The following is a 72,089-nucleotide window of genomic DNA, read 5'->3' on the forward strand; positions in this document are numbered from 1 at the left end:
TATGGGACTAAGAAATTGTGAAAAGCTAACTAGAATTTTGGGGAGTTGAATAGTGACTTTCATCTTATGGCCCTTCTCTAACACCAGAGTTATAGATAGGCAGGCTTTGAAGTTCAAGGCATCTGGGTTTGGTACCAGGCTCCACCATTTATTAACCATGTGTGTTTGGAAAAATAAATTAATGTGTGTGGGCCTCATTATTCTCATCTATGGAACAAAATTAAATAATAGTTTCTAACCCTTAGTGTTGTAATAAGGTTTAAATAAAAGTGTGTATGTGAAGTACTTAACATGGGTCCTGGCACATAGTAGTTGTTTAATAAAGGGAAGATTTAAGTGCTGTTGTTATTTTATGTGATCAATAGACTCTGAGATTATACACATAGTAGGCTTCATTAAAAGAAATCTTCACTGAATACTTACTGCATGCCCAGCAGGAACTGAAGAAACAATGGTGAGCAAAATCAGACATGACATCTGCCCTTGTAGACTTTAGTAACTTTCAATAACTGCTGAGTGAGTGAGTGAGTGAGTGAAGGCAAGACTCCACTATGGCTCAGAAATCAATAGGTCTCAGAGGTTGAGGCTAAAGGGGAGATGATTATTTTTCCAGACTCTGGGACCCACTCCTAAAGAAATGGGGAGGGTGTTCAGATGGTATCTGGCACAGGGGACCATACAGAAGAAGGAAGATAGTATTTTTAAGAAAGAAGGAGTATATAGTTCATTTTGCAATATGAGAAACTAAATACAGTAAGAACAAATTGAGCAAGTTCCCTTCACTAGCTGTGCACATGAGCAAAACTCCCAAGGCTCTCCCCTGAGTCTTTCCTCCCCAACTTACTGCTTCCTGTTTCCTTGTCAAAGCATGCATTAGGAAAGGGCCTAAGAATTAACCCACACTGCTGTGGTGCAGAGCCATTGTGAGCTGCCTGGGGACCAGCTTTAGGTCTGATTTCTAAGTCAAGTCCTATCTCATTTTGTGGATCAGTAAATCCAGTCCCATACCCAGTGCCAGCCTCAGTTTTGTAAGTAAGATAATGACTAAAGCAGTTACCAGTAGGAGTTATAGAGACTTTGGTATAACTTGAAGGAATGCCTACCTTGCCAGTTGGCTGTCCGTGCATGGGGGTCAATGCCTTTTACTAGACAGACTGAAGCAAACAAGGACTGTGGCAGTGGTGCCTTTGGGAAGCCTGGCAAGGCAGAGTTGGAGGTCAGAAGAACTGAGTTGTCAGGACCAGCCGGTTCCTGGGTGAGGTGAACCTGGATACCCTGCTGACTTTTACTTTCTGTACCCACTTTCTGCCTTTGTCCAAAGAAAGAGTAAATAACTTTAGGCTGCAAAGAGCTGACTGGTTCCCCTACACACTGAAGGATCCCTTAGACTGCAGAGGTTTGCCTGAGGGGAATGAGGAAGAGAGTGGGAGGGCCGGCCTTCACCAGGACCTTTGAGGGTTAATACAAGTTGGCATTGGACGTCCTCTTCACCTTCCCAAGACAGTTCCTGAGAGATGCTGCCTAATAGAAACCCGTCATTCCTCACCTCAGCATTCTCTTTCCTCTCTGACATCCCCCTCCTTCAACATCCACATCTCTCCAGGACCAGTTTAATTTGCCCAATATTGACATCATCTAAGGCAAAGCAGTCAACCTCCTCTCTTCACTAACAACCTGATTGAGGTTGAGGAAGCCTGGAGGCTTACTGGTTGCCATGGTGAGGAATAACCCCCTGAGAGGATTAAGGAGCTGAGAACTTGAGTTTTTTTGTTTGTTGGTTTTGATGAGTTTTGTTTGCTTTTCTTCCCCCACTCAGTTTCCCCTCCATTCCCTTCCCACCCAGCCCTCCACTGTCTCAAACCACTTAAGCAGAAGGAGATTTCTAAGAGCAAAATCAGCTCCTGATGTGGGCTATACTAAATACAGGCTGCCCTGCTGAAGATAATCGGCATGTACTTTGCAATGCAGACTCCTGGGAAGGCCAAGTTTGGAACATAAGATTTTACACTTTTGTGGTGTGGCACAGCATCTTGAGGCAGAGGGAGACTGATGGAAGAGGAAGGTTCACTGAAGCTCTCTGAAGCCTCCACAGTTTTTCCTTTCTGGCAGTCAGGGAACTCATGTCCTATCTCCCACTTCCCAAGGTACTTTTTGACTGAAGTCCAGATACCTGGTTCACAAATCTCTCTCCATCAGCTATCTCTCTTCCCACTGGTGACCAAGGTAGAGCATATTAGTGGAGAAAATGTGGGTTCCAGAAGGGCAGTGAGGGTATAGTGTTATTATTATTATTTTATAAATAGTTCCCTTCAATTAAATCCATTGCTCTGAAAAGGCAGACAGCTGATTCAGGGAGATTTTGTGGTCTGGGTGCTTGGACTCCTGTCAAATGTGGCCTTGCCTCTTTCTTAATTGGCACCCTGAGGCTGAGGATTTGTACAAAAGAAGAAGGGCAGGGGAAGAAAACTCTGAGTGCACCGGCAAGGCCAGATTATGGCAAATGGTGATGTTTCAGTGTCTCCTATCTCCTCTTTCATTCTATGGTAACTGCATAAAGCTAGCTTGATTGGATGAGCATCTCAGAGTGAAGGTATCAAATGGTGTCCCGGTACCCCTTGTCCAATCTTTTTGTCCTTTCTAGCCTGTGAATAGAGAACCTGCTCCCTTTTTAACACTCCAAAATTTTTAGCTTCCAAGGTCTTTATTTATCCTCACCTAGGTGTTGCTTTGTGTATTCTCTCAAGTCCTTGTGTCCATGTTTTATTTTCCCACCTAGATGACATGTTTCCTAAAGACAGGTTGTATGTCACAAATTCCACTAGATTCCGTCTTCAGGGCTTTGGATCACAATAGGAGCTTGGTAAATTGATCTTGATTTACTGCTCAAAAACTGAGAATCTTAAGAAAGGTCCATGTGATGTAAAACCAGCACAATGTAGTGATAGTGATAAAATTGGCTCTTATATAGAAAAATAAGATTAAATGCTTATATCATGCCATATGCAAAAAAATCTAGAGGTATTAAAGACAGACATAAAAGGCAAAACTATACTCAGTAGAAAATGTAGGAGACTATCTTTGCAGCACTAGGGTAGGAAGGTTTTCTTAGGATGTGGAGAGCATAAATCATAAAGGCAAAAGTGGCTAGGTTTTATTGAAGTTCATTAAAAGCAAAGATTTCTTTTCTACAAAGGACACAATTTGCAAATAAAAAAGAGAGGTAACAGACTTGGAGAAAATATCTGTACTGTATATGAGCAAAAAAGATTAATATCCAGGTGTATGGCAGGAAAGAGACTGGAAATCTGATGGAGAAAACAGCAAATGTACAGATAAGCAACTTAAAGAAGGGGAAGCTAAAATAAGCAAATCATGATCTTCTGAAGAGATGTTCAACATCATTATAATTAGGGAAAGGCAAATTAAAACAGTAGGAAGATACTCTTTTACACCTGTCAGACTAGTGGAACATTATAAAAGAGTAATAATAGGTGTTGGTAACAATATAGGGCGACAGGATACTCACACATTGCTAGAAATTATGTAAATGGATACAGCCATTTTGGAAAGAAATTTGGAAGTATCTAGAAATTTTAAGTTAGTACATATACTATGACAGAATAATTACATTTCTGGGTATATATTCTCCCAAGAACTTCTCTCACAGGTACACAGAGTAGCTTGTATGGAAATGTTCATTGCAATATTGCAAAAAAGAGGAATTGGAAAAAATCAAAATGTCTATCAACAGTGAAATGAATAAAATGAAAATTATGCAATAGTGGAATAGTAGATCAGTAGTCAAAATGAACACACTAGATCCATAGACAACATAATCAGCTCTCTATAATTGTGATGTTACATGAAACAATGAAGCAGAAAAGGCTGTACAGAATAATGCCATTTATGTACATCAATCACACAAGAGTAGGTATCCACCAAGAAAGAAGATGAGATTGGGAACTTTTAAAGAGGAAAAAAATAGAATAAAATAAATAAAAAATAGAAATAAAACAAAGTGGGCCATGCATAACCTAATGGTAGTCTGACTCTAACAGAATTTCAATCAATGTCATTTTTTACATCTGAGCCACAACCTCCCCACCCTCCTAAAAAAATAGAAATAAAGAAATGGGAGAAGGTAGTACCCAAACAGTTCCTGGTAACCAGGAGTAAGTACTCAGCAAGTGTGAGTTTTCTTTTTCCTGTTTCATCATTTTTTTTCTTTGAGAGGGAAGTAGTGGTGAGTAGGGAGTACAAAAAGCCCAGAAGCCAAACACATGAGCATTTGGATGTATCCATGGATGCCAATCAGCCCACCGGGAGGACATGTTTCTCCTGGAAGACACCGAAAGTGAAATGGGGACACGTGGTTAGAGACAAGAGGCTTCGACATCTTGAATATGTTTCATTGAGATGTGAGCTCCCTTTGCTCTTCATGTCCATAGTCTCACATCTTTGTACTGAGAACTTGACCCAAGGAGCCCAATCAGTAGAATTGCCAGTCTGGCAGTTCTAGATCCAATGAGACTAGCTTCCTTGTTTGCTCAAGGGTGTGGAGAAGCTTTACCTCTTGTCCTGAATGAGCCAACACTACACCTTCCTAGAGACCCCCTGGCTGCTCTGAGAAATGGGCTCCATAGCTCCGGAACCCCAGGACCAAGACACCTGACAGCTGGTTTAAGAAAACTGCCCTCCCTGTGTAGGGACACAGAGAATGAAACCCAAGGCAGTGATACTCTTGAAGAGACAGCCCATACACTGAGCTGAAGACTCCCTAACAGGGAGGTGCTCAGAAAGTCTGCTTTTCACTTGATTTTTTGCTGGAGGCCTGTCAGTTTCACCCTATTGTCTGGCTCAGCCTGAACAGGGCCAGTTCTGAAGATAGTAGCCTTCATAGACATTCTGCCAAAGAAGAGAAGTGAGAGAAAGAATGGGAAAAGCCTTGCTCCCAAGGGCATGGTTTAGGAAGAGCAATCTGTGAGACTTGAGTCGTGACAATGGAGGCAGCAAGACAGGAATGCCTCAAGTCTCCAGTCTGGCCTGACCTATTTTGTAGCTGAGGGATGACATTCCCTCACAGAGGTCCCAAGACAGAATCAGGCCAGTGTTCTAATAACCAGGTAGATAGCATAGAAGGGAAAGGAATAGGCAAGTAGATAATGGGGTATGAGGGGAAATGGCTTCTGGAAAAAGCAATTGTGTATTATTTATTCTCCTCTTCTGAACCAAGCTCCTGCTTCCTGAGATTCTCACTGGGCAAGTTACAGGACTTAACATTGACCTTGGATTTTGTGGTGTTAAGGGAGATGGAGGCCTGGTCCTACCAGGCCACAAAACTGCTTGGCTGTCTGTCTGGGGGAACAGGGACTCAGGCATGAGATGAGCATTTGTGTTTATGCACACTTATCGTCTTGCCTTAATTTTATCTTCAGCTCCAGCACCTCCCACACCCCCCAAGCTATGGAGCTCTCAGTACTCCTGGCTCATTTCTCTACATCTGTTGTCTATCTGTCTGTCTCTGCTTCCAAGGTCAGGCAATTGGGATTTGCTGATTTATTAGTTTTTTTAAACTTTGTATTTAAAGATTTTGCAGGCTGCCTGCCCAGGAACACAAACGACATGGGGAGTGCCAGTCAGCTTTAAGTAACTCTTTTGTCCAGTGTCCTTGGGGGATGAGGGAAGGAGGAGAGGTTGGGCCAGTTGATGGGGGAACACTGATGGTCATGTGTTCCAAACCTCATTTTCTCAACTTTTGTTGTCATCTGCCCCTCCCCCTCTTCCTATTGGACTGTTTCTGAAGAGAGAGAGGTTGGGGGAAAGTTTAGAGAGAAAGAAATAATTATTAAGAGTTATGAAATACTTACTAGGTGACTTTGAGGTTAGTGCTATTATCATTCCCCAGTTTATAGTTAAGAAAAGTGAGGCCCAAAGAAGTTAAATAACTTATCTGTCTCATGGACAGTAATGTGTGAAGCTGAGAATCAAAGCCAGGTTTGCCTGAATCTAGCTGTGGTGCCCTTAACCACTCAGTTGCCTTGTCAGGAGCACTAGGTTATGCTCTTGGCTGTGCCAACCAGTATTTGTGGCTATTAATGCGAAAACTTCTCTGGGCCTGTTTCCTCTGGTACAAAATGGGAATAATAGTCCTTGTCCTTTCCAACTCCTTGAATTGCCATGAAGATCAAATGGGTTAGGGGATAGGAAAGAATAAAAAACTATTTTCCCATAGTGGAGGATGAAAAATCGAATGAACACTAGTCTGTGAGTCAGGCTGCCTGGGTTCCAAATGTGGCTGTGACTTTTTCTGGTTCTGTGGCCTTGGGTAAATGACTCAGGTTTCTGGGCCTCAACTGTAGCACAATAGAGGTGGCCTTGAAGGTCTCATCCAGGTATATGGGTCTGTGCCCCTCTTTCAAGTCTTTAGCCATCTGCCTGCCAGTAGAATGAAATGGTCTCACTCAATCTTTTTCCTTCACTGTGTTCACACTGACTGAGTCTGAATACTTTATAATGAATACAGAGCCAGAACCCAATCTCCATGCCTTCCACTGCCCCCCTTTCACCATCTACCACCACAGTATCGATCCAGTTATTGCTCTCCCTGCCCCACCTCCTTGTCATGGATGGGAAGAGAGACTGTGCCTTGACCCAATCTCCTTACAGCCTAGCAAAGCTCTGCTCACACTGGACCCCTCTGAAGAAAAATGAGTGATACTGGCTTCACTTGGCATCACTTGACGCTGCTGTTAGGGATACAGGAAGGTCCTGATCCCAGGCTTAAGCTGTGAAGCAGCTCACAGTAACAGAGGCTTGAGTATCATTTAAAGTCCTAAAATGCTATGCCCTCAGTCATATCTTGAATCCACAATGCATAATTTTATTGAGTGTTTATTATATGCAAAATACTCTCTTGAGAACTAGGCAGGGAGCAATCTGGCTGGTGGATGAGAGAAATGTGTCTCCTAGCATATGCAGCACTTTGTGTACTCTACAAGAACATTCAGAACTTTATCTCATCAGATTCTCAAAACTTCTAGGAGCTACACAGGGCATTATCATCTTCATTTTATAGATGAGAAAACTGAGTCATGTAAGTACACGTGAAACCATGTGCCTGTAAAAGTAGGAGAAGAGTACATGGCAACTGCAGAGATGTGTGACAACATCAAGTGGACAGGTTCTAATGACAGGATGGTGACCCATTGGGAGAGAAGCAGTGTGGGAAGACTTCGCTTGATGTTTAGCAAGCTTATTCTTGGGGAACTGAGTGGTCAGTCGCCAGGAGTATACTTTTATGCAGAGGTATCAAAGCTTAGGGAACTGACAGAGTCTGAGTGCTGTCCTCAGTTAGGCATCCAGTTGAGTAGATGGATGGGGCTCTGCAGAGTCAAAAGGAAATGAAGCTGCCTCTGGATATCTCTGTTGAGTCTTCTTAGGACGGTTCTAGAATGAAGACTTAGGATATGATTGGGAGTCCAGGAGGCTAGCCACAAAGCTTTGTTCACAGAGTCTTGAATAAGTCAGTCCTGCAAAACAGTGTCTTCTCAGCATATGCCCTTGCTAGGGGTGCTTACTGAGTCCCAGGAGCTCTGCAGATAGCCCAGCCCCCAGTACTCTGGTGTCTTTTAAAAGCAGAGCTGGAGGGCACATTGCCAATCTCCCTCAGTAACAAGCAATCTCTTTTCTGGCAGCCCTGCTCTGCCCTACTGCTTGAATAATTGAGCACAGAAGTGTGTGTGTGTGTGTGTGTGTGTGTGTGTGTTGGGGGGAGGTGCTGGGGAGCAGTTTTATTGCCTGGTGAGGGGAGGTAATTCCCTCCCACTTTCCAATTACATTACTAGCTGCCTCCTCCTGCACACATCTAATTTAGCTACCTTCCCTCCTTTCCTTTCCTGGTGCTACTAGGACTCCTAGGAAAGGCTCCTTGCTCTGTACCCTAAGGCCACACTGGTTCAGGGTCTTACTATGGCAAAACACTAGGATTTCCTCTGAAGTAGATGAAGGCTTCAGGCATAGGGCAGCAGGTCCTGGGTGGAGAGGGCTAAATCAGGAGGTAGAGGGCAGGGGAGGGTCCTCATCTACATATAGGCATACTACCCAGACAGTATGCATAGTGGTTAGGAGCATGGCATTTGGAGGCAGATGGTCTAGGTTCAGACCTTGGTTCTTACCTTACTACCTATGTAATCTTTCTGTGACTCAATAGTCTTGCCTCTAAAATGAGAATAATAACAATGTCTTCCTTTTGGGGTATATTATACATTTAGCACATTATTATCTATGAATTAGAACAGTGCGGGACATACATTAAGCACTCAATAACTATGAACTGTATTTATTACTTTCCCTTTTATATCCTTCACTCACAGTGAAGGCAAGATGAAGATTAAAAAAACTCTCCTTTGGCCAGCCATGCTCTTTCAAGGCTGGAGCTTGTCTGCCCTTTGGGAATGTGTTGTCTGCTCCACCAACATCCAATTGCTATTTATGTCATTTTAGTCTGTCTTCTAGAGGACAGGTGAAAGGATTTGTTCCCAACTCCCAAGTTGCCAGGTGTCCCTATTAGATGACTGCCCTAATGAGTAGCCATGACAATTTCTCTCCAGTGATCCTTGGCTCAGCCTCACCCCAGCGTAATCAGGCTTGAAGTATTGCAGGCCTCTAGAAGTGCTGCCTGGATTAGCTCTGACACTGTCATTCCTTGAGGGCTAGGCCTAGTTGTCTACTTCACTCATAGGAGAAAATTGTCTAGATTCTGGTGGTAGGTGCTCCTGAGCATCCTAGTCAAGAACAGCAAGAAATGCCAGAGGAAGCTGGGGAGGAGATAATGGCTTGCAGGGGCTAAGAAAAGGTGTTCCATGTCCCCAACAAATTCTTCCCACTGACACCCGGTAGTGCACACTTCCATAGAGGTTCCCTCAAGAGGTTGATCAGCCAAAGGGAATAAGAAAATCTCAAATCAATGAAAACCCCAGCACATAAAGAAGAAGAAAAACAGTGGAGAAATCCAGGCCAACTTTGAAGAAGCAGAGAATTAAAAATAACTAAGCTTTTCTTTTCGTTTGGTGGGTGAGGGTGGGGGAAATTGAGGAAGGTGCTGGAGCTGGACAGGATGCAAGAAACATCTGTTCTGCCAGTGAGTGCACGTGAATTCTTTTCTGGATGACTACCAGAAGTGGTTACCTATCACCACAGATCAATGATCCCCTTGCTACCAGAACTGTCTTTGCAGTGGGCACAACCCTCTATCCCCCCACCAGTCCTTTGTCTACAGCTATATCAACCTCCTGTCTTCCCAAGGCCTGGGCATGCTCCTTTGCAGGATTCAATAGCACCATGTTTGTTAACACTTGAAGAATTCACATTTGGTTCCACTGAAGTCAGCATTAGATGGGACACTAGGAGTTGAGGGCAGCAGCATAGCCCTGGCCCATCCCAGCCATGAAGTCAGCCCAGAGGACTCAGAGAAAGTTAGAGCTAAGGGCTTGAGTCTGGAAGAGGAACATTTTTCACCCCACAAAGCCCTTTAAAGGGGCAGATCCTCAGCAGAGAATCATTTCACTTGGGGCTTTGGCATTTGTCTGGGTTAGGATGAGGACAGAGCATGGACCAGCTCCTGAAGATGAAGTAAAGGAAGGTGCTGCCCAAAAGACACTGGCTGGGAGGGAGCTTGGAGGGTAAAAATTCAGACAAAGTTCTTGCCAAGTTCAGCCAGTCCTTAGGCTCTGGGGGTGTGGGACAGAATTAAGGAAAGGGAACTATAATATCTTAGGTTCTTAGGATTATGTGTCATGCAGAGTGCCAGTAGCTAATGATAATAGCTACTTTTCAATGAGCACCTACTATGTGTCAGGCACTTTCTGTACATGATCTCACTTAATCTTTACAACTACTCTCTGAGTTTGGCATTATCTTCACTTTTAAGTTTGGCAACAGAAACTCAGAAAAGTTAAGTGACTTGCCCTTAGTTGCACATCTGGTACAGAACTGAGATTTGAATCTAGTTTTGACTGACTTTGAAGTTGGTGCTCATGCTACATAGCCATTCCTCAGTGTAAACTCCTCAGAATCTTTGTACCAGGAAATGTTCTAGGAAAAAAATAATTTATTGATTATATTAGTCAGGATAAGAGAATAAATATTGTAACAAACAGCTTCCACCACTCGGTGGTTTAATGCAATCAATTATTATTATTTTTTGTATCCATGTCACAGTCCAGTGCTGCTTAGAAAGAGAAAGATGGGCTGGGCTGATGGCTGTGATCTACACAGTTATCCAGGGACCCAAGCTTATTTCACAGTGTGACTTAGTCATCTTTGTGTCCTTGAAGTCATTCATTGGACCCTTTGCATTCTGCTAATAGGTGAAGGGAAAAAAAGATTATAGAAGGAGCACACTCATTTTTAACTGCCTCAGCCTGGAGAGTATGCACATTACTTTTGCTCACATTCCAAAGTAAGGACGGATAATCTCACTGCAAGGGAGTCTGGGAAATGCAATTTGGTGGTGGGCCCTGTAAGAAGAGGAAATGCGTTCAGTGAGCATCTGTACAGTTTCTGCCACTTTGATCCCATACTCTGTAGTGCAACCTCCCAAAGTATCAGCTCTGCTGAGTACTAGCTTGTGACCTTGGATAGGTTACTTAACCTCTCTGTGCCTCCATTTCTTCATGTATAGATTGAGGAGAATAGTAACATCTACCTTATGTAATGAGGATTGCACAAGGATTAATACATGTGAAGCACTTAGCACAGAGCCTAGGGCAATGGTGACTTATTTAATTCATAAAGCAAATGTAGAAAATTTAGGAAGTTTGAATTATGAGAAATTTAAATCTGGTCTTGAACAATCCAAAATAGTGTGCTAAAGACACAGAATCACAAAAAAAATTATTCTTTTATCTTGAAACTAAAGTCTCTTATTTTCTTACAGCTATAGCAATAAGGTTATTTTGTAAATATACTTTCAGGGTATATAAAATTAACACAGTTTAATAACTTAAAAGGTTTAGACAAATTTGACATTATCTTGACTAGATATTCCTAGAGTGTATATGAAATAACTAAATTATTTTTGGTAAGTTAATATTTAAAATTTCACAAGAGAGAAAAAAAGAGAATATGGAACAGGAAAATATAAAAATGAAAGAGACCCAGTTATAGACAAATACGTAATTATCACTGTAAAGGACTATTTATATTTCCTCTGTAAGGAGAATGAAGAATGTTAACATGCAGAAATAGAGATTTTAAGCTATAAACGCACAAAAATCAGTGGCATATACCTGATTTTTACATAACATGGACCTTTGACAAACTGTATAACGAAAAAGCCAGCATTTATTTATCCCCCAAATATGGAAACCAAGAAAGTGATATTTCCTTGATAACTCTTTTAGACAAAGAAGACAATCTCAGGAGGGTTTATTTTGTTGTTTTTTGTTGTTGTTCTTATGTACTTGCTCATGTGCAAAGATCCCCAAAGGGGCCACTGCAATTATATATATATATATATATATATATATATATATATATATATATATATATATAAATTTATCTTTAAATTTAAAAAATATCATCACCCGAGGATATGTTTTTTTTTTTTAATTGATTGTTTTAGAGAGGGAGAGAGAGAGAGAAACCTCGATGTCAGAGGGAAACATTGATCAGTTCCCTCTCAAATGCACCCTGACCAGGGATTGAACTAAAAGCCTGGGTATGTGCCTTGACCAAGAATCGAACCCATGACCCTTCAGTGCACAAGATGACACTCCAATCAACCGAGCCACACTGTCCAGGGTTGTATATTTTTTTAAATATATGTGTGAACACAGCATATCAAAATGGAAGTATCAATATTTAAAAAATTAACACCCGATTAAAAAAAAACACACACACACATTGCAGAAAACTTGGAAAATACTGAAATGTATAAAGGAAATGAAACTACCTAGAATTCTATCAGCCTAAATAATCATAGTTAATATTTTCACATATTCTCTTAGTCTTTTTGTATTAATTTTCTTCTTTACATAGTTAAGCTCAAAATGTACAAGATTTTTAAGAATGGTTAGTAAAGGTCTATGTGGACAATGACAAAGATGCCACTGCAATTTAATTTATTTATTTTTATGTTTTTATTATTTTTAATCCTCACTCGGGGATATTTTTTACATTAATATTCAGGTAGAGCTGGAGGAAGAGAGGGAGGAAGAGAGGGAGAGAGAGAAACATTGACATGAGAGAGACACATTGATTGGTTGTCTCCTGCACAACCCCAACTGGGGCCGGGGACGAACCTCAACCAAGGTACGTGCCCTTGGCCTGAATCAAACCCGGGACTTTTTGGTCTGTGGGTGATGCTCTTACCGCTGAGCCATACCAGCCAGGGCGCCATTGCAATTTTAAATGTCCCTGCTGAACTGTTCTAGTAAGGGGGATAACCAGATAAGTTAGCATTATGGGGAGAAGACATGAACGAAGCAGTTGTTTAACCTGTAATTCAAATATATATATTTGAATGCAACTATACATGGGATTGTTTTCCTAGTTTCTTTTTCTGATAGTTCATTATTGGTGTATAAAAATGCGACTGATTTCTGGATATTTATTTTTTTCCTGCTACTTTACTGAATTTATTTTTCATTTCTAGTAGTTTTTTTAAATCTTTATTGTTGAAAGTATTACTTTTCTCTCCCATTGACCCCCCCTTCTCCTTGCTTTCACCCCCTTCTTGCTTCCCCCAAACTATTGTCTATGTCCACTGGTTATGCATGTAAGTTCTTTGGTTTATCTCTCCCCCCCCCAACCCTCAAAGAGGTGCATTTTTAGACTGAGAAAACCCCATGACAACTCAACCATCTGTGAAGATGATGGTGTGGAACTTTGTGTCTCTAGCATTTGGCCAAAAATCAATTGCCACCAATTAGGGGCCAAGAAAAACTAAAGAAAGCAAGTCTCAGGGACAAAAACAAGATTGAGAAGTCTTTATAAGGTTTTGAAATGATAACTTTGGATAAATTTTGTCTGAAGGATGCTGGTCTGAGGAGACTGTCTGAACTCAGTGCCCAGGGCCAGCTCAAGAACAAGTTTATTGAATCTATGCCATCTTCTCCCTATTGATTTTTCCTCTTATAAACAAATAACATTAAAGACTCTAGACAAGCAGACAGGCTATAGGAGCATGTGTTATAAGGCTGGAAAACTATTTCACCAAAGAATAATACAAATACAAACAGATAATCAAAATTAGCCCAAGGGATCTCATTCTTACAAAAGCAAAATAAATCCTAAGTAAGACTTTACTGAAATATCAGAGCTCACTTCAGTGTGGACTTATCTCCCAGATATGGGCAATTTGGCAACTCAAACAGGTAGACACAAAGAGTCTCAAATGTGGTCACTATTACAAAGAGGACAATCTGGGTCCAAGGTAGTGAGGGCTTCAGCTGAATCTCAGTGAACCTCCATTTCTGTCAATGCCCTTCAGCCAAATTCCACCAGGAGCACACCTGGAGTTGAGCAAGTTGGGTTTATTGCTTGTTGCTGCAAGGGAGAACACATACCTGGAGTGTTAGCGTGTCTCCCTTTGCTGTAATGAACAATAAACCCAAATTGATTAACCCCAGATGTACTTCTGGTAGTCTTTGGCTGAGGGGCATTGATAGCACCTGAAGTCAGAGAGCCTGCATTTTGGTTTGTGCCACTTACAAGCTGTGTGACCTTGGACAAGTCACTTGAGTTCTCTGATATTGTTTGCTTGTCTGTAGATTGGACATAGTAACTGTATTCACTTCTTTGGGCTACTGTAAAACCTGGAAGTAAAATTTGTTTAAAAAGCAAAACAAGCCCGGCCGGTGTGGCTCAGTGGTTGAGCATCAACCCATGCACCAAGAGGTCGCTAGTTTGATTCCCAGTCAGGGCACATGCCCAGGTTGTGGGTCCGATCCCCAGTGGGGGGGATGGGGGAGGTGGTCAATTGATGTTCTCTCTCTTCAATGTCTCTATCTATGTTCCTCTCCCTTCCCCTCTCTCTAAAATTAATAAAGAGATTATATATATATATATATATATATATATATATATATATATATATATATATTTTATCCTCACCCGAGGACATTTTTCCATTTTTTGTTCAGGTAGAATGGGAGGGAGAGAGAGGAACAGAGAGAGAGAGAAACATCGATGTGAAAGGAACACATCGAGTGGCTGCCACCCGCACAACCGACCAGGGCCGGGGACAAACTGCAACTGAGGTACGCGCCCTTAGCGGGAACCGAACCCGGGTCTCTCAGGACCGCAGGCTGACGCTCTAACCGCTGAACCAAACCGGCCAGGGCAAGAGATAATATTTTTTAAAAAAGCAAAACAAAAGTGTGATAGCTAGATTGTGTCTGAAGTGGCTCCTAGACAGAACAACTCAGAAATCCAGCTGCCTAGTGAATCTCAGTGGCTGTGATTTTGTTGTAGACAGAGAGCACTGCTTTTGTGGCTCTAGAGCAAGCCTGAGGAAGAGGCTGAGAATGGGTAGGAGACCCTCCCCATTCCCTTCTCCCCTCACTGGGTTAGGGACTCTTCCACCTGAGAGCAATTTCTCCAACCCCATCCCTGGTATATTTGTTCTCTAATTGTTTGTAGTACTCACTTTACCATTATCTAATATATTCTCCCTGCAGCAATGCTCATGAGTAATGGCAAGAACACTAGACTCAGACTTAGAAGAACTAGGTTTGAATCCTAGCTCTTCCAGTGCTAGCTGTAGGTTTCATTAGCCTCAATTTACTCATGAGTATAACAATTCTACCTCATGTGTTGTGAAATTAACAGGGATTGTCTTTGTGCAAGAGGAGGGGCTGATAAAATGATTTCTTAGTTGACATCAAGGTTTCATTTAAGAAGGGGGGGCAGTCTTTTTTAAGGAAAATACTCTGATAAGCCGATTTTGGGAAGAAAAAACTCTGAAAGAATTGGAAGATGTCATATGTGTAGCAGAACTGCTCTTCATAAGAAATAAACATGAATTTGGGGTGGAACAGAGAAGAAAAAGAGGAAATGGAAAAGGGGAGAAAGAAGCAAGAGTGGATCCATGGCAGGAAGATGGAGTTTGCAGAGAAAGTCCAGGTAGTAGTGTTGCCAAGAACTTTTAAATACAGAATGTTAGTAATTAGTTTTTAATTGTTTGTATTGCTATAACATATGTCCCCTCCATCTACCCAAAGCTTGATGAATTCTGTTTCTTGCACGAATCCTTCATGTGAGAGGTTTTTATAGAAACCCAGGAAGAAAAGCAGCATTCCCAATCGAGTGTGACAAAAAGTAGAAAGAAGTTAGTGGCTATGGAAGATGAACTAGATGTGAATCAAAAGTTCATTAGGAGCCCAATTTCAGAACCAGAATTAGTCATGCTATTATGAGCTTCCTTGGAATTCTCAGAAATCTTGAGGAAGATGGTAGACTTCCCTGACAAGAGATAGCATCAGGGCCTGACCCAGTTTATCTAACTTTGAAAGGACAGGCTGGTCCTCTGCTAGCATCTGGCTTACATGTGCACGTAGGGTGGACCAAGTACAGGTAGGTGCTTAATGTTAGTTGTGTCTGAGTCTCCATTTGGTCAATGTCTCTAATGTATCTTCCAGAAGAGGCTATAAAGTTCATCATAAAGGGCTGTATCCATAAATCCTCCCATTTCTCTGTATTCCCCTCAAAGCCCAGCAAAGGGCTAGATACAGGATAAGAAAAGAAGAGAGAAGATAAACAGGAGGAAGGTCAGGCTCTAAATATTAACAACAATCACTACTTACTGTGCTATGTGTAGGCTGGGGTGTGGTATGAATTCAATCTGGCCTGCTACAAAGCCCGAACCCCTAAGCACTTCATTATGCAGACCACCGCAGGGCCCATGGCATCTTGCCTTGCCCCAAACGATCTTCCTTAGAGTTAGGTTTGGCTGCCCGCCTCCACCCCACAAGGCTCACAAGATGAAGGAATTGGTGGCTGAAATGCAGAGTAGAAGCGTGTTCATAGGGAACCATGCTTTCTTGTTTGAGGTTGCCCTAGCAATTCCTCTGGCTCCCTCCCCAGAAGCCAGCTTGGCTTGCCATGGAAGACTGTCCTTACTTTGGGGGTTGCTAGAATTAGCAAATAAAAATACAGGACTCCCAGTTAAATTTGACTTTTTGATAAACAACAAAATAATTTTCCAGTATAAATATATTTCAAGCAGTATTTGCGACATACTTATCCTAAACAATTATTCGTTGTTTATCCGAAATTCAAATTGAATAGGCATGTGTATTTTATCTGGCAAGCGTAATTCAGAGAGTGGGGAGTGTGTGTGTGGGGGGAGACTTTTAGAATTTCCTTGCTGTTTTCAGTAGCCCCCTAGGGAACTGCTTTAAGCGCAGTGCTTATGGCCATGCTAGTATGCTGATGTAGGCTAACCAACTTGTCCTGATTTTCCTGGGACTTATCCAGTTTTAACACTGAAATTCCCACATTGTGGGAAACCTTGGCAAATTGAGGCAGTTAGTTACTCTAGTGAGGGACATAGAGGAGGTGGAGATGTTGGAAGACCCCTATGTGCCTATACTGCTAGATGAGTCTCAGAGAGTTTCAGTACCAAGCACATTTCCTTGGGGCTGTTTTAAACATGGACAGGTTCTGGGGAAGTCTAGGAATCCTGGATGTGTAAGGTGTTGGTTTTATAGATCACTAATGTTGAGTCTCTATTTGTTAAATGTACCATTTTAAAATATACTGTCACCTCACCTGGTTATTATCATTATTATCATTATTGTTATTGTACCTTAACATAGGCATTTTGCTAAATATGTTATGTTCATTATCTTGTGTAATCTTCTCAATACCCCATGAGATCACTACTATTAGTATAACTTTTTTTTTTTTTTTTTTTTTTTTTTGGTACGTGCCCCTAGCAGGAACTGAACTCGGGACTCTCAGGTCTGCAGGCCAACGCTCCAACCACTGAGCCAAACTGGCCAAGGCTATTATTATAACTTTTTTAGAAATAAAAAAAAATGGATACTCAGAGAGGTTGAATTGCCCAAAGTCACAGAGCTGGTATTTGGTAGTCCAGATACCTGATTTCAGAGTTTATGTTCTTAATCACTATACTCCACTGCTCAAAAAGAGCCCTGATCATCTGGAAGGTCCACTTGGTATCTAGCTAAAATCCTTCATGCTGCAATTCTAGTGACTTCCCTCTTCCTTAGTTATCAGCAGTGAGAGGAGGGCTATTCCCAGGAAACCTAGGACTAGCTATTCTTTCCAAACCCAGCTTTAACTGGGATAGCCAACCCCACCCCAGCATCCACCAACCATCTCTATGTCCCCCTTTTTGATGAAATTTGAAGACAGCTGGGTATCTCTTGCCTCAGAATGGAGAGCCCTACTTGCTCTTTAGGCTTGTAGCTTAGGCTCACAGCGAAGTGAGGATTTCCTTCTTTTTCTTCAAGTTTCTGCTATGGGGAGGGACAAAGGGTAAGGGAAACTACTGCCACTCTACCCTTTGAAACCTTTCCAAGAACTGCTGGATTCAGCCTGTGGAAATAATTGCAATGCTATAGAAATGTTGGAGGATTTTCAAGGATAACCCAAGGAGCGTGTTAAACACTCTTTGGAGGGTCCTTGGGGAAATAGCACCTTAGACTGTATGATTCAGGACTAACTGTGCTTAAAAAATCCTCATTTTCCTCTGAGGGCTAGGTATCTGCAGCCTAGAAAGGAGCAGGCCAGGATGGAGGAGTGTAGTCATCCTTCTGTGTTTTGGGGGCTGGGGAAGACAGCAGCTTGAAGGAGCCTTCCAACAGCCTCAGCCCCAGGGCCCAGTGCCCATCAGCCCTGCTGGCTATCACAGAGAAAATCCTATACCAGTGGAGCACCTAGGGGAGGAATAGCTGGAGGGTTGGGGCTCCCCATACTATTGCTTACTACTCAGTGATAGGAGGAATCCACGCTGGCAAGGGGAGCGGCTATCCAGGCCTCCTCCTGGGATTGGCCTGGGTAGGGGAGAAGGATGACCTTAGCCAAGAGGCGGCTCTTCTTAGGGCATTTGCTCTAAGCTCTGGCACCATGATCTGTGCTTACCTGGAGTTCACAGCTCTCAGCAAAGAGAACTTCTTCTCCAATCCGGCTGCTGGCACAGTTTTCCAAGGAAGATACCGTGGCCTTGAGTATTATCAAATCTGCTCCCATAGGAGCCTAGCTTTGGGTTGAAGAGTCACCCACAGCCCACAATAACTCTTTTTACCCAGCCAAACAGCCAGAGCTGAAGGGCTTGGCCTGGCTTCTCAGAAATGGACAGTAAACTTTGATGATGATGGTGACTTAGAGGGAGTATAATTACATCTCTGAAAAGGCAGTCCGGGGCAATGGCTTTGAAAGGAGGAGTCCTGGGCAGCTGCCCGACATTTTAGTGGCAGACATAGCCCTTACTGTTCATAGGGTCAGTAGAGAAGCAAGGAAGAAAGGCAGAAGGAGTGACCTCTTGGGCTGGGGACATTTATTGCTTTCAAAGGCTCATAGTTCTCCTCCCATGGGTAGTAGGGCAAGAGCAATCCCTTTCCTATCCAGCTGTGTGCCTTGGGAAGGTGTTCTGAGGTTCCTCTCATGTGGCTGTAGACAGCCATGTTTTGAAATAGTTAAGTGTTTCAGAGACACAGGCAGAAGAATGGTGTAGGTAGTTTGGGTGGTGTGTGGGGATAGTGGGGGCTGGCCAACCTGCCATGGTGCGGATTCATCTGCCGCAGTGAAGTGAACCAGAGGCACCTGTGGACTGCTGTCCTTCAATCTTCCGGAGGGACTTTTCAAATGTAATTTTTCCATAGCAAAAGTAAGAAATACATATAATTACAAGTCCTCATCGTACCAAAGAGCATAGAATGAAAAGTCTCCCTCCTATTCCAAGAACCCAGTCCCCTTCCCCAGAAGCAGCCACTCTTACCAGGCTGTAAACATCCTCTCAGAAATATCAGAGATTTCTTTTGGAAATGTTCTCTTTTAACCCTCTGGGCTAGTTTAAATCTTAACTCTAAAAATTCTTTTTTTCTGACCTCGAGTTTAACCATACACAAAGTAGAGAATATAATATAATATAATAAAACTCCATGTTCCCATTGTCCAGACTAAGAAATTTTCAATATTTGGTCAATAGTATTTTATCTAAGCTTGTTACTATAATTTTCTGGTGAAGAAAAATCTCAGACATTATTACATTTCACCTATGAATATTTCTCTATGCATCTCTAACTGACAAAGAACATTTTAGAAACCATTCTTACCATGCTATTGCCACGCCTAGCAATTATAACAAAATTCTTAGTGTCATCTGATCCCCACTGACTGATTTTGAATCTCATTGATCCTACAAACTGTCCTACCTGAATTTCTAACATGGGCCTCCTGCTTAGCTTGAGAAGTGCAGAGAGTTGGAAACTCAGGCCACAGTAGCCTGAAGCTTATCCTTCCTCCCCCTGGCTCTTCTGGCTCAGGGAAGATTCTCTCTGTTTGAACATTCTTTTGGAGCAGAACAACCTTCCAAGCAACTTCCAAGCAATGCGAGTCTAGAGAGAGGTATTTTCTAGAGGTGGCTCTGTCCCTTGCCTGCTGAGTGGCACTGGGAAAGCTGCTTCTGTACCCCATCAGGAAAATGGAACATATAACTTTAGTCCTTAGGAGTTAACTGAGTATTTGGCACCCAAGGATATTAGTAGTATTTCTGCTGTACTCAGAGATCTTATCAAATACGTCATCTCTCTGCATGGGCCACTGTGCCAAAGCCAGCCAAGCATTCATGTTGATGAAGGTGGGTTATGTGGGCATCTGATTTCTTCATGCTGTTAATAGCTGTTTGGTGCTCCCCAGGCACTTTTTTTCCTGATCTTATTAATCTGACTATTTTCTTTCCACTCTACCCTTCACTGCACCAGAAGCCATGGGCATCCCCCTTCCCATATACACATTCAACTCATCACTTGCCCCCATGTATCCTTGCACTGTTCCCTGAATCTTCAGGAGAGAAAGAAGAGCAGCTTCCAGTCCCTCTTCTCATGCCAGCTCAAAGTGTGACATCTCTGGCCCTTAGCCCTCTGTTTTCTTGGCCAGAAAGACATGGTCAAGCCAATCGGCATGAAGTTGGGTGTGGAAAGTTCTATTGGCAAGTACATAGGGCATAATATATTGCCTGCTTGCCAGCCAGCCTTCTGTGCCAGGGCTAGAAAAGCTGTAAGAAGAAGCCACTTGCCTTCCTAAATTTGTTCTGAGAGCTCAAATGCTAGCAGGTGATTTCTGGCTGTCAATGATCTTTCATGTGGACATGGAGAAGTGGACCGTCAAATTGGGCCCTTGAGCACCTATTTAGTTTTCTAGAAGAAATTAACTGGAATTCCCTGAGTTTCAGAATTCAGTCTATATAATGGAGCAAAGTGAGCCCACTTGCCCAGTGACCTTCAAGAACCAGGTACTATAGGATCACAGAGCAGAGTGGAGCTAATATTTAAGTATTTTGGAGTTATTTGCAAGAAAGCTGCACAACCAAAGCAAGTTATTATCAAGAAGGTCCAGATCCTCAGAATTGCATGAAGCAAACTGTTTACTGTTTTCATACAATCCTGCATTGTTTCCAAAGACACAAAGTGCAGGCAGCAGGCTGCCACCAAGAAAACTGGCAGTGCCCTCTTGAGGAATCCCTGGGCACTGCTAGGGACCCAGCTGAACTTGAAAACATTTTGCCAAGGGCACCCAGCAGAGCCACTGGAAGTAGAATCACAGAAATAGGTGAGGGTGGGTGGATTTAAAAAAAAAAACAACCCTTAGGGGCCTGGAAAGAAACCCTCTGAGGGCTATGTGAAAGGATCAGCAGAGAGGTAGTTAGTAGGTGCTGAGGCAGAGTGTTAGGACTACAGAGTGACTGCAACACACACATTAGATTTTATTTTATTTTATTTTATTTTGTTTTGTTTTGTTTTGTGGTACGTGCCCCTAGTGGAAACCGAACTCAGAACTCTGGTCCGCAGGCTCAACCGCTGAGCCAAACTGGCCAGGGCCACACACTAGATTTTAGAGAGCTGTGAATCTTAAGGCACTGGGGACAGTGAGCATGCCACAGTCACCTGGCCAAGCCCCTTTCCCATCCCTGGGCATAAGAACAAGGTGGAGACAGGAAAAGATACTCCATCAAGGAGTGTAGAGAGAGAAAAAGAAAGAGAGAGAGACAGAGAAACAAATACACATAGAGAAACAGAGACACAGAGACAGAGACTTGGGGAGAACACAAAATGTATAGGAAGGCAACAGAGATGGAGAAAAGGAGAAGATAAATGTGTGTTAGGTGAACATGGTTGAAAATTTGTTGTCTTTGGGTTTATTGGGAACATCTTTTCTTCTGAGTAGCCTAGCGGTCCCCAGAGCTGCTGCTGAGAATCCAGGGGCAAGTTTATGAGAGGGCTCAGCCCAAGCAATCTCCCTTGCATTCAGGGCTGTCTCATTTATTTGAGCCATGAAAATCATCTCTCTCATCCCTAAATCAGAACCTCCAAATTCTGGACTCAGTCTCTTCTGTCATCTGAGGAGCTGTAGACACGCATTTGGTGATTTCTTGCTCTTGTTCTCCCTCTCCTCCAGGGACATTCTGACAAGAACCATCCAGAAGTTAATTTTGGGCACAATCCTACATAGACTCAGCTTCCTCAGTAAACGGAGTCTATGGCTAGAAAGCAGGGCTGGTGAGGTCAGGGGTCCTGGGACCCTCTACCCTCAGTCATATGGCCTTAGTCTGGTCTGCTCTGGAAAGCTACTTCTATACAGTTCTGCAGGAGGGGCAACATTTATAGAGATCCTTTCTCCTTGGGGCTGGTATAAGAGCAAAGGATCTAGGGTTCTCGAATTCTGAACAAGCCTCAAACACTGCAGGACTCAGGACCCCAGTGGACCCACAGAGGCATCTGTAGAAGACTTATCTTTTTCCTAACAGCAGAGCCCAAGCCAGAAAAAAGTCCAAGGTCACAGCTCAAAGAGAAAACAATAAGACACAATCTTGCCTCTCTTCCTCCACAGAAAGAGTCTAGGCTCTGCTTGGTACCTCCTTCCTCTCCTCTCTGACCCAAGGCAAAGCCATAGGAAAAATTCTGGGGGCTCATACCTTTTTTCCCTGGAGTCTTCCAACAGGTACTGCTCCAGTTATATGCCAACCAGTTTCCTTACAGGCCATCCGTGGGAAAACACGGGACTCAAGTTCAAGAGATCTATGCCTTTCTGAGGCTCCTGAAAGGATAAAGAATAGCAAAGAGCCTGGATAGACACTGGTTAAGATTCACATCTTTTGGAAAACCTTGCCAGGCTAATCTGTTTTGGCACTCAAATACCTTCATGGTTATTAGAAACAACTATTATTGGTAAGGCAGTTTTCATATATTAGTCCCATATTTTTGCTGCTTAGCCATTTTTTTTTTCCCCGTAGTGTTTCTTTCTCTGAGGCAAGCATGAGATTGCCTTTCTTCTTCTCTCCACCCTCAGTGGCACCCACTGCTTCAACCCAACCCACAGCCTCCCTGCCTCTGACTAGCCTGGCCTCAGCTCTCTGATGATGCTACATTCTCAGGATGGGATATTGACTACCTGATTCTCAGATCATCTTTCTGACTTTTCTCAAAGTCAATTATCCTCGTTGGAAATCACCCACATTCCTAACTTTGACATTTACTTGAGTCTATTCAGTGAACCTGCACAGATCTCCCCTTCACCCGTCCAGGTCTCTGTTATCCTCTCAATAAAATTATACAATGCTAGCCTTCCTCTGCTTGGTCACAATCTGTTTGTGGAATCAACAGATTGTATTTTGTCCTCGTTCAGCTGGAGGATTTGGAGGATATTATTTAAAAAGACAAATGTTTCTTCTCTGTTGTGTTTCTGAAGCTGAGTGGGGAGAGGGGAAATGTGGAGAGGGCCAATGGCATATATGAGTGAGGATTGGGTTTGGGGTCAGAGTTGGAAGGACTCTGGAAGATAGCATCTATGTTTTTGACCTTGACCCCCTCACTAAAGCTACCACTTCCATGGCTTCTGACACTTGTACTGCCCCATCCTACAGCAAATAGATCCAAGTATCAGTTGGAGGTTCCCAGGACCTCTTTTTTTTTATTTCCATCCCCAAACCACATTTCCAGATGTCTCTGAAGCAAAGTGAAATTCCGCATAGGCAAGGCTTAGGAAAAAAAAAAAGAAATTGGCAGTGAAAAGCAGAAAAGAGAAGATGGATCCTTTCGAGAAGGGAGTATCTCTGAGGAGGTGGGGACAAGGGGAGGACAAGGGGAGGAGAAGGGGAGGAGGAGGGGAGGAGGAAAGCAGTCATGTCCCTTTAAGGGGGTTGGCTGTCAATCAGAAAGCCCTTTTCATTGCTGGAGAAGAGGACAAAGATACTCAGAGAGAAAAAGTAAAGGACCGAAGAAGGAGACTGGAGAGACCAGGATCCTTCCAGCTGAACAAAGTTAGCCGCAAAGCAGACTAGCCAGCCGGCTACAGTTGGAGTCAGAGTCCCAAAGACATGGGTGAGTTTCAAAAACTTTAGCATGGAAGATTTAAGCAGGCACAGGAATGTGCAATAGTATTTCTGACTTTGGAGTTTGGGGCTTTGAATGGTTTAAATGAGTTGCGTTTTGCCACTTTTTTTTTTTTTTTTAAATTCCTAGTACTCAATTAGATTAACTCCATCTCTGCTGTATTGAGATTGGTGCTTTATTGCTAAAGAATTCCAGAAGCATGTGGAGAGTCCCACAGATTGTTGGAGAGAGTGCCCAGTGGGCTGGATGTTGTCATGTGTCCTTCTACCCCCTCACTTCCTTCTACCTTATTTTTTTCCCTGGTTCCCAGGCTCTGATAATGGGTAGGTCAGCTGCCATCCTTGGTTCTGCTGGAGGCAACTGATTGTTGGGTACCCTTCAGATGTACTAAATAATTGCTTGATTGATACAAAATTTGAATCCTGTTTGGATGTAGTAGGAAATCAGAGAACGAGGCAACATGAATTCAGGCTTGGACATGGCCAAGGAGGCCAATCTTAAGTTCAGAAAATGAAAATAAAGTCTTCAACGGCTTTACCATGGACAATGTATATGAGTAGGGGTGTGTGTGTGTGTGTGTGAGTGTGTGCATGCGCATGTGTGCACATGTATGGTGGCCATATCTAGCAAATATCACAGATTTAGCCTTCCTAAGAACATAGTCCAAACTCTAAATTTCTGCTATGACAAGGAGGTTGCTGGGACCTTAGGGCTCTGGTTAATTTGGTTGAGTACTGGGGGTTTCTCCAGGTTCCATGAACAAAGAGAGAACCTATGAGGTCTGATCTCTAGTAGTGTCTATTCAGAGCAAGGTGTGCAGAGCACAAGGGTCCCTGTCCACCCAGAATGCCACAGAGACATGTAGACATTGCTCACACTTGGTAGAACAAGAGTAGTGGCTTGAATGCATCCTAAATAAAATGAGAATCGATTGTCCTGTGTAATCACCATCAAATGTAGTACCCAGAAGTCTCCAGCAACATCCAGGAAGTGTCAGCTTTTAGTTTGTTTTATTCTGAAACTTTGAGATAGCTCTCTTCAGCATGTAATCAGGTAGGATAATTAATATGGCAGAGCACTGAATTAGAAGTCAATACAACCAAGTTTAAATCCTAGATCTTCCACATATGAACTTTGTGATCTTAGGTAGGTCAGTGGAAATTATCACTTTTTCATCTGGGAAATAAGAATCACAATAACTGTTTTGTCTACTTTCAAGGTTGTGAAAATCAAGTAATAATGATGCAAAAGTCCTTTAAAAATGGCCAAGTTGCATAACCATTGTAAATAACGATAATACCAATTATTATACAATAGCTCATGTACAGGCTGACTCTTATTTTTTCCAAAATGGTTGAGTTTTCTTTGTCTGCACTTTGTGCACTTGGGTAAGAATCGTTTGACCAATTGAGTATGACCAGGTAAAAGGTGAATATTGGAGAAACTCAATTCCTGCCCAAGGTAACATCAGAAAACTTATCTGATGTCAGGGCAGCTGTTTGAATAGGTTGTGATTTTAAAATGGACCGGAGTCAAGAAGGGTACTGAATATTACTTCCTCAGGGGAGGAAAGTGTGTAACTGTTTAACAGTTGTAGTAGACAAATTATATCATGAAATCTGTAGTTGGAAAGAACTTCAGGAGCTATCTGAGCCAAAATATAATGTAGTAGTCCCTTTAACAACAACCAATTAAACATTTCTACAGTTTTTTTTCTTAATCACTTCCAGGAACAGGGAGCTCACTACCTCAATCATATAGAATCCTGTAGGATTGAAAGCAAAGAGGAACACTGAATTCAGTAGTATGCACAAAAAGTTTATGGGGGAAGTGATAGTTCTTTAAACTTTATCCTAACTTGGGAGGAGGATGTTCTAAATAAATCTTTGGGATAACAATGGAACCGGAAAAGAGCCAAAGAGCAGTAGCTCATTATTCTCTGTTCAATAGCACAATGCCATTACTGAGCAGCAAGACATTGGCTCCTGTAAGACTGTTGTCTGAGAATAGTGGCTGTTACCCTGGTAACCAGACTCTGATATTTCCCTCCAAAGGTGGCTGTTTGCCGAACAGTGTAGTTTTGGCTGTCTCAGAGTAAGTGGGTGTAGCCCATGCAAAAAGTGTGGAGGCAGAGTAGGGGTCCAGTTTTACAAAATGACTGAACACTAACTGAATCCCACTCGATGCCAAGAATGCTGCAAGAATGCTAGGAGCTAAAGAGAAACCAGATCCAAACCAGCACATTCACTTATTCTTCTTAGAGACACTTTACTGAAATGATCACAGACAGCATTCTGTAGCCCACTCCTCACCTTGACCCTGCAGAGCCAGAGGAGCTCTTAGACAGCCAGGTAGATATAAAAGTCTGCTCTGCCTTAAGGGACTTTCATCCTGGCTCTGCACTAAGAAAGCCAGTTTACTAAACAGCCTGACAACTAGAGCTATTCTTTCAAAGCTATCTAAGTAGTAACAAGGGTCAAGAAACCTCTGGGAGATGGATGGGAGGGGAAATATAGTCTTTAAACCCAGTGAGGCAGAACCTCAGCCAGTGGTATCTTTTTTCTCTTGTTGCTTTTCTCGTGTATTATCCTGAAGCCCTGAAAACCATCATGAGGGTATAATTCTTAGTCTTGAAAGAAAGCAACTGTAGAAAGGCCCTCCTTGCCCACAGAAATTCAGGTCCAGGGAAGATCTAGTCAGGGCAGTGACATGATCAGGAAAGACCACTTCAGCCATGGCATGCAAACAGAGCAGCTTTTCCTTCCTTTCTCACTGTCAGTACCTACCCATTGCCAAACGTACATCAATAGCTCAGTAAGTACTGATGGATGAATTCCTCCCTGGATATTTTTAAATGGTCCTATGGGTGATCTCTCAGATCTCTCTGTGCTGGCCTCTGAGCTCTCTGCCAGGTTGGACTCGGAAAAATAGTGATATCTCAAGGAAGACAACAAAGTTCCCCAGATCATCTTTACCCTGCAACCAAGAAGAGAGGATAAATTGGTAAGAGACTGACCTAAAGAATAAGGTTTGGAAACTGTTGTCTCTTAGCTTAGTGTCAGTTGCTTCTTTTTCACCTTCCCATACGTGGGCAAGGTGAAGACAGTATGTCATGGATAGAGTTTAACAATCAAGCTTCTACAGTAGCCTCCCAATGTTTGGGCATAAATTGGTTTTGTGTGTGTGTGTGTGTGTGTGTGTGTGTGTGTGTTGGGAAGGAGCAGGGAGTATAGGAAACCAGGTGGTGCAGATGCTGTTGCCATAGTAATAGTAATACCCATTGAAATAGGAGGCTGAGATTCCTTTTGATTTAACTCTGTCTACATGACTTATCTAACCAGCAGGCTTGGATTTTCATGACCTAGTGACTACAGGGCCCCTGTCCAGCCTTTGAATGTGGTTTAAGTGCTGATTTCATGTAGGAAAGACAAGATTATAGGCAGGGCTTTGTATGACAAGGATAAGACCAGAAGCAAAAGTCTTTGTTGCTGGTACCTCCTGATGATTGTTGTTTTACTCCTAGAACCCACCCACTGATCTCCATCCATCCCCAGTACCAGTCACTGCTGCTCTAGCATCTTGGCCCTGTCAACTGCTTATAGGCCCCATCAAGGAGGCCTCTGTTCATGGGATGAGGTTAAGGGGTGGGTTCTGGGAGGAGGGTAAGACTGTAGTACAGACTAGAGACCTAGGGAGATAGGGCCAGTTTTTCACTCAGTGAGCCTGCCTGCCTGTTGTTTAGCTCTATTGTATAGGGTTCTATCTCTCCCTTTGTTAGCTGGATTCAAGGGACAGGCTGGGAATTGTACAAGGCACAATTGGTCTCTTTCTATCATCTCTTTCCATGAAGCCCTTCCTCTCCTCCCTTTGATAAGTTCCCAGATTCACACTGAATTTCCATCATAGAGCTGGTCCTTGAGGCAATTCCCAGGACAGGGAAAAGGAGGGAGAGCTTGGGAGCTCATGGCTCCTGCTTAAAGAGAAAACATCAGGATCAACACAGTCTCTTGAATGGACATGGATCTGAATAAGAGTCACAACAGTCCTGTTAATCTTTGTCAGACTCCTGTGAAGGGCAGTGGGGTTTTATCACAGATTAGACTAGTTTTGGGAGGTTGCAGATAAATCTAGCCAACACTGAATATTTCCTCTTTGCTTACATTTTGCCCACAGGACTTGGTTATACACATTTTAACACAAGATGATAGGTAGCTTTGGTCTCTGATTCACAGATATAAGTTTATCTTTCCCAAAAAGACTGAAAGGTCTTTGAAGAAAGGGATTGGGCTGTATGATTCCCATTTGTCTCTCATAGGGTCTAGGTTACTGCTAATGTGCTTAATAACTGTACTGAATCCACATCAACAGAAATGAAAGGAAAACCATGGGGAAGTTGTTGTTTTTCTCTATGACCTCCGGTCAAAGTTAGTTGGGTTAATCTAACTGAGTTGCCTTGGATAATATTATTACTATATACTTTTTGTTATGTCAACTCCACTAGGTTTCAGACTCTACTTAGCTTGGAAAATGTGAGACTGTCTCTTGAGAGAGACAAAGAACTCTTCCAGAATCCCTCACAGCCTTTCTGAATCACACCATTACCCTTCCAAACATGAAGGATTCTGAAATGGAGAGCCTGTGACTTTAGGCTCTTGTTCTCATTCCTATGGACATTTCTTGGGCTGTGAAAAATGAAAGTATACCGAATGGATCCTTCTCAGAATATTTTTATTTTGAGCTACTTTGATGAAGACAACATTTCTTACATGTTCTGAGTTTTTCCCAGCTGGAACCCAAAATTTGATTTTTTTACTTGGACAGACTGACAGATTCTTCACCTCTAATGAACTTAAATGCACCCCAGAACAAACATTTCATTTTGATTGTGAAGACATGGACATCTGATGCTTATGTTAATATTGTTGAACTGTTTATAGCTCAACAGCGATAGATTTATCTAGAGACATTTATTTCTGACTCCATGTTAGAGACTCATTAAAATCTATGTCCTTCTTGTACCTTGCTTTGAGTGGTAGTAGAGCAGAAAAAGACTTGCTAAGTCATTTGAGCTCTAAGACAGTAGAAGAAAAATTAATGTGAAAAAGAAGAGTATCACTTGATGATTCAGAGTTGCTCACAAGGTCTAGCCCTTTATCACGCAGTAAAAACAATACATATGATACTCTTATTATGTGGATGATGATCAAGGGATCAGATATGGTAAAGAGGATTTCCCCTCATCTTTACAACCTTGGAGTGGGCATCAGCTAAAACTGAAATTTGCTGGTTATCAAGAGTTAGCAAGAGTTCAAGTTCCTTTATCCCTGATCACACCTGCACCACCATTTAGTGCTTCCCAGGGTGAAAAAGCTGGGGTGAGTGAGTGGGCACAGGATAGTCACTTGCTGGGATGGATGGCTCTCCTTACTCTAAACAAACAGTTCTGCCATTGTTCTCTGGGTCTGACCCCTTCCCCACCCCCAGGCCTGTGGGCCCCTGCAGAATACCAATGAGGCTCCTGAGATCTCTGGGAGAAACAAGGCTTCTTTGTCTGGGGGAGCTACGGAGGGCTCTGTCCAATCCCTGACCCTGTGCTAGGGAGAGAGGGAACAGTGGGATCACTGACCTTCCCCACTCCCACCCCCAGGCTTCAGAGACCTTCTTTACTAGAAGAGTCTAAGAGTTTGGGGGTAGGAAAAAGTTGGATAGACAGAGAGGGAAAATGGCAGCACTGTTTATTTCCAAGATCCTTTTTTTTTTCTTGACTTACTGGATGCATCTAGTATCTTAACCTGTTGTAAAATTTCTGGAATGTTTCCTAAGAATAATGATCAATTTCAAATGCTATTATTTTTCTCTCTGCTATAAACATGCATGTGTATGCACATTTGCATGCATGCATGTATATGTGTGCATGTGCACATACACACACACACGATGGGCTTGCTCTGATGATGAGACACTTTTACTGAACACTATTGCAAAGTTTATGCTAAGTAAACTCTGCCTTCCTTTACGGCATCACAGCTACAAATGGCTTCCAATTGATGCCAAGTTTTCTGACAGCAGTGCTTCAGTTCTTGGAAAAGAAATCTAGTTCTGCTGCAAATGTTAACTACTTACTTTGCTTGGCTTGGGCTTCCAAGCCTAATCTCTGATGTCATATACAAGAATTTTTGAGGAAGAGGCTCTCTGAGGATCAAGGAAGGACTGTCATTTTAAGGGATGATGGGTATAAGACTCACTCATTTTGTGGCTCTGAGAACAGAGACAAATGCATCTAGCTCAACTTTCCCATGATAGAGATAATTTGGTCCTTCAGAACCAGTTCACTTTGATGCAATTCTGCCATGTGAATCACCAGATGGTCAAGCACTCAGGGCTAAAACGAAACTATAGTGGTATTTAGAGGGTCAGGCAAAGGACTCCCTTAGTCACTGGTACCCTGGTATGGACAAGTAAGCTTTGTATAAAAATCCAAACCTAAAAATTAATACAATTTATTTTATTTTTATAAGAAGTCCCAACATGCTTTTCTGAACTAGCAGTTTTTCAGCACAATTGCAGATTATTTGTATTTGTATGTATATATGTACAAATAATTCATATATATATAATACACAAAATACAAAATAATGTATGTATCATATCTATATATATATTATATGATATATGAATAGATATATAAAATAAGTATGTATATTTGTATATGTAGATATGCATACATATAAAGAACTCTTTTCTGAAAAAAATGTATTTCTTCTACCTTTTGGGGATCAGGCCAAGAGGTCAGAGGGAGCCATATTTTCCCCATCTAGTCAGTCATCTACTTGAAATTTGTTGAGTTTGACTCCATGTGGCAACTTAGAGCATGGGTCTAGTACTTGGGACACAACTGCTCTTGGAGCCTGTGACTCCTTGTGTGCCTTTCCTGTTTCTCAACAGGTCTGGGAATCTCAGGGACTGTTAGCACTTTAAGACACCTGTGCTCCCAGGTCCTAGTGTGTTTTTGTCATGCCAGAAAGACATTTCATGGTTTTCTGACTTTGTATAGTCTCTTTGTAGCTGCTTTGACAGAGGCACAGTGTAAAACTGAGGATGGGAACATTGGCTAAGCTGCAGTATAAGGGGACAGATCAGCCATAAAAAAGGTTCAAAAATAATTTAGCATTTTTATTACTGGGAATAATAATAGTAATTCTCCCATTACCATCTCCTGTCCTCTGTCAGTTTTCTTCACACCTTTGGACTGCTCTCCACATATCTAAACCAGGAAGAATCAACCATTCCGTGCAGCACATTCATACCATGTTCAGGAATATCCAAGAGCATGCAATTTCCAAAGTTCTCACCATCTGGAATGCTCTTCAAGGTCCAAATTTTGTCTGACAAGACTGATCTATCTGGACTGTACTCATCCCTTCCTGGAACTCTAAGTACATTAACCCTTTGTAACCACTTCCTTGACTGCCTGGAATTGTTAGTCGAAAATATCAGGTCTACCTAACTCATTCTTACTTGGTAAACAAGATTCCTATATGGCTGAATCTGCCTTTTATGTCTTTACATCTCACATAACACCTAGGACAATGCTAAACACATAGTAGGCACTCCATAAGAGTCAACAAATGACTAAAACCAAACAAATCAGAATGATAAGATAGGAGAGAATGATTGTATAATCTCTCTGGCTTGCTACTTGAAGTATTGATTATTTTAAAAATCCTACAAAATCTGGAATTAAAGGTAAGCATTTGTTTTCAAGAATGGAACAAAGTATGGTTCCGAGGTCAATCTCACATTCCAGAAGCCTAAAGCTCTAGACTCTCCAGCTTTTGAACTCTAGGATGACACTCCATCCATGCATATGAGCACAGGGTCTGACTGGTCTGGCAGAGAGGTCTGAGTGGCTTGACCTTCCTATTGTACCTTCCTGATTGTTTCCCCTCCTTCTTTCCCAGGTTTGTTAGAGTGCTGTGCAAGATGTCTTGTAGGGGCCCCCTTTGCTTCCTTGGTGGCCACGGGATTGTGTTTCTTTGGGGTGGCACTGTTCTGTGGCTGTGGACACGAAGCCCTCACTGGTACAGAAAAACTAATTGAGACCTATTTCTCCAAAAACTACCAGGACTATGAGTATCTCATCAATGTGTAAGTACCTGTCATCCCACCAAAACCCTTCTCTTTTTCCCTTTCTCCATCTTGGAGATACAGAACTCATACTTAGTGACAAGTAGGGGGTTAGTGTGGCACTAGAAAGGATTCCTGAGTCTTTCCTCTGTGTGCAGATTCCACTTTTGCCACATCTGAACTCCTAAATAAGGGGAAAATGCCAAGTTCAGAAAGGAGAGGCCTACTTGCTTGCCAGCCCACTCTCCCAGCCCTTGTTTTCTTTCACACATTCTAACTTTTGTTCAGTAGGGTTAACATTGACTAAGTTGGAGTCTCCAAAGTGGTAGGTATAGAGAACTCTGGGGAGGCATAATGACTGGGCAGAGTAGGGCCACTGCTCTTGGTTTGATACACCACTTCAGTCTGCTCTGATTGTTCAGGTCACAGGGTAGGCAAGGTGTGGGTGGAAGAGCATGTGCTTCTGGCCACACACTTCCTGTCTTCCTTTACTTTGATTCATATAAGTTGGAAGCATGGAGATGGAGCTCAATAATTCCTCTAAGGACTCCCTAACCTTGTTTAGGTGCCCACTCAAGTATCCACCTCAGTCATGCAGGAAGGGAACTGGTTCTCAATAAGATTCTCTGGTCTCATTTGTCTATCTGTTAATGCAGGATCCATGCCTTCCAGTATTTCATCTATGGAACTGCCTCTTTCTTCTTCCTTTATGGGGCCCTCCTGTTGGCTGAGGGCTTCTACACCACCGGCGCAGTCAGGCAGATCTTTGGCGACTACAAGACCACCATCTGCGGCAAGGGCCTGAGCGCAACGGTAACAGGGGGCCAGAAGGGGAGGGGTTCCAGAGGCCAACATCAAGCTCATTCTTTGGAGCGGGTGTGTCATTGTTTGGGAAAATGGCTAGGACATCCCGACAAGGTGATCATCCTCAGGATTTTGTGGCAATAACAAGGGGTGGGGGACAACTGGGCTTGAGTCTGTGGCCTCACCCTCACCAAAGGCTGGGTCCTCTCCAAGTACCTGGCCTTTCTGTGAGGAAGTGATGGCTACAGCTGAACAAGGTCAGAAAGAACGTGGTGCCCAGCTGGCTTAGCCTCACCTTTGAAAAGTTCCCTAGAAAATTTCATCTCAAAATAAAAAGCATGAGTTTTGTAGGATGCTTTATACAGTCAGACCATTTCTAAGCCATCTGTTAGTATCCCTTTACTCCCCTCCTGGGAGGGACCACAACAGGAGTAAATATGACTGCCCAAGAGTCTAAAATGCTACCCGTGGAACTGAGATATAGGTAGCTAATCCGAGAGGGAGGGTGAATCATGGAAATTAAATAATTGAGTCCAAGGTGAAATTCGAAATATTCTGGGATCCTACACTGTTGGAGGTCCCAGAGGAAACTAGGATAAATCTACATATTTAATGCTTCATCATTGACTAAGGGCTATCCATGTTTCTACTGAGGCACACATTGATTTTCAGCCTCTAGAGTTAAAGGTCCTTTGAGGGCTAAACATCTGCGGGTTGCGGTAATGTCTTTTGTGGCCAGTAGTTGGCTTAGAAAGGTTTTTGTTTTTGGATCTGAAATTTAAATCTCCTATTGGCTTTGTTTAATGACTAGGGATCAAAAGTTCTGTGACAAACATTTTCTAAGCTCAGCCTAAGGCAAGAAATGGCACGACTTTCTTTCAAGATCTATTTTGATTTCTTCACACCTTATCTGCCCAACAAATCTCCTGAAGCCTCTTAACCCAGGGATCCTTCTCACTCCAACCCCCACCCATTCCTGCCATCCTCTGTCACACTCGAGACTAGTCCTCTAGTAGATACTGCCAATGACATTCGGCAGAGGTGCCCTGCTTACTAATTTCATTTGGTGGAGATCCCTGGAATCTAGTTCCATTTCTGGCACATGTCATTCCAGGATCTCCCAGTTTGTGTTTTAATGTCTACAGGCTAATGCTCATTTCTAACTACCCCCTGTCAATTGTTTTAGTTTGTGGGCATCACCTATGCCCTGACCATTGTGTGGCTCCTGGTGTTTGCCTGTTCTGCTGTGCCTGTGTACATTTACTTCAATACCTGGACCACCTGCCAGTCTATTGCCTTCCCCAGCAAGACCTCTGCCAGTATAGGCAGCCTCTGTGCTGATGCCAGAATGTATGGTGAGTTAGTGCATGGGTACCTTGGCTCCTTAACCCTTTATGGAAGCACTATACATTTGGTTCTTTACTTAGGGTAAGAAGGGTAATAATTATGGGGAAAAATAAGAGTAATGCCTGTACTTTAGTTTTTTAATCCTTCTCTATTGAAACTAGAGATATTTCTTCCCTTGGAAAGAAACTTCTGGAAAGTGAGGGGAGATTTCTTGGGTGTACACATTGCTCTACTCTATTTGACTGTTGTTCCCAACCCAGAAGCAGTACATTGCAATAACAAAGATAAGATTATATAGCTGTTCAATACTACCTTCTATTTTTTTGGTGAATATTTAGAAAAGAGAATCCTTATTTTCAGTGGGATCCAATTTTTTAGCTAGGATAATTAAAGATGCAAGAAGGGCTATGAAGGAAAGTCTTCATGTAGCCCCACAATTCCATGAAGCTCACCTTGGTTGACTTGTATATCTTACTTAGGTGTTCTCCCATGGAATGCTTTCCCTGGCAAGGTGTGTGGCTCTAACCTTCTGTCCATCTGCAAAACAGCTGAGGTGAGTAGGCCATTTGGGTTACTTTACAGTGGAATGGTTAATACCATACATGTTCCTACTCATGGACTTTAAATTTAAGAGCCAGAGTTTCTCTTTGCTGGATTTTGAGTTAGCAGATTGTCTTCTATAAAATAGTGGTTTAGTATTCCTGAGCCAATGAGCATAAATGGTAAAATATGTATGTTCCCTAGAGCTAAATAGAAAGCCTTCCATTACAAGATTTCCTCCCTTAAGAGAAATGTTTAGGTTTAGGTAAAGATAGAGCTTCATAGTAAAATCCCCCAAATGGAAATTTTCATTCTTTTAGTTAAAAACATTATGAAGAAAATGGGTTGTGCATAGAGATAGTCACAGGTTTTACAAAATACTTTCAGTTTGGAACTTCTCAATCTCTAATGAGAAGTTTAAAAAAGTACATTTGAAAAAGGGAAACATTGTATTGCAATCAGGTATTATATACAAATGAAACAGAGAAATAAAAGTAATCCTGAGGAAGAAGGCAGTGAATAATTTGAGAACAAAATGTTGATTTAAAATTGTAGAATCCTGAGCACAATTGTAAGGAACCAGTATATTAAAATCTTTTATGAGTATTTCATGAGTATTCTGTGGTCTGGGTGCTATGGGGGATAAGTATTATGGTAAACATTTAGGAGTGGAAGGCTTACACTCAGGAAAGTGACAACTTAGAGATGCAGAATTCACACACAGAAAGATATCAACACATTCAGAAAGCTGCCTTCATGATCTACAGCAGAGAATATTTTTGCTGTTGCAAGAAACAGTTCTTCTTTTTGCATTTTCTTACAGTTCCAAATGACCTTCCACCTGTTTATTGCTGCATTTGTGGGGGCTGCAGCCACACTGGTTTCACTGGTGAGTTGTCTTTGAATTATCTTGACAAATAAGTGGTCCTGGGATAGCTGGGGTCCAGCTATGCTGAAAGGCAAAAAGATAGATTTTATCTAACCTTAAAATGCTGGAGAGAGGTTACTTGGAAGAGACAGCAAAGTGTAGAGACTGCACTCTACTTTGGGTTGGCAAAGCATAAAAATTTCAGAAATTAGACAGGAACAAGAAAAGTGATGTGAGGAAAAGGAGGTAAGAGATTCATAGTCCAGAATGATAATATTTAGCATTTACAGAGCATGTAATACAGCCAGATGCTTTGCAGTCATACATTACAGTTGGTACCCAACACATCCTGGTCTGATCAATGTCAAGAACACTGAAACATTACTAAACATAATGTTCCAAATCCTGGAATCCTATATACTATAAATAGGACTCCATCTTGTATACCCTCCAAGGGATTTAGTTACTGTCCTGAAAATATGGGAAGGACTCCTTAACAGTATGAGAACTGTTATTACTATAATGAGATTCTATGTTCCAAGTTCCTCTGGTGGTATTACAGCACAGTGTCAATGTAGTGCTTTCATTGTCCACATGAAAAATCTAGGACAATAAAGGGTGAGACAATTTATCTGAAGTCATTGAATAAGTGGTGAATGCTCAAGGATAAGCTCACAGAACTCCTGGTCTACTGCCGAGGTTTTTATAAAGTTTAGTTGTTTCTCATTTTGTAAAATAAATTGATGCACTAAGCACTGTAGGGCTGTATTGCATGGTGTGGCTGTGTGTCTGCAGCAAGTACCCTATGGTTCCAGGTCACTCAGGCATGTGGGTAGGATGATGGCAAAGCTTATATATTATTTACTTCCCTCAGGAAAAGTCAGTGCTAAGCCAAGTATAGGTATGGAATAAATCCTTGTCAAGTTGGTTCTATGGGCCTGGGCCATTAGAAGGAAATGTTTCAGAGAGGACTTCTAGTCAAGTATATAGGACAAAAGCCTGGGGCATGCTGCTTTTTATAGAACAGGGATTTTTCCTTTATTTAGCTATGATTTTATTTGGTCCCTTCCTCTTTCCCAAAAGAACTTGAGGGCACAGAGAGCTTCCTTTTTTATTCTCACTCATGTTCTCTCTTCTGTTCCTTACAGCTCACCTTCATGATTGCTGCCACTTACAACTTTGCTGTCCTTAAACTCATGGGCCGAGGCACCAAGTTCTGATCGCCTGTAGAAAATGTCCCTTTTTCTAATAGCAAGGCTCTAACCACACAGCCTATGATGCTGTGTCTCCCATGTTAACTCTTTGCCTTTGCCACTGACTGGCCCTCTTCTTACTTGATGAGTGTAACAAGAAAGGAGAGTCTTGTGGTGATTGATGTCTCCCTGTGGACTCTTCCCTCTTATGTACCTCTTTTAGTCATTTTGCTTCACAGCTGGTTCCTGCTAGAAATGGGAAATGCTTAAGATGGTGACTCTCCAACTACAAGTCACAAAGAAATGGAAGCTCTAATTCAACTTTAAAGCATCTCCTGAGGACCAGGGAGTGTTTTCTTTTCAAAGGGCACTTCCACTGATGGAAACAAAGTGGAAAGAAGGATACTCAGGTAGAGAGAAGGAATGTACCTGGCCCCGTTACCATCTGTAGGGACCAAATATATTCTTGGTGTGCAAAACAGAGAACTCAGTCCTGTCTCCCTATTACCACTGAAGATAGAAGAAGAAAAAAAAAAGGAATTCCACCAAAACAAACAAACAGCATTTGCCCAAATCTACCTATTGCAGCTGGGAGACATGGGTCAAAGCAAGGATCTTTCATCCATAGAAAGAGAGCACTGACCCCAATGACGAAGGACTATTTAAATGCTAACTCAGCCAATCTTACTTATAACATAAGGAACCATAGTGTCTGTGTAGACATAGGGGCACCTGGCCTTACACTTTGTTAGAGAAGAGAAACAAAGTGTTGTCAGCATTTTCTCACTCTCTTCTCCTTGAGAACAGCTACCATGACAACCCTGTGGTTTCCAAGGAGCTGAGAATAAAGAGAAACTAGCTCACATAAAAAAAGACTGTATTAAGGGGCAGCAGTCGCTAGTGGCTGATAGTGTAAACTGAGCCAGCCCTCTTGTAGACACAGGATAAATAACTTTGGATAGCATGCCTTTTTTTCTATTAGTTGTGTATTCTGGCTTCTGTCATATCTTCACAATGGTGCTCTTCTCATAGGGTATTATCCATTCAGTCATTGTAGGTGATCTGAAGATCTTGATTTGTTTCAGACTGATGCACATTTCACATTTTCCAGTTTTCTTATAAATTGGTTGGGGATGTATCAGAAAGGTCTGGAGACTGATTCTTTGACTATGATTCTTTAACAAACAAAAACTGGACACTAAACATCACAAATGATAGGTAAACTTAGCTAGTTCCATATATCTATTGGAATTTTCTCTACATTATTTTGTCTTCTGCAGAAACAGATTTGGTAAATTTGAACCTCAATTTGAATAAGCTTTTATTTTAATCATTAGTTGATTGTTCTTTCTACCTGGTGGGGAATGGTTTGATTTAGCAATGTTACCTTGGCATGTTAAAGAGTCATATTTAACATACAGGTTAATCTCTCCTGGTATAAATCACATAATTGAATACACCAACTGTCAGCTGTTCAGCTGGCAAGCTTCCACAGAAAAGGGAAGATGGAAAGATTTTGAAACCTGAATAGCTCCCAGGTTGCAGTCTTTTCTTTCTTGTTTATTAACTTTGGATTAAAAGATAAAAGGCCAATTGGTCATCATTGAAAGAAAGATTTTATGGGTATGACAGTAGGTGGCTCTTTTGTTGTAAAGAGTTGTATATATTCCCCCAAAGTGGTTTCAGTAAAGTTTAAGGAGATGTAAGATCTTTACAAAAAGACACTTGATACTTGTTTTCAGACCAATATACTAGATGAGCATTGAGGCTGCAGAGAGGGAGGAGATGGAAAAGGTTCTGTAAGAAACCAATCAAGATCAAGGAAAGTGAAGTAATCCATACCTTGTGTTTTGTTTTGATTTAATAACATAACAAGTAACCAATCCTTCCCTGAAAACCTCCCAAGCATACATACACACATATATACACACAAAGAGAGTTAATCAACTGCAAGTGTTTCCTTCATTTCTGATATAGAATTTCAATTTTAACACACATAAAGGATAAAATTTAGAAACTTATCTTACAAAATGTATTTTATAAAATTAAAGAAAATAAAATTAAGAATGTTCTCAATCAAGCATTGTGTCCTCTGAGTGAATTGTTCTGTTTAATCCCACAATTGAATTAGAAAAAAATGTACTTTTATTGTGCTTTGTCTAAGGAGTTCATTTGTTTTTCAGGTCATCCAAGTCATTCTCACAATTCTCTAAAATAGAGTAGATAAATCACTTCTGTTTTTATAGCTGGTGACACTAAGAAATAGAGGCAAAATAAATTACCCAAAGAAACCCAAAAAGTACATTTCTGAGCTTGGACTAGAACTCAGATCTTGATACCAATTTATTGCCTGTTTTAGGGTTTCTTTTCTCCTAAGTTGTATTTCAGAGTGATCTGCTAATTCAGAGTCAGATATGATTACTTATTTAATGCAATAATGGTACCCAGCTCTGGTGTCTTTAGAATTATGTTATTGTTAGATTTTCTTTTAATTGTTTGAATTTCCTAATAATGAGCCCTTAATGCTTCACATATGAGTAATGCTCATGTATCTGGAAAGTACTGCATTAAAGGTTTAATGCCAAGGCAGAGAAAATATGGTAAGGGCAATATAAATTTAAACAGTTTGTGGAAGGACAGTATTAAAATAATTAGTGACATCTATTACCTTGATTGGCCAACCCACTAGCCCTTGGGACACAGTATTAAATGCCTGTCACAACCCCTGGCTAGAATTTGGTACTCTTGGACAGCATCCTAATAACCAGTCTAAAGAAAGCTGACTTAAAATTAGCTGTAGATTCATTGTCTCATAGTTGCAGCTGGCCAGGAGCATGACTGGAGAGAAAGAAGACTTTAGCTGGGGGCAACAAGTCAGTCATTAGTTAAGGAGCTGTGTTCAAAAATAGTTTCAATATAATCTCTTGATTTCTGCTTCACCACAATTAATATTCTGCAAGCAACTCTGGTTGGATGACTTTAAGACAAAAAGAATAAAGATATGACAAGGACTTATTTTTAGACACTGGCAAACAAGAACACAGAACTGTATTTTGGAGAACTGATTTAGAGTGCTATAGAGTGAATGTATTTTTGCCTCAGAGGAGCAGAAAGCCAGTTCCCAAGAAAGCTGTGTTCGTCTGCCCTTATTTGGCTCTGCCCTCTGGGACCCATCTATAGATGGAGTTTCCAGGCTCTCAGAAGCTGAGAGCATCTCCAGTGTATCAATCGAGCCCATTGTTCTTAGCTCTCCCACACATCATAAATCTCCTTTCTCTGAACTGAAAGAGCTCTCTGTACTTAGATCAGCCAAAGATCAAGATGCAGCAGTATAAACAAGAAACATTTTCTTACAGCATCAGTTATGTTGCTTTTCCTATCTTCAGGGTCAGTACTGCATGCAGTTGTGCAGGGTGTGGAAGCTGCAGGTTTAGCCAGAGCAACATTCATTCATTCATTCATTCATTCATTCATTCTACAAACATTTATGGAGCATGTACTAAGCTCTCTGCTAAACCCTGGGAGTTTCAAATTTGGGGGTGATGTGGGTAGAAAGGCAATAAAGATAAGATCTTACATTCAAGGATCTTATTCAGCCTCAACCAGAACAGAGAGGTCTCCTAGGGTGGAGTAAAGTGGAGGCAAGAAGCAAGCAAGAAGCAATCTGACTGGCTGACTGCAATGGGCATTTGAATTCTCTCAGTATGTGGGAGAGGTGGTGGTTAAGGGCCATGACTTCACGTGGCTCTGGTTCTCTTGGGCCCTGGTAAAAACAAAACTTCAATTTAGAGCCCTGACAACTTGTGACTTGCCCTCTCTATGTAACTCTGCTTCTGGCCTTACATGTGACAGTATTTATGCACACACTGTCACAATGCATGTGCGTGCTTCCACCCACTCAGTCATCTGAGGAGTCAGAAAGCATATGGATCAGGATTTACACAAACACGGGCTATTTATCATGGCTTTTTTCTCTTTATTTATTTAATCTTCACCTGAGGATATTTTTTCATTTATCTTCAGATAAAGTAGAAGGGAGGGAGAGATGGAGAGAGAGAGAGAGAAAAAAAACATCATGTGAAAGAGACACAACGACTGACTGCCTCCCACATGACTCCGACCAAGGCTGGGGATGAACAGCAACTGAGGTATATGCCCTTGACTGGAATCGAACCCACAACTCTTTTGTCCGCAGGCCAACGCTCTAACAACTGAGCAAAACCGGCCAGGGCTAGCATGGCTTTTTATTTTCATCAAGGCTAAATCTGAGAAGCCATGGAAGGGTATGTGATAAGCTACAAGGTACTTCTCTCTGAATTTCCTTACTGTGAACACAGATAGTGTGTCTATTTTGACATTAACAGTTAACTTGATGAATATTAAGTAACAAGTGGAAGAAAAATAGATTCTTATATAAACAAAATCAAAACTTGGCCTTTTCCTATATCAATAGCAGGTAAGGAATTCAAATCAATATGTACAAATTGGGAAAGATTTTCCTTGTTCAATTACTTGCATTGAAATAAACAATACTCTTCAAATTTTTGTTGTCCTGCAAAGTTTGGTGCCTATGTTCCTGCTCTGGTACTCCTTGAATTGATATACTTTATTCCAAAGAAAATAAAAACTGGATAATGTAATAAAAAAATTCCAGATTATGAAATAATCAAAGGAAATCCAACCTTAACATTTTATTCAAACCTCCAAAAAATATTTATTTAATAAATTATCTGTGCCAAGTGTTATGCTAGGTGCTAGTAATACAGCAGTGAATAAAACAAACACAATTTCTGCTCTCATAGAACTCAACTAAACACAAAAAGGGTTAAGGAGGGAGATAGGAAGTATGGTGGAGACTGAGACTAACATAATTTGACCAAAAAGGTGGAAAGGATAGAGTCAGGGAGGAACTTGTACAGTCCCATGAAAAACAAGGTCAAGTAAAAGAAGATGTAGACATGTAATTCTGTATCCAGAGAAAGAGGCCTGGAATGCTATGGTATTTAGGGTAAAAAAATGTTAAAAATGGCCTCTTACTGTTTTGCTCACCAGTGTGGACAGTAAGCCAACTCTGGCTCCAAAGGAACTAGCTTCATTGATAGTCCATGTACTATATGAAATTCTACCTTTCAAACATGAAAAGGTAAAACCATGAAGTTGGATCTGAGGGATAAAATTTCTTTTCCTTTTTTAAAATTGAATTTATTGGGGTGACTTTGGTTAGAAAAAAATACAGATTTCAAGTGTACAACTCAATAAAACATCATTTGCTTACTGCATTGTGTGCCCCACCCAAAAGTTTCTTGCTGTCCCCATTTTCCTCCCTTTGCCCCCTTCCAGTTAGCCCCCACCTCCTTTACCTCTGGCTATCACCACACTGTTGTCTGTGTCTATGTGTTATAAACAGATGTTTTGGGGTTAATCCCTTCACTTGCTTTTATCTAGTTCCCCAACCACCCTCCCCTCTGACACCTCTCAGTCTGTTCCATGTATCCATACTTCTGTTTCTATTTTTCTCGTCAGTTTATTTTGTTCATTAGATTCCATATGTAAGTGAGATCATGTGGTATTAGTCTTTCTCTGACTGTCTTATTTCACTTGGCATACTACTCTCCAGGTCAATCCATGCTATTGCAAAAGGTAAGATTTCTTTTTTTCCCAGCTGTGTAGTATTCCATTGCATACATCTACCACAGGTTTTTTTTTTTTTAAATCCACTCATCTACTGATGGGTACTTGGGCTGTTTCCAGATCTTGGCTATCACAAATAGTGCTGCTATGAACATAGCTGTGCATATATTCCTTCAAATTTGTGTTTTCAGGTTTTGTATGATATATTCCCAAAAGTGGAATCACTGGGTCAAAAGGCAGTTCCATTTTTATTTTTTGAGAAAACTTTTCACTGCTTTCCAGAGTGGCTGCACAGTCTGCATTCCCACCAATAGTGCACAAGGGTTCCCTTTTCTTTTTTTTTTTATTTCATTTTATTATATTTAAAATTTATCTTTATTGTTGAAAGTATTACAGATATCCCTCCTTTTTTATTCCCGTTGACCCCCTCCTCCCTGTTCCTGCTCCTCACACTGCCTTCACCGCACTGTTGTCTCTGTCCATTGGTTATGCATATATGCATATAAGTTCTTTGGTTTATTTCTTCCTGTTCCACTCCCCCCTTGCCTATGAAGTTTGTCAGTCTGTTCTCTACTTCCATGTCTTTGGATCTATTTTGTTTGTCAGTTTATTTTCTTCATTAGATTCCACGTAAAAGTGAGATCATGTGACACGTCTTTCTCTGACTAGCTTATTTCACTTAGCATAACACTCTCCATTTCTATCCATGCTGTCTCAAAAGGTAAGAGATCTTTCTTTTTTACAGAGGCATAATAGTCCATTGTGTAAATATACCAAAGCTTTTTTATCCACTCATCTATTGATGGGCATTTGAGCTGTTTCCAGATCTTAGATATTGTAAATAATGCTGCTATGAACATAGTGGGGTCCCTTTTCTTCAAATCTTGGCCAGCACTTATTATTTGTTGATTTATTGATGATAGCCATTCCAGCAGGTGTTTTAATGTGCATCTCTCTGATGATTAGTGACACTGAGCATTTTTTCATATGTCTGTTGACCATCTGTATGTTCTCTTTGGAGAAGTCTCTATTCATATCCTTTGTCTATTTTTTAATTGGATTGTTTGTTTTCCCGGTGTTGAATTGTATAAATTCTTTATATATTTTGGAAATTAACCCCTTATCAGATGTATCATTGGTAAATACGTTCTCCCATTCAGTTCATTCCTTCTTCATTTTGTTGTAGTTTTTTCTTTCTTTATTTTTGTTACAGATGTTTCTCCTTTTTCTCCCATTGACACCCTCCTCCCTCTCCCTCCCTGCCTTGTCCCCAGCTTTGTTGTACATGTCCATTGTTCATGCATACATGTATATAAGTTCTGTGGTTTATCTCCTCCCCCCATACCCTCTTCTGGGGATTGTCACCCTACTTACACGTATCTGAAACTACCCTGTTCTTCAGACTGTCATGTTCATTATATTCCAAAAATAAGTGAGGTCATATGATATGTGTCCTTTTTGGTTCCATGTTTTTCATATTTGAAGTGTTTGTTCTAGTTCTGTGAAGTATGTCATTGGTATTTTGATGGGGATTGCATTGAATTTATAGATTGCTTTATGTAGTATGGACATTTCAATGATGTTAATTCTTCCAATCCATGAATGAGGTATGTGCTTCCACATTTTTATATCTCTCTCTATTGTGTTTTTCAATGTCCTGCAGTTTTCTGCAAATAGGTCCTTTAGTTCTTTTGTTAAGTTTATCCATAGCTATCTTAAATTTTAGCTGCGATTGTAAATGGGATTGTTTTTTTGGTTTTTCTTTCTGTAAGTTCATCATTGGTGTATAAGAATGCCGTCGACTTCCTGACGTAAATTTTGTATCCTGCTCTTTGCCAAATTAATTTATTAAGTCTAATAGATTTTTGATGGAATCTTTAGAGTTTTCTATGTATAATATCCTGTTGTCTGCAAATAATGACAGTTTCACTTCCTTCTTTCCAATTTGGATCCTTTTTATTTTTTCTCCATGTCTCATTGCTGTGGCTAAGACCTCCAATACAATGTTAAATAAGAGTGGCGAAAGTGGACATCCCTGTCTTTTTTCTGTTCTTAAGGGAAATGCTTTTAGTTTCTGCCCATTGACTATGATGTTGGCTGTAGGTCTTTTATATATGGCCTTTAGTATGGTGAGATATGATCCCTCTATTCCCACATTGCTGAGTGTTGTTATCAGAAATGGGTGCTGGACTTTGTCGAATGCTTTTTCAGCAGCTATTGATATGATCATATAATTTTTATCTTTCATTTTATTTATGTGGTGTATCACATTTATTGATTTGTGAATATTATACCAGCCTTGCATCCTTGGGATGAATCCCACTTGGTCATGGTGAATAATTTTCTTTGATGTATTGCTGAATCCGATTTGCTAGTATTTTCTTCAGGATTTTGGCATCTATGTTTATCAGGGATATTGGCCTGTAGTTTTTTTTCTTTGCAGTGTATTTTTCTGGTTTGGAATTATAATTATGCTGGCTTCACAAAATGAAATTGGAAGTCTTCCTTCTTCTTGAATTTTTAGAAATAGTTTGAGGAGAATGGGTGTCAGTTCTTTGAATGCTCGGTAAAACTCCCCCATGAAGCCATCTGGTTCTGGGCTTTAGTTTGCTGAGAGATCCTTGATTACATCATCAATTTTCTTCGTTGTTATTGGTCTATTCAAGTTTTCTGTCTCTTCCTGGTTCAGTTTTGGGAGACTATGTGTTTGTAGAAATTTGTCCGTTTCACTTAGATTGTCCAATTTGTTGCTGTATAATTGTTCATAATATTTGTTAACAATCCTTTGCATTTCTATGGTGTCAGTTGTTACTTCTCTTTCATTTATGATTTTGTGTATTTGGGTTCCCTCTCTTTGTTTCTTGGTGAGTCTTGCTAAGGGTCCATCAATCTTATTTATCTTTTCAAAGAACCAGCTCTTTGTTTCATTGATCCTTTGAATTGTTTTTTTGGTCTCTATGTCATTTATTTCTGCCCTGATCTTTACTATTTCCTTCTTTCTACTTGCTCTCTCTGGGGTTTTCTTTCTGTTTGCTTTCTAGTTCTTTAAGTTGTGAGGTCAGATATTCTATTAGGAAATTTTCTTGTTTCTTGAGGTAGGCCTGTAGTGCTATGAAGTTCCCTCTCAGAACTGCTTTTGCTGCATAGATTTTGTGTCATTGTGTGTTCATTTTCATTGGTTTCCAGAAAGTTTTCAATTTCTTCCTTGATCTCCATGGTAACCCATTCATTGTTGAATAGCATGCTATTTACCATCCATGTTTGGAAATGTCTTTGCATGTTCTTGTTGCAATTGATTTCTAGTTTCATGCCATTGTGATTTGAGACAATGCTTGATATGATTTCAATCTTCTTGAACTTGTAGAGACTTAGTTTGTTCCCTAACATGTGGTCTATCTTTGAGAATGTGAATTCTACAGTTTTGGGGTATAATTCTCTGTAGATATCTATTAAATCCATTTGATCTATTGCTTCATTTAGAGTCTCTGTTTCCTTGTTAATTTTTTGTCTAGATGATCTGTCCAGTGATGTCAGTGGGGTGTTGAAGTCCCCTGCTATGATTGTATTGCTATCGATTTCTCCTTTGAAGTCCTCCAGAAGATTTTTAATATATTTTGGTGCTCCTATATTGAATGCATATATGTTTACCAAGGTTATATTTTCCTGTTGGATAGATCCTTTCAATATTATGTAGTGGCCTTCTTTGTCTCTAGTTATGGCCTTCATTTTGAAATCTAATTAATCAGATATGAGTATTGTTACGCCAGCTTTTTGTTCATTTTTGTTTGCTTGGAAGATTTTTTTTTTTCATCTCTTTTCTTTAAACTATGTGAGTCTTTTGTTTTGAGGTGGGTCTCTTGTCAACAACATATATGTGAATCATCCTTTCTTATCCAGTCAGCTACTCTGTGTCTTTTTATAGGAGCATTCATACCATTTACATTTAAGGTGATTATTTATATGTACTTACTTATTGCCATTTTTTTTTTAGTGTGGTTATATATTTTTTTTGATCGCTTCTACTTATTACAGCAGTTTTTTGTTTTTGTTTTTTTAAACATTTCTTGCAGTGCTGGTTTGGTGTTTATATATTCCCTTAGTCATTTTTTTTTTGGTCTGGGAAGCTCTTTATTTGATCTTCTATTTTGAATGGTATTCTTGCTGGATAGAGTGATCTTGGATTCAATCATTGTTTTTGATGACCTTGATTTTTTTTCATGCCATTCCCTTCTGGCCTGTAGTGTTTCTGTTGAGAAGTCAGCTGAGAGCCTTATGGGGAGTTCCTTTGTAGGTAACCTGTTGCTTATCTCTTGTTGCCTTTATGATTCTCTCTTTGTCTTTAATTTTTGGCATTTTAATTACTATGTGTCTTGGTCTGGGTCTGTTTGGATTCTTCTTATGTAGGGATCTCTGTACTTCTTGAACTTGAATGCCTTCTTCCTTCGCCAAGTTAGAAAAGTTTTCTGTCACTATTTCTTCAAATATATTCTCTAACCCTTGCTCATTTTCTTCTTCTTTGGGGACTCTTATGATGCAAATGTTATTACATTTCCAGTTGTCCCACAGTTCTCTTAAGCTGTCTTCCTGGTTTTTAGTTGTTTTTTCTTTTAGATTTTCTGATTGGTTGATTTTTTTCTATCCTGTTTTCTAATTCACTGATCTGGTCCTCAGCTGCTTCTACTCTGCTAGTTAGTCCTTCCAATGTGTTCTTTATTTCTGCTATGTCGTTCTTCATTACTTTTTGGTGTTTTTTCATTTCCAAATGGTTGATTTTCAATGTTTCTATGTCTTTACTCATGGTGTTGATGTCCTTACTCATGCTGTTGCACTTCCTCAAGATCATGGCTCTGAACTCATCCTCTGATAATTTGCTTAACTGCATTTCATTTATCTCATCTTCGATAGAGTTCTCTTGTTCTTTCATTTGGGATTTGGGTTTTTTTGTTTCACCATTTTGGCTATCTCAGTGGGTTTTGGAGCCTGCCAAATTTTCCCTGTGGGTGTTGGTGTTCTGCTATTTGTGGCTCCCTCTACTGGGTTTGTATGAGCATGGGAAGGCCCCCGTTAAACACCACTGTCAAGTCTTACCTTCCTGGGTAGATTTCCAAGCCCAGGAATGGTGCAGTTATCCTCTAGCTTTTTGCCTGGAGGTGATTGATCTGTTACTCAGGGTCTGGAATGTAGCCTCTGGTATTCTGTATAAGAGGATTTTTAGAGGGTGGGACCAATGTTGGTTGCTAATGAGCCTCAATTTGCATTTCTTTGGCTCTCTTCGAAGGGACTGAATCTCCAAGGGAGGGGCTGCTAGTTTTTCCTCCTCTGGGAAGAAGCAAGCTGGCCACTATCCTTTGTGGCCACAACTCAGCAAACACTATGAGCGCCCTCCAAATCTCGCGTATCCCCATAGAGTTCCAGTCCAGTCCACCCTCCCTCTGCCATATCCCAAGGTGAGTGGCTGTATTCAATTCAGTTCTCTGTTCCAGCCCTCTGCGCTGTGGAGTGGCCTTGGGATTTTAACCCTGAATGTGCTGCTCACAGCTAAGACTGCTGATGTCTGTGGGCTCCCAGCCCACCACCCTCTCGTGCCTCCACCATCCTACCAGTCTCCCTGGTTATATGGTCTTTTCCCATTGCTTTTTTGTTGCTTTTTTCCTGACAATTTGTCTTTATTTTAGTTGTAATTCTCGTTTGGTCCTGGGTGATCTTCTTTGTAGCTTCCATTCACTTCATTGCCATTTTTTTCTGTCCTGTTGATAGTTTCTTTTGCTGTGTACAAACTTTTTCGTTTGATGTAGTCCCATTTGTTTATTTTTTCCTTTGTTTCTCTTGGCTGAGATGGTATTTCAGCCAAAAATATTGCTATAAGAGATGTCTAAGATTTTATTGTCTATGTTTTCTTGTTGGATTTTTATGGTTTTGTGGCTTACATTTAACTCTTTTATCAGTTTTGAGTTTATGCTTGTGTAAGGTTTAAGTTGGTGGTTTAGTTTCATTTTTTTGCGTGTACCTGTCTATTTTTCCCAACACAATTTATTGAAGAGACTGTCTTTAGTCTATTGTATGCTCTTGCCTCCTTTGTCAAATATTGATTGATCATAAAGGCATTGGTTTATTTCTGGGCTCTCTGTTCTATACCATTGATCTATATGCCTGTTCTTATGCCAGTACCAGGCTGTTTTGATTACAATGACCTTGCAGTATACTATGATTAGGTATTGTGACATCTGTAACTTTTTTCTTCTTTCTCAAGATTGCTGTGGCTATTTGGGATATTTTTTGGTTCTATAAAAAAATTTTGGAAAATTTGTTCTATATTTGTGGGATATGCCATTTGTATTTTAATAGAAACCAAATTCAATATATAGATTGCTTTGTGCAGTATGGACATTTTAATTATGTTCACTTTTCAAATCCATGGACACGGTATAAGCTTTCACTTATTTGTATTTTTCTCAATTTCTTTATTCAGTATCCTATAATTTTCCAAGTATAGGTCTTTTACCTCCTTGGTTAAATTTATTCCTAGGTGCCTTATTTTTAGGTATTGCAATAGAACTGAGATTGTTTTCTTAATTTATCTTCTGATAGTTCATTATTGGTATATAAAATTGCCACTGATTTCTGAATGTTAATTTTGTATCCTGCTACTCTAATTCCTTTATTGAATCTAGTAGCTTTTTGATGGAGTCTTTAGGGTTTTCTATTTACAATATCATATCATCTGCAAATAATAACAGTTGCACTTCCTCCTCTCCGATTTGGATCCCTCTTATATTTTCTTCTTGTTTAATTACTGTGGCTAAGACTTCCAGTATTATGTTAAATAAGAGTGGTGAAAGTGGGCATCCCTGTCTTGTTCCTGTTCTTAAGTGAAATACTTTTTTGTTTTTGCCCATTGAGTATGATGATGGCTGTATGTTTTTCATATATGGACTTTATTATGTCAAGATATGATTCAACAATAAAGATAATAAAAAGATATGATCCCTTTATTCCCACGCTGCTGAGTGTTTTTAATCAGAAATGGGTGCTGGATTTGGTCAAATGGATTTTCAGCATCTATTGATATGATCATATGGTTTTTATCTTTCATTTTGTTTATGTGCTGTATCAAATTTATTGATTTGCAAATATTGTACCAGCCTTGCATCCCTGGGATAAATTCCACTTGGTTATGGTGAATACTTATTACTGTATCTAAATTGGTAATAGTTTGTTAAGAATTTTGGCCTCTATGTTCATCAGGGATATTGCCCTGTAGTTTTCTTTCTTTGTGGTGTCTGTGTATGGTTTTGGAATTAGGATTAGGCTGGCCTCATGAAATGAATTTTGAAGTTTTCCTTCTTCCTCGAAGTTTTGGAATAGTCTGAAGAGAATGGGTATTAGTTGTTCTTTGAATGTTTGGTAAAACTCTCCTGTGAAGCCATTCTGTCCAAGGCTTTTGTTTGCTGGCAGTTTTATAATTACATCTTCAATTCACTTAGTTGTTATTGGTCTGTTCAAGTTTTCTTTCTCTTCCCAGTATATTTATGGGAGATTGTGTGATTCTAGAAATTTGTCCATTTTGTCTACATTTTCTAATTTGTTGGCATATAATTGTTCATAGGATGTTGTAATGATCCTTTGTATTTCTCTGGTGTCAGTTGTTAGTTATCCTCTTTTGTGTCTGATTTTGTTTATTTGGGTCTTTTGTTTGTTTGTTTCTTTTTTGGTGTGTCTGGCTAAGGGTCTATCAATCTTGTTTATCTTTTCAAAGAACCAGCTCTTTGTTTCACTGATGTTTTTAATTTCTTTAATTTTTAGTTTCTATGCCATTTAATTCTGCTCTGCCCTTCACTATTTCTTTCCTTCTACTTGGTCTTGGTTTTTCTTTTTGTTTACTTTCTAGTGTTTTAAGTTGTAGGGTTAGAAAGTCAAGTAGAAATTTTTCTTGTTTCTTAAGGTAGGCCTGCAGTGCTATGAACTTCCCCCTCAGGACTACTTTTGCTGCATCCCATAGATTTTGAGTTGTTTGTGTTCATTTTCTTTGGTTTCCAGGAAGTTATAAATTTCTTCCTTGATCTCCTTAGTAACCCATTTGTTGTTTAACAACATGCTATTTAGCCTCCATGTGTTTGAATATTTTTGCATGTTTTTGTTGTAATTGATTTTTTGTTTCATGCCATTTAATCTGAGAAGATGCTTGATATGATTTCAATCTTCTTTTTGTAGAGATTTACTTTGTGTCCTAACATGTGGTCTATCTTCGAGAATGTCCCATGCGCACTTGAGAAGAATGCATATTCTTCAGCTTGGGGGTGAAATGTTCTCTACCAATTAAGTCCAGCTGATCTAGTTTGTCATTTAATTACACCGTGTCGTTGTTAATGTTTTGTCTACAAGATCTATCCATCAGTGGGGTGTTAAAGTCACTCGCTATGATTGTATTGCTGTTGATCTCTCCCTTGAAGTCCTCCAGCAGTTTTTAAATATATTTTGGTGCTCCTGTGTTTGGTGTGTATATGTTTACCAGGGTTCTATCCTCTTGTTGGATTGTTCCCTTTAATATTATGTAGTGACCTTTTTTGTCTCTTATTATGGCCTGAGTTTTGAAGTCTATCTTATCAGATATGAGTATTGCTACACCAGCTTTTTTTTTTTTTCATTTCCATTTGCCTGAAAATTTTGTGTGAGTCTTCTGTTGTGAGGAGGGTCTCTTGTGAACAGCATATATATGGATTATGTTTTCTTATCCAATCAGCTACCCTATGTCTTTTGATTGGAGCATTTAAACCATTTACCTTTAAGGTTATTATTGATAGATACTTATTAATTGCCATTTTTGTTTTATGTCTGTATTCTTCTCCCCCCCTCTATTTCTTCTTCTTATAGCAGTCCCTTTAGCATTTCTTGCAGGGCTGGTTTGGTGGTGGTAAATCTTTTAGCTCTTTTTTTTTTTGTCTGTGGAGATCTTTATTTCTCCTTCAATTTTGAATGATAGCTTTGCTGGATAGAGTAGTCTTGCCTTTCAGACACTTGCCTTTCATTACTTTGTACACTTCATGCCATTCCTTTCTGTTCTTCAGTGTTTCTATTGAGAAATTAATTGAATGTCTAATGGGAGCTCCCTTGTAGGTAACTTTCTGTCTCTCTCTTACTTACTTTAAGATTTTTTCTTTGACCTGGCCAGTGTGACTCTGTGGTTGAGCATCAACCCATGCACCAAGTGGTCACTGGTTTGATTCCCAGTCAGAACATATTCCCAAGTTGTGGGTCTAATTTCCACTTCAGGGCATGTGGGAGGTGGCCAAACAATGTTCTCCATCATTGATGTTTTTATCTCTTTCTTCCTCTCCCTTGCACTCTCTAAAAATTAATAAAGGAAACAAAATTCTTTCGTTGTCTTTAATGTTTGCCATTTTAATTATGATGCATCTAGCTGGGGGTCTTTTTGGGTTAATCTTTTTTGGGACTCTTTGTGTTTCCTGTACTTGTGTGACTTTTTTCTTCGCCAAAATTAGGGAAGTTTTCTGTCATTATTTCTTCAAACAGGTTCTGTATTCTTTCCTCCAATTCTTCTCCTTCTGATAGCCCTATGAGGTGAATGTTGTTACGTTTTGTATTGTTCCAAAGTTCCCTTAAACTCTCCTCCTGCTTTTAAATTTTTATCCCATTTGCTGCTCTATTTAGGTTTTTCTTTTTTGTACTTTGTTTACTAACTCACTGATTTAGTCTTCAGCTTCTTCTAATCTACTATTGAGACTTTCTAAGGTATTTTTCATATCAGCTATGTCATTCTTTATTTCCACTTGATTTTTATTCATAGCTTCTACCTCTTTTTTATGCTGATGTAGTTCCCACCAAACTCTTTATACTTCTCATTAAGTTTCTTGTAGTTCTCTCTAAATTGATCACCCTTGAAATCATTGCTTTGACTTCTTTTCTGACAAATTGCTTGCTTGCATTTTATGTAGTTCCTTTTTTTGGTGATTTCTAGTTTTCTTTCATTTGGGTGTTGTTTCTTTGTCTCACCATTTTAGCAGTCTGGTAGTTCTAGGCCCAATGAGAGATGTTGGGATGTGTACACATGTCGCTGTGTATTAAATAAGACTGCTGTGCCTCCCAGACTGTTTAGGTGCATGGTGCCTCTTGCCTGCTGTGATTCCTGGAGGATTGACAACTGGCGGCTGGTATTTGTCTTTCATGGTAGGTGCTGCTGGAGTGCGTGTGTACAGCTGGTGCACTGCTGGGGTGAGTTGGTCCGGGTGGTGCACTCTGAGATGCATGGGTCCCACTGTTGTGCTCCTGGGGTGCGTGGTTCCAGCTAGTGCACTGCTGGGGTGTGTGGATCCAGCTGATGCACTTCTGGGGTGAAAGGGTCCAGCTGGGATGCTTCTGGGGTGCACTGCTGCCTTCTGGGACTCAGCTCCTGATCAATCACTTCTGATGCTGCTGGGGACAGCTGTCAGCTCCTGATTTGCACTGCCAATGCTGCTGCTGTTGCCAGGGGGTGCTCTCAGATTCTAATCATCTGCTGATGTTGGGGGCTGAGAATGCTCAGTTCCCGGGACTTTGCTGCTGCTGGGGGAAGGGCTCCACTCCAAACCCACTGCTGTAGTTGTCAGGGGTGGGTCTTGGCTGGCTGAAACTTTTTGCTGCTTGGGCTGATACACCAGTCCTGATCGGCCTCTGCTGATGCTGCTGGGATAAGTCTCAGCTGCATATCTGTGCTGCTGCTACCTGAGGATGGATGTCAGCTCCCAAGCCTCTGCTGCTGGGAGTGTGTCTTGGTTCCCAAGCCTCACCTGTTGTTTGGGGTGAGGCTTCACTCCCACCTAGTCACTGCTGCTGTGGTGGAAAGTGCTGGGCTCCCAAACTGATGCTATTGCTGCTGTGGTTGGTGCTTGGCTCTGATAAGGCTGCTGCTATTGAGGATGTTGCTGTGCTCCTAAGCTGGCACTGTTACTGCTGCTGTGGAGGATGGTCCTCAGCTCCCAATCTGACACTGATGCTGCTGCTGTGGTGGATGGTGCTCAGCTCCCGGTTAGTTGCTGCTTCCTCAAGCATGTACCTTGAGAGCACCACTACTGTGTACTGGTCCACGTTTACACAGTGAGGTCCACTAGTTTGATGTTGCAAGGCACACTGGTGGACTCAGATTGCTCAGCCCTATCTGTTTCCCACTGCTTCCTCTCAGAGAAGACCAGTGGATCTTCCAAATGTTGGGGTCTTTCAGCCACACAGGGAGAAGTGCCCTGGCAAGCTGCTTACAACAGTAGCCAGGTACTCCCTAGCCCACAGCACTGGAACCCTCTGCCCCACGTTTCTGCACTGCTACGAAGTTGCTAGTCCACACTCATGTCCACTCACACTCTCACATATTTACTCACACTTTCACACACTCACCCTCACTCTGGTCCTGCCTGCTGCCATCGTTTTTCCCCAAAGACTGCTTTTTTAATATGCCCCTTAATTTAGGTTACTGATATTACAAAGCAGACATTTAACTAGAAATAATTTCATAGGGGCCTATATGAATCAGTTTGAGCCTCTTGCCATCTGTTGGTCTGCCTAAAATCATGAAGAATTTTTAGACTCTAAAGTGGATTGATTCTCAAAGTTTTGCTCCTCAGTCCACTTGGGAGTGGGGTAGAAAAATGAAGGCATTTCTGCAAGAAGTCATCATATCCATCTGAATATCAAGGATTGTCAGTCAGTAGAGTGAATGAATGATGTGCCTTTATTTGTGTGGACAGCAATGAAATAAAGTCATTTTAAAGTGTCATTTAATATATTAATCAATGTTGAAGTTGTGTGATGAGTACATGGAGTTGATTACACCATTCTCGACTTTTGTATATATTTGAAATTTTCTATAAGAAAAATATTTAAAAGAATGTTACTGAATTAATAGATATTAAATGTTTTCTCAACCAATGGATGCAAAAAGTATAGCAACTGTCATAGTGGAGGCCTGAGAACAGTTTTTACCTTTTAAGAGATTTTCATACTCAGAATGGTTTGGAAAAACTGCTACACAATTTTTTGTTTATTTGTTTGTTTGTTTTTTAATCCTCACTAAAGGATATTTTTCCATCTATTTTCAGACAGAGTTGGGAGGAAGGGAGAAAGAGAGAGAGAAAAAAACACATCAATGTGTGAGAGACACATCTATTGGCTGCCTCCCACACGACACACACAAGGGCTTGGGACTGAACCCACAACTGAGGTACATACCCTTGACTGGAATCGAACCTGAGACTCTTTGGTCCACAGGCCGATGCTCTAACCACTTAGAAAAACTGGCCATGGCTTGCTACACAGTTTTTATAGTCTCTAATTGTGGGAGGTGTTTATTCTATGAGGCTATAACATTATTTGTTACAACTAGTATTTATATTAATTTTAAATTATAAAATAAGAAAGAAATTGTTTTATTAATATCTCTTATAAAGATGGACTCTGGTGTCTATTTTTCAAGGAAAGATGCCTTTTTAACAATGGGTGAGAAAGTGCTTTTTAAAGAAATGCCATAGAGAGAGCATTTTGAAAACAGATATTTAACAATGTTATCATCATCTTGTGATTGTGTTGCTTAAAACTATGTGTCAAGTATTTGCCTAGTTGTAAAAAATATATATAATGGGACATTTTAAACTTGCCTAAAATAATTCTACTCCAATGGCTTGAACTCATCTGTAAACATATTTTAGTTTGCAAGAGCCACCAAATGACATCAGGGAAAGTGAAAATTGAATAGCCAAATTTTAACAAAAACCTTTGCATATCTGCAGAGTGAGACTGAAAAGTTAGTAACATGATTTACTCAGTATAGCTAATGCCATACCATGGTCATTTATATCTATAATGTTGGTGAGGTATTGTTTTCAGCTTATGACATTCATTGGAGCCAAGTGTGAGTTGAAACTGAACTCAGGAGAAAAAGATGGCATTGGGCAGGACTGGAGCTAGGATGAATGTGTGAGTCTGGGGGGAGTGTGAGAGAGAGGGTGTGAGTGGATATGAGTGAGGATGAGCAACCTCAAGCAGTGCAGAAACGTGGGGCAGAGAGTTCCTGTGCTGTGGACGAGGAACAACTGGCTACCATGGAAAGCAGCTTGTCAGGGTGCTTCTGCCTGTGTGGCTGGAAGGCCCTGCTTTTTTTAAAGATCCCTGGTCTCTTCTGGGAGGAGACAGCGGAGAACATCTGGGGTTGAGCCACCTGAGTTAACCAGTGCGCCTTGCACCATCAGACCAATGGACCCTGTTGTGTTAACACAGACCAGCGCACAGTAGCCACCTGTCTAGGTACCTGCTCTGGGAAGGAGCAACCCACATGAGCTGAGCCCCATCCCCCACAGCAGCAGACTGATCAAAGCCAAGCACCACCCCCAACAGCAGTAGCACCAGCTTGGGAGCCTAGCACCTTTCCCCACAGCAGCAGTGACTGGGTGGCAATAGAGCCCCACCCCCAACAGGGGTACCAGAAGGAGAAAAATAGGAGAAAGGAATAGAGAGCCGGTTTGAAGAAATAATGACAGAAACTTTCCTAATTTGGTCAAGAAAAAAGTCACACAAGTCCAGGAAACACAGAGAGCACCAAGCAAGATGAACCCCAAAAGATCTATGGCTAGACACATCATAATTAAAACGGCAAACATTGAAGACAAAGAAAAAAATCTCAGAGGAAGCAAGATACAGACAGAAAGTTACCTACAAGGGAGCTCCCATTAGACTGTCAGCTGATTTCTCAATAGAAACACTGCAGGCCAGAAGAGAGTAGTATAAAGTATACAAAGTAATGAAAGGCAAGGGTCTAAATCCAAGACCACTCTATCCAGAAAGGCTATCATTCAAAATTGAAAGTGATATAAAGAGCTTCACAGAGGAAAAAAAAACTAACGGAATTTACTTCCACCAAACCAGCACTGCAAGAAATGCTGAAGAGTCCGCTGTAAGAAGAATAAGAAATAAAGAAAGAGGGACTTCAGGTCAAGATGGCGGCATAGGTAAACGCGGTATCGCATTCTCCCACAAACACATCAAAGTTACAACTAAACTACAGAAAAACAATCATTCAAAATCACCTGAAATCAAGCTAAATGGAAGTACTACAAATACAAAATTAAAGAAGCAGGTGCATCTAGACTGGTAGGAGGGGCAAAGGCGGTACAGGATGATCCCACACCCACGTGTGGCAGATAAAAATTAGGAGGATACCTCAGCTGGAAAGGTCCTCCCTGAGGACTGAGGGGTCCCCGTCCCACACCAGGTGCCCCACTAGGGTTCCAGTGCCAGGAAGAGAATCCCCATAACTTCTGGCTGAAAAAGCCAGCAGGAACTGAGGCTCAGGGAGGCTGAGGCAGCTGGAGACCCAGGCAGCTCCTCTGAAAGGGCCTGCTCACGGACTTATTGGAGTCATTCCCTCTCAGCTTAGATGGGAAACAGCTTGAGGGGTGCCAGAGACACATGGAGAAGAACTGAGCTATTTGGCATTGGAGTGAGGGATGGAGAGGGGGCTTTTTCTGGGACAGATGTGCTGTCAGAGGCCTTTGTTCCTTTCATGAGCCCTTCCCTGGGGCAGCAGACAGCTGCCATATCTGGGACTCCAGCAACTTGGCTCACACTGGTTTCCCCACCCTGGTGATTCCCTGAGGACCTGCCCACCCAACTTTCAGGCCCACCCAAGCTGTTGCCATTTGGTTAACTATAGGTTTGGACTGCCTTGAATCCTGTTCCAGGTTTTTCTAAACTCTTTCAAACAAGCAGCATCCAGTCTCAGCTAGCCCCATACCTGTTAAGTAATACATAAAAACAAACACAGGGAGGCAGCCAAAATGAGGAGACAAAAAAAAAAAAACACAAAAAAGACAAAAAAAAAAAAAAAAAAAACAGGTCCCAAATGAAAAAACAGAACAATACCCCAGGAAAAGAACTAAGCAAAATGAAGATAAGCAACCTAACAGATGCTGAGTTCAAAATACTGCTTATAAGGATGCTAAATGAACTTAGTGAGAACCTCAGTGAACTTAGTGAGGGCCCAAAGAGCATAAAAAAGGACCAGTCAGAAATGAAAGATGCTCAATCAGAAATGAAGGAGGCACTAACTGAAATAAAGAATAATTTACACAGATTCAATAGGAGAGTAGGTAAAGCCAAGAAGCAAACTATCGATTTGGAATATAAGGAAGCAAAAAACACCCAATCAGAACAGCAAAAAGAAAAAATACCCCCCCCTCAAAATGAGGATGGTGTAAGGAGCCTCTGGGACAACTTCAAGTATGCCAACATTTGCATCTTGGGGGTGCCAGGAGAAGAGAGAGAACAAGAAATTTAATACCTATTTGAAATAATAATGGCAGAAAACTTCCCTAACTTGGTGAAGGAAACACACATACATGACCAGAAAGCACAGAAAGTCCCAAACAAGATGAACCCTAAGAGGCCCACACCAAGACACACATTATCATCAAAATGCAAAAGGTTTAAGACAAAAAGAGAACCCATTACCAAAATGGTAGCAGAATGAATGGAAGCTACACAGACCATCTTCCAGGACCAAACTGGAATTACAACTAAAATAAAGACAAATCATCGGCAAAAAGCAACAGAAAAGCAGTTTGGAAGGATCATATAACCAGGGACACTGACTCGATACTGGTAGGATTGCGGAGGCGTGAGAGGGGTCTGGGAGCCCACAGACAGCAAGTGGCCTTAGCTGTGAGCAGTGCCCTTGTGTTAAACTCCCAAGTGGCTCCACAGCCCAGAGCCAGGACAGATGCTAAAATAGCCACAGCCACTCACCTTGAGCTCCTGCAGATGGAGGGTGAACTGGACTGGAATGGTGTGTGGAAATTTGGATTTGGAAAGCACTCAGAGCTTTTGCTGAGTTTTAGCCATGCAGGATGGTGGCCATTTAGTCCTTTCAGGGGCTCTGGGGAGAGGCGGTGGCCCCTCCCTCAGAGATTCAACCCCACCCACATGGGCCATTGAACTGTAAATTGAGGCTCATTAACAACCAGCATCTGCCCCACCCTCAGGAAATTCCCTTACACTGAACACCTGAGGTAGTTTTTCATTCAACTGAGAAGCCAAGGCTCTTCAAGTAACATCTACTGATAGCCTTCAGGCAAAAAGCTAGAGGATAACTGAACCATTCCTGGGCTAGCAACTCTAAGAAAGTAAGACTTGACAGTGGTGTTTAACATGGATCTTTCCTTACTCATCCTAACCCAGGAGAGGGAGCCACAAACAGCAGAACACCAAGACCCACAGGAAAAATTTAGCAGGCTCCAAAACACACTGTGATAGCCAAAATGGTAAAACAAAGAAACAAATGCCAAATGAAATAACAAGAGTCCTCTACAAAAATGAGATGAATGTGGAGCAGTTAAGTAAGTTAACAGAGGTAGAATTCAGAGCCATGATCCTAAGAAAGCTCAACAGCATGAGTAAGGACATCGACACCATGAGTAAAGACATAGAAATGTTGAAAATCAAACAAATGGAAATTAAAAACCACCAAGAAGAAATAAAAATGCCATATCAGAAATAAGGAACACATTGGAAGGTCTAAACAGCAGAGTAAGAAAGCAGAGGACCAGATCAATGAATTAGAAGAAAGAGTAGAAAAAATCCACCAATCAGAAAGCCAGAAGGAAAAAGCAATTCAAAAACAGAAAGACAGCTTAAGAGAACTGTGGGACAACAGGAAAAGTAATAATATTCGCATCATAGGAGTCCCCAAAGAAGAAGAAAATGAGCAAGGGTTAGAGAATATATTTGAAGAAATAGTGACAGAAAACTTCCCTAATTTGGTGAAGGAAGAAGGCATTTAAGTTTAAGAAGCACAGAGAGCACCAAGTAAGAAGAACCCAAACAGGCCCACACCAAGACACAGAGTAATTAAAATGCCAAAAATTAAAGATACAGAGAGAATCCTAAAAGCAGCATGACATAAGCAACAGGTTACCTACAAAGAAACCCCGATAAGGCTATCAGCTGATGTCTCCATAGAAACACTACAGGCCAGAAGGGAATGGCATGAAGTAATTAAGGCCATGAAAAACAAAGATCTGAATCCAAGACTACTTTACCCAGCAAGGTTGTCATTCAAAATAGAAGATCAAATAAAAAGCTTCCCAGAAAAAAAAGGCTAAGGGAACACATTAGCACCAAACCAGCACTGCAAGAAATATTAAAAGGAATGCTGTAATTAGTAGAAGAAATAGGAGGGAAAATAGAACCACACTAAACAAAAAAGGCAATGAATATAATTACATATCAATTATCACCTTAAATGTGAATGGTTTGAATGTTCTGAGAAAAAGACAGAGTAGCTGACTGGATAAGAAAGCATGATTCACATATATGTTGTTTACAAGAGACCCACCTCACAACAAAAGACTCACAAAGGTTGAAAGTGAAGGGATGGAATAAAATCTTCCAAGCAAACTGAAAGGGAAAGAAAGCTGTGGTAGCAATACTCATATCTGATAAAATAGATTTTCAGAATGAAGGCCATAACTAGAGACAAAGAAGGCCACTACATAATATTGAAAGGATCTATCCAACAGGAAGATATAACCTTGATAAACATATATGCACCCAATAAAGGAGCACCAAACTATATTAAGAACCTTCTGGAGGACTTCAAAGGAGAAATCGACAGCAATACAATCATAACAGGGGACTTCAACACCCCACTGACACCACTGGATAGATTTTCTAGACAAAAAATTAGCAAGAAAACAGAGACTCTAAATAAAGCGCTAGTCCAAATGGATTTAATAGATATCTACAGAGAATTACACCCCAAAACTGCAGAATTCACATTTTTCTCAAGTGCACATGGCACATTCTCAAAGATAGATCACATGATAGGACACAAACTAAGTCTCTACATATTCAAGAAGATTGAAATCATATCAAGCATTGTCTCAGATCACAATGGCATTAAACTAGAAATCAATTGCAACAAAAACATGCAAAGACATTTGAACACAGGAAGGCTACATAGCATGCTACTCAACAATGAATGGGTTACTGAGAAGATCAAGGAAGAAAATAAAAACTTCCTGGAAACCAATGAAAATGAACACACAACAACACAAAATCTATCAATGCAGCAAAAGCAGTTCTGAGAGGGAAGTTCATAGCACCACAGGCCTATCTCAAGAACCAAGAAAATTTTCTGATTGACTGTCTACCCTCACAACTTAAAGAATTAGAAAGCAAACAAAAAGAAAACTCCAGAGCAAGTAGCAGGGTAAAAATAGTAAAGATCAGAGCAGAAATAAAGTACATAGAGACCAAAAAACAATTCAAAGATCAATGAGGGCGGCGGGCAGGACTGGAGGGAGGGAAAGTGTGTGAGAGACTGAGTGAGTGTGTGAGAGTGTGAGTGGACATAAAGGTGGATGACCAAACCACAGCAGTGCAGAGACTCGGAGCAGAAAGTTCCTGTGTTATGGACGGGAGCAGTCGGCTACCATGGTAAGTGGCCCTTAAGGGCACTTCTCCCTGTGCCACGGGGAGGTCCCACCATTTTGGAAGATCTCGGGTCTTCCCTGGGAGGAGGCAGTGGGAGTGGCTAGGGCCCAGCAACCTGAGCCCACCAGCACACCTGGCACCATTGGACTAGTGGACACTCTGTCAACACAGACAGGTGCACAGTAGTGGAGCTCCCAAAGTGCCAGTCGCAGAAGACATGGACAGCCTAGAGCCCAGCACAATCCCCCATAGTAGCAGCCCGATCAGAGTCAAGATATACCTCCAGCAACAGAGGCTGGGGAGCAGAAATCCATCCCCAGGCAACAGAACCACAGACCAGCACACCCATCCTCAAAATCTACATAAAAAACTGAGCAGGAGTTAAGCCCCATGGGGCAGCAGCACTCCCCAGCCACCAGCATCAGACCTGGGGCTCCACAGAGGCCTATGCGGTTCAGTAGCTCACAGGTGTAGTGGGAAGCCCAAGCCCAAGAGAAACTGGTGTGATCCAGCCACCCACCCGCAGGAACTACAGGATGCAGGGGCACCAGAGAGGCCTCTGCCACCAAGCAGATACTGTGCGATTCAGTTACCCTCGGGACCTGTGGGGTGCTGAAGCACCAGAAAGGCCCCTGCGACCCAGCAGGGATTGTGCCATCCAATTACATGCAGGACCTGTGGGGTGCTCAACACCAAAGAGGCCTATGCGACCTAGAAGGGACTATGCCATCTAATAACCAGTGGGACCTGCTGGGTGCTGAAGCACCAAAGAGGCCCATGTGACACAACAGGGACTATGCCATCCAGTTTCCCGTGGGACCTGTGGGGCACTGAAGCAACAGAGAGGCCTGTGCCACCCAGCAGGAACTGCACAATCTAGTTACCCATGGGGCTTGTGGGGTGCTGAAGCACTAGAGAGGCCTGTGCAACCCAGCAGCTCATAACATAGGCATAGAGCTAGGTCCCCAGAGGAACTGTGCAAACCAGTTACCCATGGGACCTGTAGGGTGCCGGGGCAACTGAAAGGCCTGTGTGACCCAGATGCACACAGGATAGACTTAGAGGATGTGAAAAAAGAGGCAGAGTGAATAGAAGCCACGCAGACAATCTCTCAGGACCAAAAGGGAATTACAACTGAAATAAAGACAAATCCTCAGAAAAAAGCAACAGAAAAGCAGCAGGACAGGACCATATAACCAGGGACACTGGTAGGATCTGCAGAGGTGCAAGAGGGTGGCGGGCTGGGAGCCCACTGACCGTCGTAGCTGTGAGCAGTGCCCTTGGGGAATAAAGACCAAGTGTGCTCCACAGCGCAGTGAGCCAGGACAGAGGACTAAAATAGCCACAACCACTCACCTGGAAGCTACAGAAGAGGGAGGGCAGAATGGGCTGGAACTCTGTTGGGACACAGGGATTTGGAGGGCACTCGGAGTTTTTGCTGAACTGTGGCCACAAAGGACAGTGGCCACAAAGGACAGTGGCCAGTGTGCTCCTTCCCAGAGAAGTGGGGAAAAGCAGCAGCCCCTCCCTCAAAGATTCAGCCTTTTCCAGGTGAGGCAAATAAATGCAAATTGAGGCTCATTAATAACCATTATTTATCTTACCCTCTGGAAATCCTCTTGTGCAGAACAGAAGAGCTACATTCCAAGACCCTGAGTAACTTAGATTACTAGCCCCCAGGCAAAAAGCACCAGGATAACTGAACCGTTCCTGGGCTAGCAAATCTACTCGGGAAAGTAAGACTTGACAGTAGTGTTTAATGTGGGTCCACCCAGGCTGATCCAAACCCAGCAGAGGGAGCCACAAACAGCAGAACACCAACACCCACAGGGAAAATTTGGTAGGCTTCAAAACCCACTGAGACAGCCAAAATGGTGAAACAAAGAAACAAATCCCAAATGAAAAATCAAGAGAACTCTATTGAAGATGAGATCAATGAAATGCAGCTAAGCAAATTATCAGGGGTACAGCTCAGAGCCATGCACTAGAGGAAACTCAACAGCACAGGTAAGGACATCAGCACCATGAGTAAAGATATAGAAACATTAAAAACCAACCAAGTGGAAATGAAGATTGACATAGCAGAAATTAAGAACACATGGGAAGGACTAAACAGCAAAGTAGAGAAAGCTGAGGAGCAGATCAGTAAATTTGAAGACAGGGTAGAAAAAATCAACCAATGAAAAAACAAAAAGGAAAAAAATGATTAAAAAACAGGAAGATAGCCTAAGAGAACTGTGAGACAACTGAAAACATAATAACATTCACATCATAGGAGTCCTCCCAGAAGAAGAAAATGGGAAAGGGTTTGAAAATATATTTGAAAAATAGTGACAGAAAACTTTCCTAACTTGGTGAATGAAGAAGGCATTCAAGTTCAAGAAGCACAGAGAACCCTAAGTAAGAAGAACCCAAACAGGTCCATACCGAGACACAAAGTAATTAAAATGCCAAAAATTAAAGACAAAGAGAATCCTAGAGGCAGCAAGAGATAAGCAACAGGTCTCCTACAAAGGAACCTCCATAAAAATCTCAGCTGACTTATCAACAGAAACAATACAGGACAGAAGGGAGTGGCATGAAGTAGTCAAGGTCATGAAAAACAAAGATCTGAATCCAAGACTACTCTATCCAGCAAGGCGATCATTCAAAATAGAAGTTCAAATAAAGAGCTTTCCAGAAGACCGAAAAATGGCGGCGGAGTGAACGGAGCTACACAGACCGTCTCCCAGAACCAAACTGGAATTACAACTATAACACAGACAAATCGACAGGAAAAAGCAACAGAAAAGCAGCTTGCGAGGACCAGACAACGAGGGACACTGACTCCATCCCGGTAGGCTTGCGAAGGCGCGAGACGGGGCTGGGAGCGCACGGTCGGCAGCTCGGCAGCGGCCTTAGCTATAAGCGGCGCCCGCAGGTTACACTCCCAGGCGGCCCCTCAGCGCAGCCGGGACAGAGGCTGAAACAGCCACAGCCACTCACCTTGGGCTCCGGCGGAGGGAGGGCAGACTGGACTGGAGCTGTGTCGGGACACTCGGGGTTTGGAGGGCGCTCAGAGCTTTGGCTGAGTGCAGCCACTCAGGACGGTGGCCACATTGCTCCTTCCCAGGGCTCTGAAGAGAGGCAGCAGCCCCTCCCTCGGAGATCCAACCCCACCCTGTGGGCCATTGAAGTGCTAATTGAGGCTCACTAACAACCAGCATCTGCCCCACCCTCCTGAAAGCCCCTTGGCTGAGCACCAGAGGGAGTTTTTCAATCAACTGACAACCCAAAACTGATCAATTAACCTAGACTGCTAGCCTCCAGGCAAAAAGCTAGAGGATAACAGTACGTTTCCTGGGCTGGCAACTTTAACCAGGAAAGTAAGACTTGACAGTGGTGTTCAACGTGGGTCCTCCCTCGCTCATCTAAACACAGGAGAGGGAGCCACAAACAGCAGAACACCAACACCCACAGGGAGAACTTGACAGGCTCCAAAGCCCACAGTGATAGCTAAAATGGTGAAACACAGAAACAGAAGCCAAATGAAAGAGCAAGACACCTCCACCGAAGATGAGATCAATGTGGAGCAATTAGGCATGTTAACAGAGGTAGAATTCAGAGCCATGATCTTGAGGAAGCTGAACAGCATGAGTAAGGACAGAGAGACACTGAAAATAAGCCAAATGGAAATTAAAAACGAACAAGAAGAGATAAAAAATGACATATCCGAAATGAAAAACACATTGGAAGGTTTAAAAAGCAGAGTAGGGGAAGCTGAGGACCGGATCAGTGAATTAGAAGACAGGGTAGAAAAAATCAACCAATCAGAAAAACAAAAGGAAAAAACTATTAAAAAACAGGAAGACAGCTTAAGAGAACTATGGGACACCTGGAAACGTAATAATATTCGCATCATAGGAGTACCCGAAGAAGAAGAAAAGGAGCAAGGGATAGAGAATATATTCAAAAAAATAGTGAGAGAAAACTTCCCTAATTTGGTGAAGGAAGAAGGCATTCAAGTTCAAGAAGCACAGAGAGTCCCAAGTAAGAAGAACCCAAACAGGCCCACACCAAGACACATAGTAATTAAAATGCCACAAATTAAAGACAAAGAGAGAATCCTAAAAGCAGCAAGAGATAAGCAACAGGTTACCTACAAAGGGAACCCCATAAGGCTCTCAGCTGACTTCTCACAAGAAACACTACAGGCCAGAAGAGAATGGCATGAAGTAATCAAAGTCATGAAAACAAGAATCTGAATCCAAGACTACTCTACCCAGCAAGGCTATCATTCAAAATAGAAGATCAAATAAAGAGCTTCCCAGACAAAAAAAAGCTAAGGGAATACATTAGCACCAAACCAGCACTGCAAGAAATGTTAAAAGGACTGCTGTAATTAGCAGTAGAAATGGGAAGAAAAATAGAACCACACTAAACAAAAATGGCAATAAATAAGTACATATCAATAATCACCTTAAACGTAAATGGATTTAATGCTCCCATAAAGAGACACAGAGTAGCTGATTGGATAAGAAAGCATGACTCATCTATATGTTGTTTACAAGAGACCCACCTCTCAACAAAAGACTCACATAGGTTGAAAGTGAAGGGATGGAAAAAAATTTTCCAAGCAAATGGAAAGCAAAAAAAAGCTGGGGTAGCAATTCTCATATCTGATAAAATAGATTTCAAAATGAAGACCATAACTAGAGACAAAGACGGCCACTACATAATATTGAAAGGATCTATCCAACAGGAAGATATAACCTTGATAAACATATATGCACCCAATATAGGAGCACCAAAATATATTAAAAATCTCCTGGAGGACTTCCAAGGAGAAATCGACAACAATACAATCATAGCAGGGGACTTCAACACCCCGTTGACAGCACTGGATAGATCCTCTAGACAAAAAATTAGCAAGGAAACAGAGACTCTAAATGAAGCACTAGACCAAATGTATTTAATAGATATCTACAGAGAATTACACCCCAAAACTACAGAATACACATTCTTCTCAAGTGCACATGGAACATTCTCAAAGATAGACCACATGATAGGACACAAACTAAATCTCTACAAGTTCAAGAAGATTGAAATCATATCAAGCATCTTCTCAGATCACAATGGCATGAAACTAGAAATCAATTGCAACAAGAACATGCAAAGACATTTCAACACATGGAGGCTAAATAGCATGTTATTAAACAATGAATGGGTCACCGAGGAGATCAAGGAAGAAATTAAAAACTTCCTGGAAACCAATGAAAATGAACACACAACAACACAAAATCTATGGGATGCAGCGAAAGCAGTTCTGAGAGGGAAGTTCATAGCACTACAGGCCTACCTCAAAAAACAAGAAAAATTTCTAATTGACTGTCTAACCTCACAGCTTAAATAATTAGAAAGCAAACAAAAAGAAAACCCCAGAGCAAGTAGAAGGAAGGAAATAGTAAAGATCAGAGCAGAAATAAATGACATAGAGACCAAAAAAAACAATTCAAAGGATCAATGAAACAAAGAGCTGGTTTTTCGAAAAGATAAACAAGATAGATGGACCCTTAGCTAGACTCACCAAGAAACAAAGAGAGAGAACCCAAATACACAAAATCAGAAATGAAAGAGGAGAAGTAACAACCAACACCACGGAAATACAAAAGATCGTTAACAACTACTATGAACAACTATATGGCAACAAATTCCACAATCTCAGCGAAATGGACACATTTCTAGAAACACACAGTCTCCCAAAATTATTCCCGGAAGAGATAGAAAACTTGAACAGACCAATAACAACTAAGGAAATTGAAGAGGTAATCAAGACTCTCCCAGCAAACAAAAGCCCAGGCCCAGATGGTTTCACAGGGGAGTTTTACCGAACATTCAAAAAAGAACTAACACCCATTCTCCTCAAACTATTTCAAAAAATTCAAGAAGAAGGAAGACTTCCAACCACATTCTATGAGGCCAGCATAATTCTAATTTCAAAACCAGAAAAAGACACTATGAAGAAAGAAAACTACAGGCCAATATCCCTGATGAACATAGACGCCAAAATCCTGAACAAAATACTAGCAAATCGGATCCAGAAATACATCAAAAAAATTATTCACCACGACCAAGTGGGATTCATTCCAGGGATGCAAGGCTGGTACAATATTCGCAAATCAATAAACGTGATACACCACATAAACAAAATGAAGAATAAAAACCACATGATCATATCAATAGATGCTGAAAAAGCATTCGACAAAATCCAGCATCCATTTCTGATAAAAACGCTCAGCAATGTAGGAATAGAGGGATCATATCTCAACATAATAAAGGCCATATATGAAAGACCTACAGCCAACCTCATACTCAATGGACAGAAACTAAAAACATTTCCATTAAGAACAGGAACAAGACAGGGATGTCCACTTTCGCCACTCTTATTTAACATTGTACTGGAAGTCTTAGCCACAGCAATCAGACATGAAGAAAAAATAAAAGGGATCCAAATTGGAAAGGAGGAAGTGAAACTGTCATTATTTGCAGATGACATGATATTGTACATAGAAAACCCTAAAGACTCCATCAAAAATCTATTAGACTTAATAAATGAATTTGGCAAAGTAGCAGGATACAAAATTAACGTCAAGAAATCGACGGCATTCTTGTACATCAATGATGAACTCACAGAAAGAGAAACTGAAAAAACAATCCCATTTACCATCGCTCCAAAAAAATTACGATACCTAGGAATAAACTTAACCAAAGAAGTAAAGGACCTATTTGCAGAAAACTACAGGTCATTGAAAAAATAAATAGAGGAACATATAAAAAAGTGGAAGCACATACCCTGTTCATGGATTGGAAGAATTAACATCATTAAAATGTCCATACTACCCAAAGCAATCTATAGATTCAATGCAATCCCCATCAAAATACCAATGACATATTTCATAGAACTAGAACAAATACTTCAAAAGTTCATATGGAACCAAAAAAGACCCCGAATAGCCACAGCAATCTTGAAAAAGAAGAACAAAGTTGGAGGGATCACAATACCAGATATCAGGTTATACTACAAAGCGACTGTAACCAAAACAGCCTGGTACTGGCACAAGAACAGGCATATAGACCAGTGGAACAGAACTGAAAACCCAGAAATGGACCCAAGGCAATACGCTCAATTAATATTTGACAAAGGTGGCAAGAGCATACAGTGGAGTAAAGACAGCCTCTTTAATAAATGGTGTTGGGAAAATTGGACAGCTACATGCAAAAAAATGAAACTAGACCATCAACTTACACCATACACAAAAATAAACTCAAAATGGATAAAAGACTTAAATGTGAGCCGTGAATCCATAAAAATTCTAGAAGAAAATGTAGGCAACAAAATTTCGGACATCATACGGAGCAGAATTTTCACTGATACATCACCTAAGGCAACAGAAATAAAGGCGAAAATGAACACATGGGACTACATCAAACTAAAAAGCTTCTGCACAGCAAAAGAAACAATCATCAAAATGGAAAGGCAACCCACTGTATGGGAGAACATCATTGCCAATGATGTATCAGATAAGGGGTTAATTTCCAATATATACAGAGTGCTCATACAACTCCACAAAAGGAAGACAAAGAACCCAATTAAAAAATGGGCAGAGGAGCTGAATAGACACCTCTCAAAACAGGACATACAAATGGCCAAAAGACATATGAAGAAATGCTCAACATCACTAATCATCAGAGAGATGCAAATTAAAACAACAATGAGGTATCACCTCACACCTGTCAGAATGGCCGCCATCAACAAATCATCAAACAACAAGTGTTGGCGAGGGTGTGGAGAAAAGGGGACTCTAATACACTGCTGGTGGGAATGCAGACTGGTGCAGCCGCTATGGAAAACAATATGGTGCTACCTCAAAAAATTAAAAATTGAACTTCCATTTGACCCAGTGATCCCACTGCTGGGAGTATACCCTAGGAAGCCTGAAACACCAATCAGAAAGAATATATGTACCCCCATGTTCATAGCAGCACTATTTACAATAGCTAAGATCTGGAAACAGCCCAAGTGTCCACCAGTAGACGAATGGATCAAAAAGCTGTGGTACATATACACAATGGAATACTATGCAGCGGTAAGAAAGAAAGATCTCTTATCCTTTGAGACAACATGGAGGGACCTGGAAAGTATTATCCTAAGTGAAAGAAGCCAAGCAGAGAAGGACAAATACCACATGATCTCACTTATATACGGAATATAATGAACATAACAGTCTGAGGAATACAGTAGACCCAGACATATGGAAGTGGGGCACAGACTGACATCCCTCAGAAGAGGGGATGGGGGGTGGGGGGGTGGGAAGAGATAAACCACAGAACTTATATGCATGTATGCATGACCAATGGACATGGACAACTAAGCTGGGGACAGGGTAGAGGGGGGGGTGGGGGGTGCCAATGGGGTAAAAAGGTAAAATATCTGTAACAAATAAATAAATAAATAAAAAATTAAAAAAAAAAAAAAGGTTAAGGTAATATATTATCACCAAACCAGAACTTTAAGATATTCCAAAAGAAGGGCAGTAATTAGTAGAAGAAATAGGAAGAAAAATATAACCACACTAAGCAAAAATGGCAATAAATAAAAAAAAAACACAATTATTACATTAAATATGAATGGTTTGAATGTTCCAATAAAAGACAGAGTAGCTGTTTGGATAAGAAAGCATGACTTACAGATATGTTGTTTACAAGAGACCCACGTCACAACAAAAGACTCACATAGGTTGAAAGTCAAAGGATGGAAAATATCTTCCAAGCAAACAAAAAAAAAAAAGAAAAGAAAAAAGGCTGGGGTAGCAATACTCATATCTCATAAAATAGATTTCAAAATGAAGGCCATAACCAGAGACAAAGAAGGCCAGTACATAATATTGAAAAGATCCATCCAACAGGAAGATATAACCTTGGTAAACATATATGCACCCAATATAGAAGCACCAATATATAATAAAAATCTTCTGAAGGACTTCAAAGGAGAAATCAACAGCAATAGAATCATAAGAGGGGACTTCAATACCCCCTGATATTGTTGGATAGATCTTCTAGACAAAAAATTAACAAGGAAACACAGAGTTTAAAGGTAATGCTAGATAAAATGAATTTAATAGATACCTACAGAGAATTACACTCCAAAACTGCAGAATTCACATTCTTAAGTGCACATGGGACATTATCAAAGATAGACCACATGTTAGGACACAAACTAAGTCTCTACAAGTTCAAGAAGATTAAAATCATATCAATCATTTTCTCAGATCACAATGGCATTAAACTAGAAATCAACTGCAACAAAAACATGCAAAGACATTTGAAAACATGGAGGCTAAATAGCATGTTATTGAACCATGAATGGGTAACCATGGAGATCAAGGAAGAAAATAAAAACTTCCTGGAAACCAATGAAAATGAACACACAACAACACAAAATCTATGGGATGCAACAAAAGCAGTTCTGAGACAGAAGTTCATAGCACTGCAGGCCTACCTCAAGAAGCAAGAAAAATTTCTAATAGACTATGTAACCTCACAACTTAAAAACCCAGAAAGCAAACACAAGGAAAATCACAGAGCAAGTAGAAGGAAGGAAATAGTAAAGATCAGAGCGGAAATAAATGACATAGAGACCAAAAACACAATTCATAGGATCAATGAAACAAAGAACTGATTCTTTGAAAAGATAAACAAGATTGAATGACCCTTAGTTAGACTCAGCAAGAAACAAAGAGAGAGAACCCGAATACACATAATCAGAATGAAAGTGGAGAAATAATAACTGACACCACAAAAATACAATGGATTGTTAACAAATTTTATTAACAATTATATGGCAACAAATTCGACAATATAAGCAAAATGGACCAATTTCTAGAAACACATAGTCTCCCAAAAGTAGACCGGGAAGAGATAAAAACTTGAACAGACCAATAACAACAGAAGAAATTGAAGAAGCAATCAAGACTCTCCCACCAAAAAAAAAGCCCAGCCCCGGACGGCTTCATGAGGGAATTTTACTGAACATTCAAAGAGGAACTAATACCCATTCTTCTCAAACTATCTCCAAAAATTAAAAAAGAAGAAAGACTTCCAAACTCGGTTCATGAGACCAGCATAATTCTAACTCCAAAACCAGAAAAAGACACTAAAAAGAAAGAAACTACAAACCAGTACCCCTGATGAACATAGAAGTCAAAATCCAGAAGAAAATATTAGCAAATCAAATCAAGCAATACATCAAAAACATTATTCACCATGACTAAGTGGGATTAATCCCAGGGATGCAAGGCTGATACAATATTCGCATATCAATAAATGTGATACACCACATAAACAAAATGAAAGATAAAAATTATATGATCATATCAACAGACGCTCAAAAAGCATTCGACAAAGTCCAGCAACCATATCCGATAAAAATGCTCAGCAATGTGGGAATAGAGGGATCATATCTCAACATAATAAAGGCCGTGTATGAAAGACCAACAGCCAACATCATACTCATAGGCAAAAATTGAAGGCATTTGCCTTAAGAACAAGAACAAGGAAAGGATGCCCACTTTCACAACTCTTATTTAACATAGTATTGAAAGTCTTACCCACAGCAATCAGACAGGAGAAAAAAATAAGTGGGATCCAAATCAGAAAGGAGAAAGTGAAAATGTCGTTATTCGCAGATTACATGATACTATAGGTAGAAAACTTCAAAGACGCCATCAAATATTTACTAGACTTAACAAATAAATTTGGTAAAGTAGCAGGATACAAAATTAACGCCAAGAAATCAACGGCATTCTTATACACCAATGATCAACTCACAGAAAGAAAAATTGAAAAAACAATCCCATTTTCTATCGTGCCAAAAAAATTAAGATACCTAGGAATAAACTTAACCAAAAAAATAAAGGACCTATTCAGAGAAAGCTACAGATCATTGAAAAAAAAATTGGGGAAGATATAAAAAAGTGGAAGCACATACCTTGTTCTTGGACTGGAAGAATCAACATCATTAAAATATCCATACTTCCCAAAGAAATCTATAGATTCAATGCAATCCCCATCGAAATACCAATAACATACTTCACAGACCTAGAACAAATACTTCAAAAGTTTATATGGAACAAAAAAAGACCTTGCATAGCCACAGAAATCTTGAAAAAGAAGAACAAAGTTGGAGAGACCACATTACCAGATTTCAGGTTATACTACAAAGCCACTGTAATAAAATACGAGGGTTCTTTCACAAGAACAGGCATATAGACCAGTGGAACAGAACGGAGAACCCAGAAATGGATCCAAGGCAATATGCTCAATTAATATTTGACAAAGGTGGCAAGAGCATACAGTGGAGTAAAGACAGCCTCTTTAATAAATGGTGTTGGGAAAATTGGACAGCTACATGCAAAAAAATGAAACTAGATCATAAACTTACAACATACACAAGAATAAACTCAAAATAGATAAAAGACTTAAATGTGACCC

The 72,089-nt window shown here is 40.8% G+C and overlaps 1 protein-coding gene across 2 annotated transcripts; it reads left to right on the forward strand.

Moving 5' to 3' along the window:
- Positions 1-23,407: 23,407 nt before the first annotated feature.
- On the forward strand, positions 23,408-38,538 carry PLP1 (proteolipid protein 1). 2 transcript variants are annotated; one of them, XM_036271523.1, is made up of 7 exons: positions 23,408-23,567; positions 31,541-31,727; positions 32,363-32,624; positions 33,697-33,865; positions 34,337-34,410; positions 35,221-35,286; positions 36,414-38,538. In XM_036271523.1, exons 1-7 carry the CDS (start codon positions 23,564-23,566, stop codon positions 36,483-36,485), a joined length of 834 nt encoding a protein of 277 aa, XP_036127416.1. In that variant the 5' UTR covers positions 23,408-23,563; the 3' UTR covers positions 36,486-38,538. The 2 variants fall into 2 exon arrangements, with proteins under 2 accessions (XP_036127416.1, XP_036127417.1); XM_036271524.1 differs by having other exon boundaries at positions 32,363-32,519; positions 36,414-38,038.
- Positions 38,539-72,089: the final 33,551 nt, after the last annotated feature.

This window comes from Molossus molossus, unplaced genomic scaffold (assembly GCF_014108415.1).
Source record: "Molossus molossus isolate mMolMol1 unplaced genomic scaffold, mMolMol1.p scaffold_m16_p_2, whole genome shotgun sequence".
In the NCBI taxonomy this organism is placed as follows: domain Eukaryota; kingdom Metazoa; phylum Chordata; class Mammalia; order Chiroptera; family Molossidae; genus Molossus; species Molossus molossus.

Bases quoted from the DNA above. Each gene is read 5' to 3' on its own strand.
- PLP1 (XM_036271523.1), top strand. The intron at 32,625-33,696 runs GTGATCATCCTC...CAATTGTTTTAG, and splicing joins GGCTAGGACATCCCGACAAG to TTTGTGGGCATCACCTATGC. The intron at 34,411-35,220 runs GTGAGTAGGCCA...ATTTTCTTACAG, and splicing joins CCATCTGCAAAACAGCTGAG to TTCCAAATGACCTTCCACCT.